Here is a 72,089-nt window from a genome sequence, read left to right on the forward strand (position 1 = left end):
AGCATTGCTCTTGAGGATTATTTGCTGCTTTAGTTAAAAAACTATTGGGTGCTAGTTTTTATGCAAAAAAGAGTATTTCATCAAAGTCAAATTTTGACTAAGTATCAAACCTGAAATTTCAACCGCCTATCTTATTGTAACGAAAATGAAACTGTGACTGTCATTGAGCGCATTCTAATTTGTTCTCAGCAGAAATGTTTCATAAAAATGTAATAAAAATACTGAAAATCAGCCACAATTTCTCTAAATCTTTGAACACCGAAGACTACTTGAAAATGGTAAAATTTGAAAAAATTTTTTATTACATATTCTTTGCTTGAGGAGCTTCCTAATGATACATTCACTACTCTCTGCGATAAATATATCGATTGTCCAAAATTGACTGAACAACACAAAACATACTCAGTTGATCATAGTATTCCTCCGCCTCGCCCCCACCAAATGGGCTTAGAACAAATACAAGTAGGATATACACTGTAGTACCAAAAAAACTACGTACACCAAGAAGATTTTTCAAAAGCTGCACAAACATCAAATACTGCAACATTTTGAGTTCAAATCAGTTCTCTAATAAGAAGAAGTTAAGCTCTTAGTCTTACTAATATATGATAGACAGTTTAAGTTTTAATGCAAATTAATAACGACATCTGAGTCAAGATTTTGACCATTTTCCTTCCAATTTTTCCTAAATTTCTCTCGGTTTTCGTAATTCCCGCTTCAGAATTGCACATAAACTTTTAATTGCATAAAGACCTGAAATATTTGCCCACCATTCTAGTACCTCCCGCTTCACTTCTTTGAAAAATTTGTTGACAATCTTTGCTTTATGCACAGAAGCATCATCTTGTTGAAAAATCAGGTTCTGAAAATGCAATTTTTTTCTTAATTTTTCAACGATTCCAAGCAAACGAGGCCCTTTAGTTTGTTTGATTACCTAACAAACATTATCCGCTCTTCTGATGTTTTGTACCCCACTAGATGAGTGATTGCTTGTGAAAAATTAAAATGTTGACAAGAAATCTGGTTTCATTTTTCCGAACAACTCGAACAATTCCCTTCGCCAGAGACGCCCTGAGCTTGTAACACTTTAGCTGTAGTTTGTATGTATACTGTATACTGTCTTGATACTATACATCTTGATTTTAAGCTGATACTCTTGTTTTTTTACTATAAAAAGTGGACATTTCTAACCGCAACAGCATGGAAAACAGTGAATTAGCGAAACAATTTAACCTTCTTTTCTCTTTTCTATATAAGCGAAGAAAATGAGAATGAAATCGCGTTTGAAACTTAAAAATTTCACGCCTTTCTTCACGTCTTCGCGACAATCAAACGTTTTGAAAAAAAGTAACGCTTAAAGCGCGCAAATTGTGCGGTGCGTAGTTTTTTGGTACTATAGTGTATTGTATAGGTTAGAAGTAACAAGTACAAAAATATATATTGCCGCGAAGTGAAACATGTTGTTGCGTCTGATCTTCTATCTGTCGATTAGAATAGCATGCAATTCATGCATCTATCTAAGATGGGAGTATCGTGTTCAATAAACCCGGGTAGACTATTTTTTAAAAACTAAACTGAGGTTTGACAAATAATATTGATGATCGTTTTCAGATTCCTCTCCTTGCTAAGGCATCTGTACATTAACAATGAATCAAGCAAAAACATGGAAAATTAAAATAGTCCTTAAAATTAAATCTGTCAAACAAATCCTTTTTGTTCAGTTTGATAAAGAAAATGTTTACAAGAATGGGGAATTGCAAATATTTTGTTACTGGAAAAGAAACATCAAACAAATGCCACTAAAGACATTATAAGTGATTTTGGGGATAATGAATGAAAGCGAATTGGTGTTAGTTTTTTAAAGAAAATTCCCCTATTTTTTATGTCTCTTAATTTTAAATGGTCAAATTTAAAAATTGATGGAATTTGATTTTAAAGCGTCAAATTTAAACAATGGTACTGATGAATGGTACTGAGCAAAGGTAGTCAAGATTAAGATTCTAAAAATAGAATAAAAATCAGATCCCTATGTCCAGTCTGGATAATTCACACTGGCACAGTTCTTAACCCAGTCATCTACGCTGCAAAGTACCCTCAGTTCCAGGACTCGTTCAAGACGATCATAAGAGGAATCTCATGTGGATTGTGCTTCTCCGGTGCAGAGAAGTCTGGCCCAAATCAGTCAACAGGGCCAGGAGGAGTAACTTCGACCAGATCACAGACCGGTTGAAATTAATCCCACCAAGGGTAGTCGTGTCATCAAAACTGGGAGCAAACGAAATCTGCTTCAAGCTGACATGACTTTTTGAATTTGAGACAACCTATCCTAGACATCACATTAAATAACATCAGTGATCATTTTTTGGAATGTTCTCCCCCTTTTACCCCTATACTTATTCTAATAAATCGTTTCCTCAAAACTTTAGAAATCCGAGTTTTATTGACCGGTTTAAATGAGAGCTTATGATTGTTTCCATCAATGTTTCTTGTTTCGTAGGCATCATGCTAGGAGTTTTCCTGGTGCAACTTTTTTTCAATTAGAAATACTAGAAAAAAAGCATTTTTTTTCAAATTCTTGAAAACATCTCTATTGAGTTCTGTATGGTTTTATCGTCAACTTACAATAGTTCGTTGTTTGCTTCCAATAAGTTATAAGCTGAAACTGCAAAACGGATTAGAAGAAAAATTAATGGAAGCAAACTTCCTTTTCAAGCAAACAGAAGTAAAATTCTCAATAGAAAACTACCTATAATTTTACGTAGAAATTTAGTAGTAAACTAATTGCATAGTAGGTGACCTCTGTTTCAAGTCAAGTTTCGTTATTCTATTAGGACAAAAAATCGCGAGCTTAACTCTAGAAAACGCGCGTCAAAATCAGTATTTTGATGTGTTTAATTTACACGCAAACGTGAGTTTTTTCTAATTTCTCTTGGGTTCCCAAAACCGAGAAATGGATAGAGCGCTGATTTGAAATCGAAAGCGCGTTAATTGAAAAAATTGATTGAAAATTTTGCCTGTAAAAGCTCCAAATAAAAGCAATTAAAAATACGTACCTTATACGACACGATTTTTTTTTCAAATGCTATTGTTCAGTGCGTTTACAGGCAAAGTATTAATTCAATAATTTCAATTGAACCATTTTCAATTGCAAATGAGCGCTCTATAACTTGGTCTGTTTTGGGAACCTAAGAGAAACTAGAAAAAACTAGCGTTTGCTTGTAAATTAAACACATCAGAATACTGGTTTTAAGGCGCGTGTTCTAGAGTTTAACTCACAATTCTTTTGTCCTAATAGAATAACGAGAATTGACAGCTACTACGCAATTAGTTTACTACTAAATTTCTACGTAAAATTATAGTTAGTTTACTATTGGAAACTTTACTTTTGTTTGTTTGGAAATGAAGATTTCGTCCATTGGTTTTTCCAATAATTTCTTCCAATAATTGATTTTAACCACTGACTCCAAAAAGTATAGGCGAAGCAAATATTAAAAGTTTCTTATGCAAATTATTAAAGTTTAACTTAAGTTCGAGATAAACTGTTTTAGTACTTTGGAGCTATAAACAAGAATTTTCAACCTTCTTACAGATCAATTTAAATGTTCGTGTTTTTTTTTCATAAAAATGTACTGTAGGGTTCTTGTGTGTTGTGGTGGTGGTCAAGCAAGCCGATAGGCAAGCAAGCCGAATTTTGAAATTGAGGTCAAGTAAGCCGAAAAATTTTGGGAAACCCGTATTTTAAGTTGCCCCTGGCGGGCCGGTGGCGATAACCGGCCCGCGTTTTCCGGATAACATCCCACAGCGGATGAGAGGCATGGCCATGGACAGCGGTCCGCTGAGGCCGGTACCCACTAGATATCTAAAAATTGAAGTATTTTTGTTTCTTTGGTGCATTGGAATACATCATGCACTATAATACTACGCGCAGTATTGATTGTAACGGGTAACAATGTATTATTTCTGATAGATTACATAACTATTACATAACTTTCGGCTTGCTTTTCTGTCGGCTTACTTTTACTTCGGCTTCCTTTGCGTTCGCCGTGTGTTGTACCCTGAATGTTTATTCTGATAATAACTGCATGTCTCTATTCCGGTCACAACGAACGAATAGCTGGTTAGCAGAAAATTTTAACGATTTTTTTCAAAGCAGAAGGAAGTCAGATTTGCTCTTGGATTTAGAAAAATTTAACACGATTTTTTGTTTGAGCCTGGTCGCGCAATTTTGTATTGTCTGCTTTGTTCAATCATTGTCGCACGTTTTTGCACTTCTTGTCGGTTAAATTGTTGTGGTCTTAAGTCACACAATTTAGTAGTCTTTGAATTATGTAAATTTTTGATCGCAGAGTTTAATCCATTATTGTGAGAAAGACTCGCATATTTTTGCAAAAGCCAATTATGAAAACATGAAGGCTCTTAGTCCGGTCATTTTAACGTAGACTGCACTGGTTTGTGATAATTTGAAATAAAGCCAATTTTTAGTTGAATGTTTGGTTTTGGCCTACTTTTGTCTGAAGCACATTGTAAGTGCTTCTTATCAGAGATAAAAAATTTCCTCGAGGTAGCTACTTGAAAGTTCAAAATAATGACCTGCTTATCAGGTTGTTAGGAAATTTCCCCGTTGTTCGATATTTCAGGCCCTGCAAATCCGCCAACATGAATTGTTCCAATTTCGACCGGGTACGATATGCCTGAATTAGGACAGAATTTCTTGGCAGATAGAGCATTTTCGATAGAGCATTTTGTTTATGTATGTTTCTGTCACAGATGTAAACAAATGTTGTGTAGACAGTTGGGCAGCTAGTATAAATTATTGGTTCTTCTGCGAGCGATGCCCGTTACCAATTAGACAAAACTTCAAAACAGAAAGTTGTTCGAATTCTTTGCAATCTTCAGTCCGAACGTTGTTTTATCCATAATTATAAATCTCAAATAATCAACTTTAGAAAACAAAACATATTTTTGCGATTTGGTGACGACAATTTAGGGTGAGCAGCCACATCCACACTGGATTACCAAGTACAGATCATTGCCTATTTTTATCAGTTCGAGTTTTACACCTAGTTTTGCTCATTTGGAATTTTGTTCCACTCACACACTTCCACACAAACTTATTGGCATTAGGGACTTTTTGCTAGCCTGACTTTTTTGTTAAATCAAATTTGGCCGATAGAGACATAGGTATCATTGCAGAAAAACTTTTAAAGACCTGAATTTTGAAACCCCCAGTATTCCTTTCCAGTTTAATAACTTTAAATTGTGGTAATAGAATTTTTCATCAATTGTTTGAAGATTGGCGGAGATTCTTTAATCTTGTTTCAAATGTAGATTTTTTTCCATTTCTGCTTTCTCCTTATCTGCCACGAATTTGGCGTGTTTCCAGTAATATTAAGCGTTAAATTCTAAAGCAAAATTATTTCCGTCATTATTTCCGCCACATAGTTGTGATAGAAAAAAATAGTTTCTAAGTTTTTAAATACCCATTTGAGTCTATAAATTATTTAGTTTCATAATTGGATCCCAAAATATCTCTTTAAAATGCCGCTGAAAAGTGTTCTGTTCTGTGTTCTTTTCTTTGTGCAACCCTTTGTCGGTTATTACAGGCCTCAACAGTATTAATTTCATTCCCATACTCGGTTCGACATCATAGTTGAAAACGCTATGAATATAGAACATTTCGAAATACTTCGCCGGCCGCAGTTTTGGACTCAGTTGGCAAAAAATCTACTCAAGTCTACGCAAAAGCGCATGATCTAAACTCTTTAGTATGATTGATCGATGCTGTGGTAATCAATGCCGATTCGAAAATTGAAAGTTTATTTACTAAGGTTCTAACTTTTAGGAAACCTAAATGTGGAAATAAAGACACTTTTTGCAAATTTAAATTAATTTTTATCAAAATTTTTAATTGAATACTTTTAATTTAGAGAAATTACTAGGTAGCCAATGTCTGAAAACGAAAATTTCAAGTGTTGCGGAAGCGGGTAACAACATTTCGCCACCCTTTTCACTTTATGATAATCATTTTCAACGATACAATTGAGTTACACAAAACATGGAAAGAAGTAACTTATATCTTATTAAAATGTTTACATTTTGTAACCAGTATTCACAATTTACCATTTTGAGCATGTAATAACTCAACAACCTTGTTGCCCAAATTGTATCAGCAACCACTAAATTGACTTAATTTTTCTTGTGGACTGTGCTATTGGTAATTGCAAACTGCTAATTGTCTTCTTAATCAACAATTAGTATCACTAGTTAATCGCCGATTCATTTTAGTTTTACTGACAATATGTTAGTTGTTTGATACTTCATTGATGCAGAAAGATGAAAATTGTTACAAAGTATTGGCAATAGTTTTCACACTAGCCCCAAAAACATGCATCAAAAAACTAGCCCCCGAAACTAGATAACTGGCGGGAAAAATTTGTGTGATCAATTTTCTTTTATATTTCCGTGACAATTTATGCGTCTAGTTCGTCAGAAATTCACTGCAAGACCAGTAATTATATATTAATTAGGCCATTTACAGAATTTGGGTTTTCGTTGTGAAGAAATTTTTAAAGAACGTGGAAAAGGGATGATAAAATTCTGTCAGAGCTTTGTAAAAAATAGTATTTAATCTCCTTACCCTAGTTGAGAAATTTTCAGTTTCTAAACATAAGAAATAGTCGGTATCGGCGATTTATTCTTGCCGAAAATGACAAAATTTCCTATGATTTTTTTCGTCGGTATCGTCGTTTTCTTCGGTGTTTAACATTAGAAAGATTCAGTGTTGTCGTTTTAAACGAAAGATATATTCGGTATTGTCGTTTTTAAACGAAAGATAGATTCGGTATCGTCATTTTTAAACGTAAGACAGATTCGGCATCGTCAATTTCAGCTAAAAAAGAAATTCAATTAAATTTTCACATTCTTTAAGAATTTTTTCTACGAAGAACGTTTGACATTCCTGCTAAAAATTGGTATATTAGCATTTGAATCCATTATATACAGAAAAATCAAATTTTCCAATGGAAAAAAACGACAATTTTTTACGTCTAAAAAACATACCGACGATCTCTTACGTTTAAATACCGAACATACTAAATTCTCTAAATTTGAACATGCCGAATCTCTCTTGCGTCCAAAGACGACCATACCGAATTTTACTTACGTTCGAAGCCGACAATACCGAACAAACTGAACATACCGAAACTTATTTACGTTTGAAACCAAGGATACCGAAGATTTCTTACAAATTTTTGCCGTTTGTGTTCGGACTTCTCAACTAGGGAAGATAATTGTCATGAAAGTTCCCTTTTGGTAATTCAAAATTCATCCTCCAAATCATTCTGCAGATCAGTTAGCCTTTTTCTGTACTAAACTAGATATTCCAACTATATGTTAAACTCGACTAAACTAAACTGAACTAGACTACTGATTGAACTTTAATGTTTTGAGCCCGCTAACTTCTCTCAATTTAAAGCACCGTTTAGGCTCGTCGCAATTTTTCACATTGATTAACACAAAGAAAGCAAAAGTTAAGACAGTCATCATTACTGACGCAGAATACTATTATTTAATAAATCTGACTGGTTTGATCAAACCAATTTAGTTCTCTCGAAAGACAAAAATTGGTTTTTAAAAATACACTATGTACTCTACAATGGTATGCGCATTTTTTGATCAACAATTTTTCTGTTTACACAGGTAATAGCAGTAAAAATTTCAGCTCATATCATGAAACTAATTTTCCGACAGCAACTAAAATTGAGTATATTTTCTGGCCGTCAGTATTTATGTTTCCAATAAAATATTTTTTTGATTGCCTTTAAAGCTTAAGTTTTCACTGTATTTGAGTTATTGTTTTAAGGTTTCTGTGACTTGGTCACAAATACACTGGTACACTATTGCAGATCTACCAATAATTTTCACAATATGGCCTTTTTTAGCCCAATATTGTCTCATTTCATGAGATTCTGCATGACAATGTTAAACAGAGTCCGATCAAGTCCTCAAAAGTAAATCACATTAAGTAAAAACTGGCCTAAAACCTAGAGTAGAAATCTACCTACACTGTATATAAAAATCTCTATAACAGAAAAAAACACTACAACATTGGAACCTTCAAAACAGCAAAGACGAAAATTACTGAAAAACACATAAATTAAATTCTCGGAAAAGCTCAGTTAAATCAATTTTCCAAAAATTTCACTTACTTTTTGGTTTATTTTTGGCTATTGAGCACTAGTTTCAAAAATTTTGTACAATTATAAACTGATTGTTAAAAGCAAAATTTTTAAAATATTTTTCGAGGTGGCTAATTTCAAAATAATTTGGAATGAAAAGAGATAAACTGCAACAGCAAATATCAATTTCATGGAATAACATTTCAAAGCCCAAACAATTGGAACAACAAAAGCACAACGCTGGAAAAACTCTTTTCATTTGACAAAAATTTCACAGTTTTTCCGACGTTTCTGTTGCTATTAGAAGTACAAAGAGGCGACTGCTATTAAACTCAAAACTTTCCTTCACTTGTGAAAAACCTGTAAAAAAATTGGTTTTAATGTTTTTTTCGACAAAATGTTTGTCTTAAAAATTTTTTTAGCGTAGTTTAGTAGGCATTCGGCATTAAAACTTCAGTTGAAATATTCCTTGAGTACCTTTAATGCTAAACTTCGCCATGTCTTTCAAGTTTTTTTTAGGTTTGTGTGACGTAATCAGTGATACACTGGTAAATTATTTGAGATCAAACAAAAATTGTCACAATTTCTAAATAGGTTCATTTACGTTTCCACTGACACAAATTTGCCAATTATGGCCTATTTAGACCAATATTGTCTCATTGCATGTGATTGTGCATGACAATTTTAAGCAGAATCCGATTAAGGCCTCTACAGAATATACGTTAAATAGAAACTGGACTGAAACCTAGAGTAAAATTCCACCTACAATGGATACAATTTTTTGTAAAATTGAAGAACTGCGAAACATCATAGAAAAAAATTACTGAGAAACGAAAAAAAAAGAAATTAGTTAAAATCCTACGAAAAGCTCACTTAGATTGATTTTCTTAAAATTTTCCGTGCTGTTTGGTTTTTATTTGGCTATTGAGCACTATTTTTGATATTTTTGTACAAAAATATTTTAATGTTTAATAGCAATTATTTATATCCCTTTTAACGGTGCTAATTCCAAGTTAAATAGGAATAAAAATAATGAAAAGATGTGACCGCAAATATCAATTGCATGGAATAATATTTTAAAGCCAAAACAATTGGAAAAACACAAGCACAAAGCAAGAACAACAACTTGCCTTTTGCTTTTGACAAAAATTTTCATAGTTTCTCGGACGCATCTTTGTTTATCTGAATTACAAAGAGGAAAGTGCTATTTAACTTTTAACTTTCCTTCACTGTAACTTTTTTTAAAAAATCTCAATTTTACTTCAACAAAAGAGCAGCTCCTATATATGTTTGTCTTAAAAAACGCTTTCTTGTAGTTCAGTTTGTCTTCAGTAATGAAACTTTTATTGAAATTTTTCTTTCATTTTTTTGGGCTAAACTTTGCATTGTATTCTAATGTTGGTGTGACTTGCTCAGTAATACACTGGTACATTAGCTTAGTTCTACCAAAATTTCACAAATCTTTTGATTGGGATTTCAGTTGGTGGCACAAAATAGACAACTATGTCTTGTTTAGCTCAATGTTGTCTCATTGCATTGGATTCTTCATGACAATGTTGAAAAAATCTGATTAGGCCTCAAAAGAAAATTACTTTAAGTAGAAACTGGCCTGAGACCCAGAGTGGAAATATCATCTACACTGGATAAGAATTTCGTACGAAAGCAAAAACACCACAAGATTGGGAAACTTCAAAACCGCAAAGAAAAAATATACTGAAAAACGAAAAAGTTGAGGTCAAAGAAAAACAAGCTAAGAATGCAATTATTTTCTAAATTAAATCAAAAACAAATTAAAACTCCTCTCCCAATAAACAAACAAAACTCCTCTCCCAATTATTTTGCGCAATCGAAGCAAATGAATGAGAAATTGTGGCCAGTAAAAAATTTGAAACATACAGAAAAATAAGATTTAAGAAAATAAAGCATAGTCCTTATAGATGGTATCCAAACAGATTTAACCAAAAAAAATTTGCTGTTTTAGAAAAGCTATTTTGTTGAGCTATTAAAAATATGGCAGGCTGTTGAATAAATCAAAACAAAAACTCAAATACCAAAGAGAAGGGAATATAATGACCATTGCAAAAACCTCATAAAAAATAAACAAAAAAATCAAATTTCAAACAAACCGTCAAGTAGTTCAAGAAGGAAAATAAGCTAGATCTGCTATATTTTAAATAAATAAGTTTTCAGCAAGGCCTGTTATAACTTTTTAAAATTAATTAGGTTCAAGTAAACTAAATTTACCGATTCAAATACAAAAAAACAATGATGGTTCTCAGTAACAGAATGGAAACTTTCCAAAGTTTGATAGTATGGTGGGCTAAAGAAAACCAGTTTGATTGAGAACATTTATAGCTGGATTCGAGTTATCTGCGAATGGAGCAAGAATACAAAAGAAAATTCTAGTAGTATTCCATTAAACCCGATAGCAAAGCAATTTTTAAGAACCGATTCTAATAAAATTATAGAGAAATTGAAGGATATTTATACAAACAAAGTGCTTTACAAAATGTGTTTTTTCTTTAAATTCAAATAAGCGCTAAAAAGTGCTTTTTTAAATAAAAAAAAACAGCTATAGGCATAAACAGTAATGAATGCAAATGCGATCAACGAGATTTGGAGAAACAAAAGAGGACAACTTTAAATAAAGATTATAAAAAAATGCTAGAAAAATTTCCCCAACAAAGTTGCTCAGTTATTGCGAACATTTGCAAAAACATTTATTGTCAGTAAAAAGGCTAAAAGACAAAACTATTTTAAAAAAGATTGGAAGTGCAAAAAAATTAAAATGACAAAAAAAATTTTACAATTGGTTCTGAACAACTAAACTGACCTTTTGAACTACTAAGCTGTTTTTATTGACAGCGAAAACATTATTCTGACTATTCAACTTTATAAAAGAAACTAAAGTCAAATGTGAGGAAATTTTGAAGGAAACTTGTACAAAATTTAATTGATGAAATATCTTTTGAACTTCAACAGAGCCAAAATGAACTGGCGCCATAAAATAAAAAACGAGTATCAAAGTTTTATGGAAAAAAGTGACCAAAAGAGCAGAACGTATATTAGCTTGAATATAAATTTTGAAACGCACAGTTTTGATGAAGCAATAGAGCAATGACAAAGAATCATACCACTATTTCATCCACTCAGTACATAAACAGAATTTATTGTAAGAAATTTTTCGTTACAACCGAAAACTGCTTTGAGGCTACTATAAGTAATCAAAATTTTTTTGCTCAGAGTGTCAAAAAATTTTGCCTTTCTCTTCTTTTTTATCTTTTGTTTGAAATTGGTATAAAGACAAAAACCCCTTAGCTTTCTTCATCAAAAATAGCTATTTCATACTTTCATTCATGTGATCCGTTTTGTGCTTGAATGCTTTATCAAATGATTAGGAAACAACGCGCTACCATAACACTTTTCATCGCAAAAGACGAATAGAAACTCAAGACACACTAGTGTCTAGCACAGCTATATGACAATACTTCATAGTTCTAGGTGTGGGATGTTGGCATCAAGCAAATAGCCGAGGGCCTAAGCTCAAGCCGAATTCTTTTTATTAAAAAATTGTATAAACAGTTCTCACCAATAAGATTTTCCATGCTCTGGTTTAGAGCTTGTCCAAAGTTAAGGTGCCATACGGAAGTAACCTTTGGTCAATCCCAAGTCGAACGCACACGGTATGTTTCCAGACCAAATTTACAGGATCACGAAATTGGTTTGAGTGCAAGAAAGTATGATCGAAAGTCCTTTCGGTCTGGGGATGGTCTGATCAGAGGGACTTTTAAAAATGTACGATGTTGAAAACGCTATAACATACCGGCGAAAAATTATCTTAGGTGTATACAGAAAACCATTTTTTTTTAAATTCCTGTTTTCTCTCGTGGTATTTCCCTCCTGCTTTCTCATTTGGGCTGGAAACCGATTACGGCGGAGTAACAAGCAAAAACATTAGGAGAATTAGGTCCAAGCAAACGGTAAAAACAACGCCCTAAAACAAACTGTGGATATTTCCAAGTGAAGTATGTACTTTTTTGCAGGAACGTTTCCTAAAAATATAATGGAAAATTAATTGAGGAGTATTACTTTTGATGCTTTAGAAATATAGCAGTTGGTTGTCTTTGATCTCAATATGGCTCAAATATTCTCCTTGTGACCATGCCCTTCCACTCCAATCACCATCCCTTTGAAAACACCGGTTCGGAGGCTGGTTTGATCAGAGGTTACTTCGAGCGCACAAACCTCTGGACACTGATCTGCAAAATTTCTTGTCATCGCGCATGACGATGTGTAGAAAATGGTCTAATCAGTGGCATTATTGGTCTGGGGATCGTCTGATCAGAGGTCGTTTCAAGCGCACAATCCTCTGTACAATGGTTTGGATTTGGTCTGGACTATGGTCGCACAAAAGTCTGGACAAGGGTCGGATTTCGGTCTGATTTGATGTCATTTCCGTCTGGAAAGGTCTGATCAGCGACAACTTCGAGCGCACACGGTGTTTCGAGTGCACTTTGGTCTGATCAGAGGATACTTAGGTCTAGGATGGTCTAATCAGAGGTCACTTCGGTCTGGAATGGTGTGATCAGAGTTCACTTCGGTATGGCACCTCAATCTGGGATCTACTACCCGCAATTATGATATATTTTAATCGGAGGTCCTTGCTAAAGTTTTAGATCTTTGTTTACGGTCGAGCCATTTTCGACGATAAGGTGTAGGACCAAACAAAACCATCCAAAAATTGTCATTTTTAGTCACGACAAAACCATGAAATTCATTAGTTATCAAGCCAAATTTGAAAGCTGTTATTTTAGTTCGAGTCGAAGTCCAGAATGGCCTAAAATTTCGAGCCAAATTCTTTCATATGCAAAATCCATCGAGCAAGGGTCTTTTCATTTCTAAAAGCGGCCAAGGACGGTCTTTTCTCACCTAATGCCGGACGAGGAATGTCTTCAGAATCTGAGCATTGGGCTAGAGTCACATTTGTCTCTTAATTACAGCGCACCTCTACTAAGATCATTTGCTGTTCAAATTTTTTGTTCACTTGTTTTTCCATAAAAGGTTTCTTCAAGTTTTTTTGCGATAACAAAACCTCTGCTGATGAAGTTATCTTTAATTGATATCATTTAAATCGAAAGTTACATTATAACAAGTTTGAAGGTACTTTGAAAGCGGTCATAAAAAAGCTCGCTTGCTTTCATTTTTGATAGCATAAAACACAAATCTGTAAATCTCGTTTCTATAAGAGTTATCAAGATTTTGTTCAGAGGTATTCTTGGTGCTTCAGAGGACAGACTGAAAAGCTACACTTCAATTCTATTACAAATTAACTATTAGGTCATAAATTGTTAGCTCTAAACAATTGCTTGTATTCACATTGGATCATTCGAGCAGGAAACTGGCCATCAGTCATTTTCAGAGGTAATCTTATTTGTAATTTTTACCAAAAAAGAAAAGGTCAAAAAAAGTAAAAGGCAAATAGATTTGAATCTAGAAGATATAGGTATATATTAAGAAAATGACGCTTTTTTATTTCAGATAATTTTCAAAAATGAAATAGATTAGTCAAACTCGGAAAAAAACTACAGGAAATCAAATACAGATTAATCAAATACAGGAAAAGTGACAAAATGTCTTCGAGAAAAGTAAAAGAAAAGATTTTTTAGGAAGGAAGATATTAGAATAAATCTAAAAATTGAAAAACATTAGAAAACAAGCCCGCTGAACGTTTGATAATCGCTGCGTAACATAAGATCATGCTCTTACTAACAGTAGTAAACATACAAGATTCCAATTCTGTGATTACAAATTTAAGCAGTTTGTTCTGTAGTACTCCTCCTCAATAAGGCTCAGTTATTTGATATGGCACTTCAAATTCAGTTAGATTTGCAATTTGTGATCAAATCAGTTAACTTGGCGAATGGTGGCTCTTCTACAAAAGCACGGCTGACCGTCTCCAACCAGTCAAACATCAAATATTTGAACACGATCACGCGCTCCTCATAGTCTTCGATCTTTTGCTCTTCTTCAAATTTCTAAATTCAAGATCATCCACTAGAACTTGTTTGCATATCTTGTCAATCGCGATAATATCGTTTGAGGTAAAGCTGTTTACTATTAGCTTGTTTTTTGAAAGTTTATCGTACATATGTAACTGTTTGGCAAAACTCCGTCAATCAAGATAAACTGTTTGAGATACAGTTAGTTAACTTACCCAAAACTTATTTTCCAATTTATATCTCTAGGCAAATAAAGGCACCGTTTCAGGTAATATTTTGACTGAATATGTTTTATTATTGGACGTTTATTGAAAGAGAAAGCTATTGAAATTAGCCTTATTTTCCCTATTGTACAAAAAAGCTTTCTGAACACGTCCCTAGAAATTACCGACTTCAATTGTAATCTGCGTTACTAGAGTTTTATATGCCGCAGAATTTTTTTGAAGACTGAGGTACAGTTGAAAATTTCATTTTATATTGACTTAAACAAAAATAATTTCTCCAAAAAACTTGCAACTTAGTTTTCAGTTCAAACCAATGTAAGTCATTTTTGTCAGCTTCCCATTGTCCCCAAGTAGCTCAGCATACATAGTTCTGTTTATTCAGGCTATGTCATATAGGATTCTTAACTATTATAATAGGTCAGATGTGATTTGTTTGATTTCTTAATAGTCATATAAAGAGCATCCAAAAAATTTAAATGACAATGGCAAAGATACTAGACATCATAAATGACTCAATTACGACTACTAAGGAATCGCAACCGACTTATTAAAAGTCCTTAAAGTTTATCATAAAATTATCTAAATTGGGAAATAATTTACTGAAAAACGCAAGACAAAAATGTATCTGAAAGAACAATATTGACAAACAATCCAGAAAAAAATCCAAGATCTCAGATATGTCAGCAGTTAGGAGGCACAGACATTATCAAAACAGTTCATGAAGTTCAACACAGCAAAAAAATGCTCTCAGCAAAACTATTTTCAGGAAAAACTGCTTTCAGCAGAACAAAAAATGACACAAAAAATGTTATCTTCACTATCCGCTTCAGAACTTCAAAAGTTGAAAGGAAAAAGCTGAAAACGATTTATCTATGCGACATATTCTCACATTAGTGTGCCTTCTGTATTGTTTGTCTATAATGCTCAGAAAATTAAACATCTTGAACGTTTCAATGATTGCGATTTTTTTTAATCGAGAGTCGTTGAAATTAGATATCAACTTCGTCCTTAAAAGTGAGTTTTGATTGTTATTTCAGTTCGTGAATTCCAACAAGATGAAAAAGCAAGACACCTAAACACAGCATTCATCAACCTATAATGCGTATCAACCTGAGTGCTCTTTGTGAAAAAGCAATATCTTGATTCAACAAAATTTGAAAAATTTAAACTCAAGAAAAATTTTTTTGCTTCAATTTGCACAGATAGTTTCACAAAATAATTTAGAGGAAACAACGCGCACAAAATTTTCAGGAAACTTCCGATTTGTTGTTTCAGAAGAAAATTTTTTATGGGAGCCATCCCATTGTGGCATCTATTAACTAACCAAAATTCTAATGATGCAAATGAATGAAACGGCTGATCGGAGTTCCAATTTAATGAAAATAAACAACAACTAAATTGAATAAAATGAAAAAATAAATAAAACGAGGTTTTCTGTTTATAGTTTTTCAAATCTAACGATCATTTGGCAGTAAGTGTCTTAATTGGCAAAATATTAGTGTTTTTTTTACAATTAGCAAATTTTATGGGAAGACTTTACCACCAATGTGACCCTAGTTTGTGAAATTTGAAATGAAAAGATGAAAAAAAGTTTACCACAAAGCTGCAACTGCCTATCATTATTCTGAATGTTTAATTAGGCGTTCCACCAATTTTTTTTGGGTCTAATATTATGTACAAAAAAAACACTTGGCGCAAATCAAAATTCATCCATACCACGTACTTGTGCTTTTGATACGGACAAAACAATGTTTTAAATGAAATCTATTACATAATAGTTAGAGCAACTTTTCTTATCAGTGGACATCGATTTCACAGAAAATTCTAAATTGTGTCTGAATTCTGATTCCGTATCAAATTATTTATCTATACTGTAATTGATGTAAAATTTAATTAATTGTTTGATCCACATTTTTCGGAAACTAATAAAAATTTTGAGACATATATAGAAAGAATAAAACATTTTTGAAATATAAAACATGAAGAAGAAATACATTTTTCAGGCCAGTCAAATTATTTAATCAACAAAACCTTGGTTCAGAACCAACGATTATTGTTGTTATCAGTTCAATCCAAATCAACAATGGATTCACGCTCGCTACCTTCTTGGAAAGTTTTTAATCTTCATCTGACAATACCGGTCTTTCTGATTGTTCCTATTAGCATATATTTTTTAAAAAAAAATAGCGCTCATGTTTTTGCACTCATGAAAAAGCCAACATCTAGACATTTCTCGAAAAATATCCAATCATTGAATGAAACTACTTTTGTAAAAATCCTTTTATTAAATTTTTACCGTTGGGCTAATATCATAGGGCAAATTAAGCTTGCGTTGGTTCCTAATAAAATAATCTTAATTCAATCAATTTAATTAAAAAACGACTTCAAATATATCTGATACCATAAAAAATTCTGTGTTTGGCTTCCTTGATGTCGCAAATTAGAATGTTTATGGCTATTTACAATTACCAAAAGTTTTTGGGATATTTCAAATGTCATTTCATTTCATGTTATTTCAATCATTTCATTCCATTTTGTAAGAAAACGATTTTGTTTGATTTATAAATTTCTAGCTTGAAACCTTAACCAAGTGTTTATTTTAATTTACGTTTCAAATTTTTAAAAAAGAAAAGTAAATAATAATCTGTACCATATGCAGATCAGCCAAATTCAAGATGTAGGCTATGCATATCACACTAACTACAAATTTAATTAAGACGCTCACTTGCACATTTTAAAATGTCGAAAGTTTGCAGTGCCGCAAGTTAAAACGCCAGAATTTCTATTGCTCTTATCCAAAAGCTGACTTCTGCGAACTTTCGGGATTGCATTTGAACACGAGCACGTTTTTCTAAGCAGGGTTACGTGACTCTGCAGTATTTAGTACGAAATTCTGGCTTAACATGTCGAACTGATTCGGGGTTCTAGTAAAACTCCAGAAGTTCTCAGTGACTTCAAGCAGAGTCACGTAACCTATACTGAAAATTTTGGAAAGTTACTTCCCCCTGCCGGGCACATCGTCCCAAAAAAGTCTTACTGAAAATCCTGTTTGATACTACTAACACAAAGTTCAAACAATTAGTGGCTGTTTGTGATTCAAAACTGCCGAGATAAGAAATGAACAGTTCATTAAATGCCCGCTTCTTTGTTTATTTTCTGGCAATCCCTTATCGAATCCAATCCACTGTGGTTGAATTAAAGCTCAACTTTATATCAAAATGTCAGTGATAAGCTGCATCTAACACTACGAGCCAGCGCCCCTAGCAAATAAAATGGACCATTTGGTCAATTTTACCTCTTTAATTCCACAAAATGTATCTTAATACATATAAAAAGGGCTTTGAAGCGTGGGATATGGCCACAAAGGAACAATTATATTAAATGGTAATTATATGACGTCTTTGTCCTTTGTCGCAAAAATTCAACAAATTAGCGCTATATAGGTAGGGCGCTTTAAAGGTAGGGACGCTGGCTCTTAATGGACCGACTAATTTTGTACACTTTTTGCAGAAAATGGCGGAGACCAGAAATGATTACAGGCAGCGTGGACAAATGAACGGATCAGGTATAATAATACAGTCGACAATAAAGTGAGTGCCATGGAATTGATTTTCTTATCTTCTAAAAGTTGATTGATGCTTTGCTAATAGAGCAGACGGCATCTCACCGCAGAGGCGGACCGAATATAAAGACATGCAATTTTGAGTCCTGGAATTGTGACACTATAACGGTTGCTCTCCTATCAAAGACTTGAAAAAATTTGCACTACCCAGTTCGTTTCAGAGAATTCAAATCTGACCAGATACCACGTTTTATGCGTAAACGTGGGTGAACTGTATAACCCGTTACATTGTTGCATTGCATTAATTGTTAATCGAATAATTCCAATAGCTAATCGTTCCGTTCTCTGAACAGCTAACCTGTTTCACTTTAATTGGGTTTCTATACTTTTGCTATCGTTGTGCAATTTTTCAAGACTGTATCATTAGCAAACGTAGAAAAGCCTTAGACCCAGAATTAGCAACTGAAAATCTGAATCTTCCTCGGAAGATAAGATTTCAAATAACAAGGTTTATTGTGTTATCATAAGTCGAAGTTGTGGTGTAGTGTGCAAACAGTGAGACGATTTACGAAAATCAGACACCGCAACAAGTAATTTACGGCTTAAGAAATGTGTTTCAGTACGGACAATATGTCAGTTTGAAAAGACAAATTTCGCGAGTTTCAATTAATTTTGGCGTTTTCAAGCACGTTTTATGCTGCTAGTCATATGCATTCACAAGCCAAAATTACACTTTTGCTAGGAATTAGATAATGCTGACGATAAAAGTGAGCACTTTCCACAACTTCACTTTTCTTTTTTTCTGTGTAAAAAAATAGATGTGGAAATTTGTTAATCATATTTTTTGAACATTCGGCACCGACAAGAAACCGATTCGCAAAAAAATTTAGAGAAACAGACGCTATTTGTTAATAGATTTCTCAATTGGTACATAGGTCGCAATATTGATTTGATGAAAGTGAGGTAGTTCGAGCTTGATTTGAGTTTTAATTCATGAGTATACTTTAATTGACCAAATCAAAACTTCATACCCATCAGTGATCTCCGTAACTTGGCCGAAATTACAATATCCTTGCTTGTTGCTTATAAAATCCCTTATAAAAATGAGACTACAATATACCCGCCCAAACAAGATCGCTTTCTTTGAAGTTTACGTTTGCTTTAGATTGTCAACTTTTGCAAAGTATTGAAAGTTGGCAATTTATGCAAAATTTCTCCAAGAAAAATGTATAAGCTTGTGTTTCCAAAAAAAGCTTTCGAGGGTGAAAAAATCAATTCACATATAGTAAATAGGAGGAGCGAACATTTTTTTGCCATGTAAAATGTTTAAAAAGTCATTGCTTAACAGACATCAGCGTTGGAACTGACTTGAGTCAACGTTCCTGCTTTCAGTGTCTGCTCGACAATAAATATAGTTATTGAAAGAACATCCTCAGTGACTGATATGTTCCCCAACATTGTATACCTTGTTTATTGGCAACTCCCATGGAACTACTCCAAAATGAGTTATTGCCGTTGGGTTGATTTTCAATTTGATCCCTTGTTGAATCAGATATTCTCCGGGCCCTTCTTTGTTCCATGCAGCAAAGCGCACTGCAAATTTGCCCTCAGTTACATTAATGTTTGTCTTGTTATCATGCTGTTCTACATCTAGCGTTTAGTTTGGCCTCGAGTTCGTTTCGTTATTTGTTTAATAAGCTCGGCTTCAGCACTTAGTTTAAATTGACGAAAATGCGATTACTAACAACTCATTGAGAACTAATGTTAAAAAAACTTCGATATAGACTTTTAAACAATTGCGGTTACCAAAAGTTGTGTGGCCACTAGATCCATAATTCACATAGATACATTAAATACAAAAAAATTCAGGATGAAATAACATGTGTTTCTTGACCAGAACAAATATTGTTTACGATGTAATAAGATACAAATGTCAATTTGGAGGGCAGCACTCGCTGTTTTACTTAAAAAAGCAAAAATTATTTTGATAAAACACACCTGCACGTTTTCATCTTCAGAACTTAATAAAAAATCTGTCAACTAATCATGAATGAATTGATCCGATGTTTGCTGTAGTTTTTTCTATATTAACTCATTATCGATGTGCGGTTTTCGTATGGCACAAAAAAAAACAGATGGAAACAAGACAAATTAGACTTTCTTTCTTATATATTGAGTCGAGATTTATAAATATCACTTATATCTCAGGAGTTTCAGAAATTTATTGCAATTGAATTTTCCCTCTATTCCACACTCCTATTCAAAAAGCTACGCTTGCTCAAGTACAAAACAGAAACTACGTTTGCTTTCAGCTCCAGCCCCTAGAGTAGTTTTTTATGATGATAAAATTGAATTATCTTAAGAAACTCCTGAGAAATTGAAGTAATGTTAAAAACGTTTGTGCAATTTAGATAAAAACTTTTTTCTTATATTTGTCTTTTCTTTCACGAGCAATGAAAAATGCCGGGACAATGATTTACATACAAAGAAGGATGCGGAACTTCGGATTAATCCAGGTAACTCGATTAGATAGATTGGTTAATTGAGTTCTGGAAATGATCATCTGTCCATTTGTATTAGTCCTGTTTTTTTTACAAAATTAAACTCAAGTCTTGTTAAGGAGATTGTAATCACCAAAACGCCTTAAATGACCTTATTTCTTAGTCCCAAATTCTGTCACGCCAAGCTTGCTTCTAACTGAGCGATAGTTTTGATCAACGTTCTTTACCAAACTTTAAATTTGGGTGGTACATTGATCAAAAATGTCGCTCACTTAGAAGCTCTATATCAATTAGATTATTCAACGCTAAATAAACATCTCGATGATGTTATCATCAAGAATACTTAATCCTTGAGTGAAAATGAAAATGTGCGCCAAAATGGTGCAAGCATAGACCAAATCAGTTGAAATTTATAGATCACATTTTGGTTGAATCGTGGTGTCTTTTCATAATTACTTTAGAGCATAATTTTTATAGAGAAACTAATGAACTAACTATTGAAGAAATATGTCTTATTGTCGACTTGCTTTTGCTTCTTCTGTTGTAAACAAACGACAAAGTAAACACAATACGCCAACAGAAGGAACTATTTCACGCAACTCAAATCCCCCTTCATTACCCATCCTCCTCAGGGAAGCAAAACGGATGTCGAGTTTTTTTTACCATGCGTTTCATAATGCGTTGTTTTATGCTAATTCTTTCTTAATTAGTTGTCTGATGGTCAAAAAGTTTGTATACGTTATATTTACAAATTCTACACAATTAGTGATGCATTCGATTCGTACACAAGCAGCCCTGACAGTGTCACACAAGTTGAAAACAAGCTGAAAATAGAACAAACTAGCAAAAAGCAGGAGTTAAGAACTTAGAGGGTCTTCCCCATTATATAAATTATAGCCCCTTCAGTTTAGTGGTTTTATAGTGTGTGTGTGTGTGTGTGTGTGTGTGTGTGTGTGGTGTGTGTGTGTGTGTGTGTGTGTGTGTGTGTGTGTGTGTGTGTGTGTGTGTGTGTGTGTGTGTGTGTGTGTGTGTGTGTGTGTGTGGTGTGTGTGTGTGTGTGTGCGTGCGTGCGTGCGTGCGTGCGTGTGTTGGGGGGGGGGGGGGGGGTCATAATGGGAAAGACCCAACTTATGCTTAAATTAGTTTAAAAACTGTTTTTGAGGGGGTGGGGGAGGGGGTTAGAAATAGTTCCTAGGTGAGAACGGAACCAATCCGGAAGCCAATCAAAGCACTTCTTCTTCAAATGAGACTTGCCTGGAAGAAATCTCAATCACCCAATCGATAAGAGCGTCTAGTATAAAACCGAATGGGAAAAGACGTCTGTGTCGAAAGAGTGATGGTCGTCTCAATACCAAATTCACCAACATCCACCACAGACAGGCCAGACTGGTACAAGACTGGTTCATCACCATTGTGGACTTCAAATGGAGATATCTGATTCTATTCTGCTCAGCTTGTACGTATACTCCAGAATAATTTTCGCATGACCAATAATCACAGCGTTGTCCAGTATTTAGTCGCTGATCAAACTTTGAATTATTAAGAAGACCAGAGAGAGGCTCAGTGGGGTAGGGGGAGGGGGGAGCAATAAGATCATTGGTCATACCACGTGCCCGACCCAAAATGTTTAAATATGTTTATAGTATATGTTTATAAGAATGGTCGGTGATTTTCATTCAGCGTGAATTGTATTAACGTACTTAAGACCAAATTGACTGTTTAGTCAAAATTCATAGCATGTAAAGCTTGCAACAATATTTAGGCACTCGTTGATGTTACTAACAAAGATGTGATGTCCGTTCTTATCACATTAAACAGCTATTACTCAGAGTTTTGACAGTCCGATACCATCTCAGGTTTTGCACGACAACAATTTTATAGCCGCGTCAATTTAGCCTCCTTTTTTCTCAGCGTCTTTTGGGCTAAAATCTGGACAGTTATAGTTATCATTTCAAAATATAAAGAAAAAAAGAACTTGGATCCATTTTAGGGTTTATGATGACGTGGACTTTCTTTGCTGTTGTGTACTACTGCATAATGCACATCACAGACGACTTTGAGAAGCACAACGAGCACGAGTCCAAGTGCTTCTTAAACGTAAAGGGATTTTCAGGACTCCTTCTTTTCTCTTTAGAGACGCAAACCACTGTAGGTAAGTTGTCGTAAGTAGTTCCTCCGTATCATCCCCAGCATAAAATCTTCGGTCCAAAACAGGAATGGAATGGGCTAGACGGATTCGTGTCACCGATAGAACTGTCTAGATCGAACAGACCGAAAATTAGGTATGAGCCAGCCCCTACAGACTTTGAATACCTTCTGCCTGACAGAGCAGACTCAAGCCAGACACTGGGCCAGGCCGCATAATCTTGCATCATTAATTGGCAAATAGCAATTTTCACTGAGTTATGTTGCGTTAAATATGCTCATGAGTTATTTCGCTGAGTTATGTTGCATTCAATACCCGGGTCAAGAATTTTTAATAAATGCAAGAAATGCGCTGAAATGCACGGATTTTTCAAAAATTTCAGCGTAAAAACCTTTTTGAAAAGCGTGAAATTGCGCTGAGATGTGCTGAAATGCACCGAAGCTTTGCAAGAAACGCGCTGAAAACCACTGATTTTAAAAAAAAAAATAGCGATGACTGAGACTCGAACCCTGGTCTCCGGTGCCGTAGCCATCACTCAATCCATTTCGTCATAGCTTCCAGAAAAAGTTTCCATTTAATTTGATTTTATGATAATAAACAGTTAAGGAAGAAATGCGGTGAAATTATGTAAGAAAAGCGCTGAAAATTCAGCGGATTTCTTACATATTTTCATCGCATTTCAGCGCTTTTCAACGCATTTTTTCAAAAGTTAATAGTTAATATAAGAGCAATTTAATGGGTTCGAAATTCAGGAACCGGTGTCAAAAAGCGTTTAAATGCAATAATCAAACTTAAGAAATGCTCTGAAACTTGAATACAATTCTTACAACGTTTCAGCGCTAATTGACGTAATATTATGTAAAATTTTTGCGCTCGACCCGGGTATAAGTTGTCAAGTTTTTCGCCATACATTTTAACAACATATTTAATTGACAAAAATTAATGAAAACCGAATTGGTAACTCATTGCATAATAATCCCTCGGATAATTAAATGCAGATTCAAAATACAAGCTGTACATTAGCATTGACGTATGTCAAAATTGATAAGAAGTATGTTATCATAATTAGCGCTGAAGTAATTAACAAAACTCGTTAAACTGTGAATTAGCCTAATTGTGACTGTTTGGTGTCAAAAATATTTTAAATGCAATAATTAAATTTAATAAATGCTCTGAAATTTGAATAATAATAAATGCTCTGAAATTTGAATACAAATGGGGATGCTGTGGGATGTAATCCGGAATTCGCGGGTCGGTTATCGCGGTTAAACCGCGACGCGCACGAAGCGCGCCCCCCGACCCGACAGTTGGAAATTCTTTTTGCTTTGGTGTTCCAATTCGGCTAATTAACATAGCATAGCGTACATTATTCTATTTAGTTTAACATAGTATGCGCATACGTGGAAAGTTTTTAGTTGTCTCTGGTTGATTAATAAATCGCTCAATTAAATTTTATTCAAGAATAGCCCCCATTTTGTAAAAGGGGGCGATTGTTGAAAAGATCCCAGAATTGTATTACTTAGTAGAAAAAGCTTTAGTTTAAAGATTTTTAAGCTAGCTTGAGGATAGGAATGTTAGTGCCAATTTGATGGTTACAACTTACTAATTAAAATGTAATCAGCGGGATGAAATGATATGATGCTATGAAGGGTTAAAATATGGCGGGTTAAACTAATCGGGGTGAAAGTAGAGCTTTAAACTTTGAGTACGCGAAAACTAAAATACCAGAATGATTGTCCTCTGTAAGTGGCATTTGGGTCAGGCATTATTCTCAATTGAATTCTGTTGGAGATTGAACCGGCTAAGGCGAGTCACAAATAAAATTTAATCATTTGTCTATACTTCTATCTTTAGACTTTGACTAATGAAACGAGCACGCTCGACCAAAAAGTTGTGTATGAAGAGACGACACAAATACCCTGTAATAGAACTTTAAATCAACTTTACCGAAAAACTAGACTGAAGCAAATGGTAATTTATGAATTTGGAAGAGATGACAATTGAAAAACCCCATAATTTTTTTTTATCGTAGCTAAAGTTGGTAAATGAAAGATGATCGCAACATATAAGCTACATAGTTTCAATCAAACAAGTAATATGGCGACATAGTCCAGCTGCGAAAACCGTTTTATCGCTTTATCTTAATTTTTTTTTGAAAATTTCTTCTTGTATCAGTTTTTTAACTGTCTTTTAAATTTGACTGCTCTGGTGCAATGGCGCTGAGTGCTCTGTTGCTGTTTAATAGCCGCGTCAGCAATTCCAGGCGGCTACTATTGCGCTCCTAATTTTTTTATCGTCTAACTGGTTTTTGTTTTGTCTTACCCTGACTTCTTGGAGTTGACTTTTTCAATGACTTCAGTGATTTCTACTGCTTTGCAGTTAAAATTTGTGTTCGTGACGTCATTTCTGCTTTCAGGTCAATTGCATGACTTATTTCACTAAAAAAAAATGACTTCTGAACTCCCTTGTGGAACTTTAAATTTTATGAACATTTACTAATTTTGTGCATCTAAGTAGTGCCAAACTTATTTTCCCTAATTCCTGAGTAGTAGAGTCTTGAGCTCTAGTATCGAATATTAATTTTGAAAAAGCTCCATTAGGGTTTTTTTCCTTGTAGAGCAAATGTGTCTCATAAAAATGACACCCCGAATCTAACCCAAAAAGCAAAAAGTCTAGTGGTTTATTAAAAAGCTGGTGGTCGATCTGTCAATCTTATTTTTTTAGTTGTTTCAATTCATGGTAGGCCACAAGCTTCTATCGCGGCTATTTTCGGGCAATCTGCCGGCAATGTTTCTGGATAATGTTTCATTATGTACAGAAACAAAAAAAAATCCGGTTTGGCTTAAAAATAACACCATGAAAAGACAATGCTCGACTGAAGATTGATGTTTCCTTGGCCAAATTACTAAAATATTGTTTCTCTACTCATGAAAAAACCAAGCTTGACCCAAAACCTCTATGAAAAGACTTTTCCTTTATCCATGAAATGGTTTCCCTCGACTTTAACGAGGAATCTCGACTGTGTAATTTTAGACAATAAAGGCCCTCCGTACTCCTGCGGTTCACTTTCTTACGCAACACTGTTTAAAGGCTTGTTGCACAGTCTGTTCTTTGTTCGCTTGATAGTTTTCTGACTAAAATTGTCAGAAAATTTGATTATCATTTTTTTCGGAAAAGGGCATTATTAAAATTTTAAGAATAAATGCCATGAAGAACTAACAGTTCATGAGAATTTAGGAGTATAGTAGGCAGATTCTAAGATAGTTAAGATAGTTTTAGAAATATACATTCCTAAAAACACGCCTCTGTATTCGACGGTGCTCTATATGAACGCAGTTTCATACTAGAAAATTCGTACTCAAAACACTTTCTGATTGCTTTAAATTAAATTAGTATCGCATATTACGTGACATTTGATTTTCCTGCCTGGTTCGAGTGTTTTTTTTCAGGCTACGGTTACAGAACCCTAACTGAAAACTGCCCCTCAGCAATCATTGCGCTCTGGATACACTCTATCATTGGCATCATATTCGACTCTGTCGTCATAGCAACCACCCTCTCAAAAATGGTCAGATCTAACAAACGGAAATGGACCATTGCCTTTTCAAAGAAGGCCTCGATTGCTCTTTACAATGGAGATCTGTGTTTCATGTTCCGATTGGGTGACTTCAGAATCAACAGCAACATGTTTGAGGCTCACGTGAGGCTGTACTTTGTGACAGAGACCAGAACAGAGGAGGGTGAAATAATGCCCATCACCTTCACGGATATGAATGTTGGCTATGATACAGGTGAGAGCCCATTTTGAACACCTACACAATCAAATAACGGATGGATTTTCCACTGTGAGAGGTCTTTGTACCGAGCATATAATATTCTTGATACCCTGTTTGCTGGAAGTTGAATTGGTCAAGATGACTGTCGCGCAAAATCTGACCAAGAAGGAATCAAACTCCTATCAGTTCAAGTAAAAATTATCTCCATGAGATCAAAAAATTTCTGATCAAATTCAAATGATTTTATGTGCAACTCTCGTTACTGGATTTTAAGGATATGCAGTTGGGAGATCCTCATTCAGAGTTAATTATGATCACTATCGGACTCAGACAATTTTCAGCATTGATCAGACAGCGCCTTTTGTACATAAACCCCGCGGAAAAAACCCATTCTAAAATTTAATTTGGGCCGTGATAGTTGAATCGGTTCTGATACTTTCCTATCAATTCCCACGGGCCACTAAAGGCCCCGTGAGTTTTTTTTATTAGGTGTTTTATTTCCTATATAAACTTAAGTGTTTTTTTTTTCGAAACTGCTCTTACTGCTAAGCGAGTTTTTAAGGGATCGTTCATATCTTTATAGTGACTTCCACCTTCTTGACCATTTTGTATTAGGAAATCAATTAGTGGTTACAAAATCTGTCCGGATACTTCGTTTATGCAGTTTGCTTTTGTAACTGTATATCCGCTCTGCTGTACTTGCCGTTGCATTAACTAATTTAACTAACTTAGTTTTGGTTAGATTCTAGTTAGTTTGAATTTGAATCTTTGTTACAAAAAGGCAGTCATCTCTTCCAGAACATTGGGCAGATTTCAAATTAATTAGTTTGAACTTTCTGGACTTTAGTATTTACTCTTTATAAACTTTTTCGCTATTATATTCTCTATATTCTCTACTATATGCACATTAATAGACTGCCCTAATTGAATTGTCTTGTCAAAAAATTAATCTTGCTTCCTGTTTTTTTTTGCAAACACTATGAAGACATAACTTGTCGAACGAGTATGGAAGATCATTAAATTATTGGCCAAAAAATATAAAGCAAATATTGAGCCCAGATTTATTTTCCTGTTATGTTTTCATTATAGGTCGTTGAGAGGTAGTTAAATTGGCTGAGGTTATTAATCAAAATCTATTTGTGAAATCTTCACACATGGAAAACAGCATTTCAAAGTAGATTTTCCCAACGGTTTTGTTTCTTCTTCCTTATAAGAGAATTGAGAGAAATTATCTTCTTTATATGCAAGAAAAATTTAAGAACTAAAGTAATCGGAATGTTGACAGAAAAGAAGGAAGGCAAACAATTCGGTAAATGGTATCCTCAATTTTGCACATTGGATTTTTTGGCATTGAATAATTAGTCAATTATATTCTATTTAAGTGATTAACAGGCGCTTAGAACCCATTTTGGTAAGTAAACTTCGATAAGTTTAAATGTACCAATTCATACCTGCCAACTCATTGTAATGGTAATGTTGACTATCATTCTTTTGACCCAGGTTTAAGCCTCGGCATGTGAAAAGACTCAAAAAGTCTAGAAGGGCAAGCTTTCTTGAACTAAAATTACATTGTCGAGCTTCTTACTTAAAATCGAAGAAAAGTCTTTTATTTAATTTCTCGAGCAAGAGACTTTTTATGAGCATTTTCGGTCAAACATTTTCTTCTAATAGGCCTTATGGTTTAAGCACGGTCAAAGAAAACATTTAAATAGTCGAGCTAAAGACAATATTTCGATCGAGCAATGTCTTCGGCAAAATCTTTTTCATAAGCCTGCTTTTTTGCAAGGTTTGAACTTATTTCACTTTTTTGCTTTTGCACATACTGAAGCAGCAACAGTCCAAGACTTAAAAATCATTAAACCAAAGCAGTCCATGTTAAAACATAGTTAAAAAGTAACCAAAAACTTCAGAATTTTTGTAACTTTAAAGATAAGACAGTTATCGCAACAGGACTATTTTGCCGCATTACTTGATTAAATGAAATGACCTTCTTCATATCAGCTATGAAGATGCGAAAATTCAGGGTTTGTTTTTTTTGCAAAAATTATGAAAATTCAATTTTTAAAATTATAAGCATTTTTGAGTAATTAGCGTTTTTGTTCAGAATTGCAATAACAGATCAAGAATCCTATTTCTTACTGCCCACCCATACCCATAAGCAATAGTGGGCAATAAAATTGTACTTAAAATGAGAAAACTTTTGCACTACTCATGATCTGACAATCATTTTTTTGTAATTTATTAGTTTGAGGCGAGCAAGAGCCGAGCATGACAATTTGGGTCGAGCTAAAGTCCAGTTTTTCGCTAAAGTTGAGCTAAAGTCATTATAGGCTATTTGGGTCGAGCACGGTCTTTTCATAAGTCGAAGTCTAAACCTATGAATAATATCATTTCAGGTGAAGATCGTATCATGGTGGTGACCCCAATTATCATCCGACACATCATCAACAGCAAGTCTCCTCTGTACAAAGTATCCAAGGCCAACCTCAGCTCTCAGTCATTTGAGATCCTGGTGGTACTGGAGGGAAACATTGAGCAGATCGGAGTCACTGCTCAGTGCAGAACTTCATACACCACGGCTGAGATTGTATGGGGACATTACTATACGTTAGCTCTCATCCGTTTCTTTAACCTGGCGCTAGAAACAATCACATGCAGGTTTAGTTGACAAAAAATTGAGAATTTTTGCCTGCAGCCCTATTGTAATTGGTCGATGAAAAAAATCTGATTATTCAAAGTATCACTAGTTCGTCTAACCATCAAAACCAGCAAAAATGGTGCGCAGTCGGGTTGTTGTCAGAAATTTTCATTGCGGTGATCGCTTTTTTCAACTATTCCACTTTTTAGATTAGCCAATCAGAGATGGGGGATATATAGTTTTTGTTTCTGATAGGATAAGCGTTGGAAAATTTGATGACATAAATTCCATGTTGTGATGTTCAAGTTACCTGAAATTTGGTTAGAAATCAGGCAAAGCCCGAAAAAATATAAATGCATTCTTTGCACATGGAGATCTCAATTGTAGTTGTAATAGGTTTATATAGAGTTGCACGGGCCTCTGAGGCATGGTCAAATGCATTGAAAATATTTAGTCAATCAGTAGTAATCGTCAAATTTGGTTTCGAAATATGTTTCTTAACTATTTAAGATTCAATTCAGAAAACCATCTGTATCATGAATAAATCATGATATGGGTAAGTGCTAATCTGCAAGTTTTCCCTAGTTCAATTCCAACTGTTATCTTGCGAGATCTTGCAATAATCTTGCTTATGAAGTATGAGGGTTATCGAGTAAGATGTTGCTTAAACTGGGTATGTTGCAAGAACCTACCAAAAGACGGTTATCTTGTAAAACTTAAGTAAAAGATAAGACTTACTTTTAATCCACAATAAAAAATGGGAGGGACTAAAAGCAACTATTTAACAATTAAGTTTTTTTGGTACGTTCCATTAATTGCACCCTAAATACTATAATGGATAGCAGCGATAAATTCGAGTACATTTTCTCTCAGGCAAAACGTACTTTTTGCCATTTAGCAATATTTAAAGATATAAAATATCTTTTCGCAATTATTCCCTCGTCGAAATCTCATGGCTTACTAGCAAGACTTTGGTACCGAATTGCTTGATTTCAATATGTATAAAACTAGATTGTTCGGATTATTTTTCGAAGATTATTCTCTCTCAACGCGGAAAAAAACATTCAGTCAATTGAAATGCTGGACAAACATCAGAAAAATTAGCAATTAAGAGAGCGACTATGTTGTGAAACAGTTTTATAGAAATTAAATTCGGTAACACATGGCCAAAAAAACTCTCGCGCTAGTAAAACGACGCAAAAGCGTCGTTTTTATTTGGTTTTAATGGTTTTGTTGGTTTTTGTTGCAGGAATTGTCTGTTATGGTATTTTTGTTGGTTTCGTTGTGTTTTTTGACAAACTGTCGTTTATGGTCGTTTTTGTCGTTATCGTCGATTTTTTGTAAGAATTGTTGGTTGTTGTCGTTTTTGTCGTTATCGTCAAGAATTTAAGTAAGTGCCAATTTTTGTTGTTATGTTGTAATTTCATTAACAAACAAAAATGCCAACAGGACTGATATAATTGCTACACAAGATGAGGTCCGCAACCCAAAACAAGTATTGGACAGATCGACTTCGGTAGCCGACAAGGAAATTCCAAACCAATGATCTTCAAAAAAGTTCTTGAACCGAATCTTTCATTTAAAATCGTCAAAAAAGGGCAAAACCAAAAAAGACTAAAGGACTCTGATCATTTTTGGTGAAGTAAAAGCGACAAAAATTGACGATATCTTATGTTCAATCCGAACAAAATTTTTTACTCAGGTTAGAGAGTTTTTGTGCTTTCTATTAATTTCATATTGAATTTGTTCAAATGTTTGAACTATTTTTTAATTTGTTAATTTTGCAGATTTATGTCAGCATTTTTAATAATTATGGGTTTTAGTAAGTGATATTCAGGCCATTTTTGGTCTCGCAGTTTTTTTAGATTAAGACACATTTGGATTTCGATTAAGATTTTTTTTACTTTTCAAAGCCATTATTTAGTTTTTACCTTCTGTGGCCATTTGACGTCTGGATTGGTTTTTGTCGTACGTTTCTTCGTTTCTTGTGAAGTATAATAAGTGCGATGCATTCGACACAGTACCCAATATATGTTCTTGTCTGAATTGGTCTGCGACAACTAATATTATTGAATTTGACACTAAATGAATGCGTTCAATGAAATCTTCCTAATTGTTTTCTTGTTCTGTTGTATTGTTACTGGGTCTCAATTCTGACAAGTCTAATTGAAACTCTCATGAAGTCTAACTAACAGTAAAAAAGCTTCACGTTTGATAATTTTTTTGCGTTGACTACGTTCAAATATTTATGTTTCTTTTTTTTAGTTTTGTTACAGTCTAGGTAATGAAAAGTCTCATTGAGTTCAATAATGGAACAAAACAATGTTATCAATGAATAGGAATATTAAATGGTTGTTTTTATGACTGCACAAAATCAAATTTTAAAAAAAACAAGTAAAATTAGATTCTGACCATATTTGGTTTTCGTTGTCTTGGCCAACCTTACTTATTAAATCTACGTAAGTTAATCATGTGATATATCTGAATATAAATTACTCTTTCAATCGATAGCTGATCATAGATACAAATAAAACAAAATGGCGTTGTAATTTTTGGAATGTTTTTATATTTTTTTCTTTTATTTGTTTTTTTGGTTAAAATTTTATTGTTTACAATTGGACATATTAATATTTTTGATTGCTTACAGAAACATCTGATTATCAAATGCACCATAATTGAAGCTGCAGAGTTCAAATAACCTCAAAGGGTTTTAGAAAATTCTGTAATCATTTTCAAAAATAATAACAGATTATGGAAAAAAATTTTTTCTAAAATCTTGTTTTTTCAATTTGTTAATTATTCTCTTTAACAAAAAGTTTTAGTTGCTTCAAAATCAAACATATGTGGTCCATGTTCCTAGTAACTTTAGTGTTTGCAAATTTCTGTCTGATTGTATTTGGCTTTCAAATTTTCGGACTGATTTTTTAAAATGAATGTTTAGAAATGAATTTTACACTGGATTTGTTGTTTCTTTTCTCTTTTCTCATTTTTTTGTGCGTGATTTTATATTTGATTTGTAATAACAAGCGTTGGTAAGTATCAAGATCAAATTTGAGATACCTCATTCACGACTTAGCTTATGATCGTTTAGCTTGTGTGACCTCTATTTCAAATTGCATTCTAATTTTAGATTTATAAGTGATTGCAGAAGTTGTTTTTTAATGCTTCTGCACTCACTGATTTATTTAGATTGGGTTCTTAGCGTCTAATAAGCTAGATTAGTGAGAAATAAGGTTAGCTGAATACTAATGATAAAGTTGTTACATGAGAGATTTTTACACTCTGAAAATTAGTTTCAATACGGGATAGAAGTTGAGATATTGATCTCATTTTCTTGTTATTCAGTAAAAATTAGTGGTTGCTGTTTGCATGATAAAATATTCTTTTTTCCGAATATGAAGTTGCATTAGAGCTGATTTAATTTTGCTTGATTTGTTCTAGTGTTCGTTCTAGTGAAATAAAGAAAACTAATTTCACTTTTATTAACCCCCTTTTTGATTAAAAGTACGTCCCTTTATACGAAGTGATCAGCGTTTAAATAACAAAAACTTTGAACAGCTAATTCAGAGGCAGTCTTATCTGCTTCAATTGGTAGACAATCGAAACAAGCCCATGTGGATGAGCGGGTTTGGGGCATTAGCTGCCATTGCACTTCAGGGAGCCTCCTTGTTTTCTTAAATACTCGTAATACTAGCATATGTCAGATTTTTTAGGCTGCCCTGAAACTTTATATATGCCCACAAAAAGTCTCGATACGTCTATGGTTGTTTAAATTGCCTACTATGAGAAATAATTTGTTTCGTTAAGATTAGCAGGTCAGCATTTGTCATTATTATGTACAAAAATATAACAGACCACCTTAAGGCGCTTATGACCTCGCATGATTCTCTTGTATGATCGACAACCCATAAAAGCAAAAAATTGTTTCGAGTGATTCTTTTGTGATGCAGTTTTTTTTGCTACCATTTAGTAGGCAAAATAACCCGCCAAAGCAATGACAAATTGAATCCTGCTGAGTTAAAATTAGCAATTTTATAAAGTTGTATTTGGGTTCGAATGGTTGTCTGGGTCTTGTTATTTTTTAAATCGTTACTCTTAGTGTCGCTCAATGCTTGTACTAATGCTGGCTTCCGATATCCCGGATCATAGAACTTCAGTACTGAAACATGATATTCCAAGTCTAATTTCAGAAAAATAAGCGAGCTCTGAAAACCGTCACGTTCAGCCTTCAAATGCATGAATGATCTGCCAGTTTGCGTTCCTGTTCAAAAAACTAATTTTTACGATAAATTCTTGTACGATATTCTTGTGCGCCAAGTTGTGTATTTGCGCGAAAGCTAACCCATTATGTCGGTCGTCAGTTTCCACTGTGTCTAGATTTGAAGATGATCAAATATGAGCATAATCTGAACAAATATCACAGCTGGGAGTCGTTTTGAAACCCCATAAGCATTTACATTTCATCGTTTGATATTTGTTCATAGATTCAGAGAGAAAGATTATTAGGTTGAAAATCAGATAAACATATTTGAATAACTCTTTATTGCGTTTCAATTTTCAGCGGTTAAAAAGCCCTACCCCCAAATTTCAGCCCTCAAGGTTTAAATTCCATTTTCAGTGATCTCTATTATAAAGACAACCCGTCGTTCGAAATTAGAAATTATTAAAGAGTTAATGAAAGCTTAAAAGCATATTATATTATAAGTGATGGCACAAAACTAAAACTGATCAAGAATATATTCCCCCCATCCCCCCCCCCCCCGCATAACCACCTTTTCGATGATAACCACTTTCCTGTTTCAGCAACTGCATAGAACATCGAGGAGTTGGTTACATTGCAAACTTTGCTCTGTTCGACTCTCTCTACGAAGGACAAAATCAAAAAGTCTGCTCAGCCGAAGAGCTAGAACAGCTCCAACTTGCCGAAAATGACAACCCAGATAACGATACAAATGGCTCAAAACAGGAAACTAAATTTTAGTTAAATAATCGTGGCGTTGTTAGAAATTCTTTCGTATCTTTGATCTTGGAATGGTTTCGTAGGCCAGAAACTTTTTCTTATCCGTAGACCAAACTTAAATTTCCACAGCACACTCTGTGACTAGATAATGTGGGGACATTGCCATCAACAGACCCCCCCCCCCCCCCCACCGTGTGACACACTAAATAGCCCTCCACTGCTTACTCTGTATCATTTCGAAATGTTTTACCCCTAATTGCAAGAGACCACATAAAATACATATCATCGGAACACCGAAAAATATAACCTTATAAATTTGTATTTTTCAGTTAAAAATTTTTGTGTTTTGTCTGCTATTTCTTTTACGGGGTGCAACAAAGCAGCAATGGGAATTATATTCACACAGCAATCTTTACTGCTCAAATTGTATGAGGTATTTTCACCCAACACTCAAAAAGTTATAAAAACAGTCGCCAACAGGTTGATTAACGTATTGCTCTATGTTGAGGTTTTTACAGGTGTGTAAAAAGTGCCCTATGCGTATAAAACTCCTGATCAACAGGGTTGCATTAGTTTCAAAAAACGGTCGAATGAGTGTAATCAGAAACTACAGCCTTGGTGTGATTTGAGAACCAGGTGTTAATCCAGCCAAGTTAAGTCAGCCAAGTTAAGAATGAAAACATTGTGACGTAATCTCGGACTACAATTTGCTTATATTATATGTTTGAGTTGGTAATAGTTACAAATGTTTCGCAGAGCAAACTGAAGAATTAATAATATTGCTGTAGATTATATCACATTGTACAAATTTTTAGACAGCTATTGTAATTTGGATTCTATTTCTCTTCTTATTTTGAAAATAAAACTATTTGAAAAACCAAATTTTTTCTCTCAACACGCTGAAGAAATGAACAATCAATGATACGCCGGTCAGGAAAGAAATGGCGAAAAAATGTATCAATTAAAGAAAATTGACTGGGAACAAATGCAATATAAAAGTTATCCAGAATAATTTGGTCCAAAGAATGTCAAAAAAATTGAAGAAATTACATGAAATCTAAAACGCACTCTGCCATACGAGGGTAAGCTTGACGCAAAAAAAACATGGCCGAGTATGCGCAAAACAGAATTGGATGACAAATCTTGGTCAATATGTTGTTTTTACATGCCATTACAAGCATCCAACTTTCTGATACCCAAAATCAACAGAAGCATTCTGTTAATTATATAATAACGATTAATTCAATCCAATCGAATTGGTTTCCCCAGGACAATAAAAAGAACATAACAAAACAAAAATAAAACACTTCATTATTTTCAGGTTCAAAGAAGATGTCAACGATTTAATAATTTTTATTTTAATTTTGAAGCAGCGGCACACGTAAGTGCTTGTCCGAATATGACTTTCAAAATATTAGAGGACAGAAATGCTTAGATGTTAAGCAAGCTTCTAATTTCTTTAAAAAAGTGAACCAAAATAGTTCACAAGAACCGTCAACAGCACTTATTCAATTATTTAAAAAAATTATTATTAGTTTTAAAGTTCTAATTTTTGTTTTTCCTTCGAAATAATTTTATACCGAATTTTTTGTATTCTTTTCTAATCATTGTTAAAAACAGAAAAAAAAATGCTAAGTGTGGCACGCTGTTCGAATGAAAAATCCTATTCTGGTGGTTGTTCTGCTCGATGGCATTAATTTTTTGTTTTTGGAACGTAGTTTCAAAATATACGTGAATTTGAAAAAAATTGCCGCCAATGCCTAAGCTTTACATTCTAAAATATTGATTTATGGTTATAGACTTAAGCTGGCTATCAAACCCCAAACTGAATTGATAGAATGATTAATTTAATTGTGCGCTTTAGAAATAAAATTGCAACCAAACCTCACCATATCTTAACATTAATAAGGAACTCCTTAAATTTTGGTTGCTGTAGTTTCTTAGAAAGCAGAAATTGAGCTAAATTTCCAGAAAAGTTATGTAAAATTGAAACTTGACAGCCTGGGATAGAAAAAAAATCCAAATTTGTTCAGCAAAGAACCATTTTGCCATGAAATTGCATCGATTAGACATACTGAATAAGTAATAAACCAATTTTAGACCAACGTCAAGGCTTAATTATTATTCTGAATCCAAAAGAATATCCGATAAATTTTGGACGGCACCATTTTCGCCCAAGATTATGTACTAGTGCAAGAATATTTAAATTAATTCTTCATTGAAAAATCAATTTTGAAACGGTTTCTTCAAAATTTTAAAATTTATCCGAAAGAATCTAACCGTTTATGAAATGTGTAACTTCATGACTTTCATATTACTGAAGTCTAAGTTGCTGTAACTTCGTTATTAAACAATAGTTTAGATCAAATTGAAGTGTTAGTTTGTAATCATTTAGCTTTCTGTTTTTTACGATATTACAATGATTTAATGAAAATAGTTTTACATATTTTTGGGGTCAACCACTACAGTTCGATTAGAAATATAACATTTTTTAGTTGAAGTTTCTTCAAATTTATTTTAAAATTCTCTTCTGTTTAAAATGATTTTCTTCTTCGAAGTTCACATTTGTGATGAAAATCAGGTGTTACAACAAAAATGTTTGTCGTAAAACTTTTATCATCATGGACACAACGGCATTTTATTTCACAATAAATAACAGCAGTGCAAAAAGAGATCACAACTGATCACAACTGCTTCTTCAATGCTCTGACGAACATCCGAATTTTTATCACGTCTTGTTTTGAAGTTTTGCTTATTTTTATCAAACAAAAATTAACTGAAAATTGTTTTTTTTTCTATAATAGATCGGCAGTAAATTTTCGTTTTGTTTTCGAGAAATCCACACCATTATACCTCAAAATATCTACCAGTCTTAGATATTCCTCTGATGTTTCGTAGGAAAATCTGGCGAAGAACAATTTATAGCAAGCAGCAAAAACGTATATTTAACAAATAATTATAACTTACTTTTCAATTCAATTTTAATAGGTTGAGCCTTTTTTAGTTTTTTTTCCGATGAGCATTGCAGAAGAAATTCGAGTAATTAGATGTCCACAGGTTGTCTGTCGTACCAAATGATCTCTTTTATACCAAAAAAGGTCATGTCACAATCTGGAGAAATATAGTTATTACGGCTTTTCAAAACTGTGGTCGACCTATTTTGATATTGATTTGTTTTTGAATGTTATGCTCTTTTTCTTGGTGTTTGATTTAGTGCACTAGACATGAAGCCTGATGTTTACTCCGAATGTTAAATAACCACATTATTTGCACCCCAATATTAAATAGAATTTTAGAGATTGTTGTACATAGCATTCGACCAGTGGACCACAGTCCTGACGATAATTTGTTCATTGATGAGGAATATGCTCAATAAAAATCGAAAAATTTAAACATGTTTATTTTACTAATTATCACTAGCTATCATAACTATTAGGTATATCGTTGATAATTATCTAACCGGTGAATAAGTTTCATTATGTTATCAAAACTGTTATTAAAAAACTCATTAGTTCAACTTTCAATTTGTCAAAAAGGGGGATATGTTGGATAAAGCAAATTCATTTCGATTTAGTGCAGTACAATTCCTACACGTTGTACCCGATTTATTGTTGTACTTAATTTTGAATGACGTACTTAAAGATTTCATGCTCAGTTCATTTGGTACCCTGTTATTCAAATGTCAGTCTGTTGCCCTCTTTCCCGCATGGGAAAAACTGTTGTTCACGTGTGTTGTGACTTATTTTGATATAGTTTAATCTGGTTTTCATTCCCTTTGTTTTGCATCTCACGATCGGTTGCTCAATTTAAATTGATTACCTACAAATGAATTTACTTATCCAGTATAGTAGATAAGCGAAAGCTAGGTAATTCGCTCATCGATTTCTCTTTCAAAGTTGTGGTAACTGCACTCGCCGCGAAATACAACAGAGCAGATAAACTGACAGTGATTTGGATCGCAAATCAAGTACACAATTTCGACTGTGTTTGATATGGCGCCGTCACCAGAATCACATGGCGCAGACAAGAAAGTCACTCTAGCTAATTTTTATAAAAGCTTTCTTCTAATACACAGACCGTTCTTTTTCCGCAAGTATGTTTGTCTAAAAATACTTTACTACTCGCCCAGCGAAACACTACATCAAAATTAATCCCATCTAACAACTCTAACTTTGATAGCAAACATGGATACATCGCAAGTATGCTTTAATCAAATTATTTTACCACTCGCCCAGCGAAACACTAATTCAAAATTATTCTCATCTTATTTAACAACTCTAATTTCAATAGAAAACATGCCTCGCAAATACGCTTTACTCAAAATCATTTAATACTTGCCCGGCAGAGAACTAATCAAACTATACGATCAAATAATACTCATACCATAAACACCACGTTTGCATTTCGCATTAATTTACAATCAAATAAGTCGTAACTTGCACAGCACAGTACAAAGACTATTCATTCCACACTACAAAATAAGCCTCAAATACCGAATTCTAGGTCGGGAAATATCAATCAAGCGTCTTTCGTTTATCAAATTCTGTTATTTTTAAATGAATTAAAACAATCTAAACTGTCAATCAAACCCAGCTCGGATCCTCCGCTAAAATGGGAGAAGTGGCAAAGACAGGTGAAGTTGACCCTCATAGCCAAAAAAACATTACTGTGGACCTTATACTTCTCCCCCTACAACCGATCTACGGAAACACAATTCAGGGACCTTCTGCTCAGTCTGAACTCGAACGACTGGCTAGAAACGCGCAGTTAAAAATGAACTGGGAAAATCGCTGCCAACGACAAATAAAAATTGGGAATATGTGTTACCCAGCAGATCGCAAAACCGTCTCTATGTTGTTCGTCATGCTTGGAACAGAAGGAAGGAGGATTGTAAGCAGCCGAAACCCGCACCTCAAGATGGATACATTGACAACTGTGAAACTCTGGAGAAAGATTGAGGAAGCATTTATTCATCCACGTATTATTATTTTGACAGATATATGCTTCTAACAACAAAACAATCAAAAGTGGAGTGTATCGAACATTTCCTTGTCAAATTAGAGGAATTATCAGAAAACTGTGAACATGGAAAACAAGAAGCCACTTTAATCACACCTCTTTATTGCCAATATGTAAGATTCCAAAATTCAGAGAGTTATTGAGATAAACTGTCGAACCCCGCCAAGCATTACGTCTGGTAATTAATATGGAACTTGGTCAACTGAACCAACAAAAAATAACTAATACCCAGCCCCCTCTTAAGTGAACGCCATAATACCACAGGATCAACTTCATAACTCAAATCAACGTCCAAACTTTCAAGCACAAACTCGACAAGCGAATCAACTTTGTCAAAATTGCGGCCTCACTTCGTCAGCGAATTATAGAGACAATTATATTGCTAAAACCGAAACGTGTAAAAATTGGGGTCTTCAAAACCACTTTTCTCATGTGTGTCTTCAGCCAAAATCTATCTCGACAAAAAATACCCGTCAAGTGTGATCCCCGTCGACAAAAAAACAACTGATAACTCAGTTAATGCTATTCTAGACACAAACAAAAATCCAAATTGTGAATCAGACTACGATAATTCGGTTGGCAATATGGTGGCCTGCATTGCGAGTTTTATCCTGATGATTGAACCAAAAAACAGGACTCTAAAAATTGAAAATACGAAGGTCGCTCTTCTCATAGACTCGGGGAGTGTATGCAGTATCTTAAACGAATCACTTGCTACTGAAGTTATTAACATCTCCTCCCTAGCACAATGGCATACAACGCCACCCTCCAAAGAACTCAAAACTTTTGCGAAAGAGCCCATACCTGTCATCGGCATGATGCTGACTCCAGTAGAAAGTAATGATTGGCGAATCGAAAATGCTTAATTCGTTGTAGAGAGAGACTACCTAAAACAACTCATTGGTATAGACCTATTTGATGCGCTCAGCATATCAGTTACTAAAACTCTAAACTCAGTTGATGATAAGGAAACAGTAACCCGCAATTAATTGCTCCCTAAAAACACTGGGGAACATATCGCAGTGACGAGGAGATTGAAAAAATATGTGCAAGGCAACAAATGCAACCAACATGTTTGGTCCGGTGGGAGAGGACAACCACTCAAGAGGTTGCAAGAGCTTGGCGTCAACATGTTTGCTGCGAGAAAAGAACTCTGCTTAACCTCTATCAGGACGAAGATCGAAACCAGAGCACTCGAAAGGCTTGGACACATCTTAAAAATGCCTAACCAAAAACTGGTCAAGAAAGTGACGCTAGGCCAATGGATGGAGCCGAGCAAGAACAAAACCGGAGTGAGAGAAGGCATCATTTCCTATTGGCGAGGACTGACAAAAGCTGCCTGAGAAGACTGGAAGGACCTCGAGAACCTGACACAGGACCGACAAAAATGGAAAATAATAACAAAGAGAAGGAGACAAGAATTGATATAATGGGAGGAGGGAATGACAAGTTGTAGCAAGAGCGATCCGAAGCTTAAGAGAACGATAAATAAACAAGAAGAAAAACAAGGAATAGAATGCCAATAGAAAGGATGTCAATTTATTGCTAAAAGCGTTGCGGAAAGCAGCGTTCATGAAAGAAGTTTGATGTTCGAGCGTGCATCGAAAAAGCCGACCAACAAAAGGCTGTGAGAAATGTGGGAGAAAATTCCATGAAGAGAGCCAGAAAACAAACCACAGAAAAGATTGCAACGGATAGCCCCAGGACGTATGCCCCTACTGTATGATCGCGAAAAATGCCTCAAACATGAAGACACACATGAGAACATGCAAGTATAGGCCAGTGGGGGCCATCTGCCAGGAAAAAAAGACGTCTGAGGAGCGTTCATGGGAACCTATCAAAGAGTCGGCAGTCAACATCAATATTGCCCGAAAACTCCTCCTAACAAACGGTCGAAAAAGAATCTTGATCGCCTCTATAGAGTGTTGGCCCCTGGATCTCATGTCCAAAAAACAGATCAATAAACAACCGTTATTCGCGAGCCAGGAAAATGGAGGTGACAGTTCGAAAAATAATGGGACAATTTGACCGCGCGTCTCTGAAAAGCCTACTGAGACCAAATTCTGAGTCATAAAAGGAATTTAAAAGAATACAAAAGAGATATCGTAAAATTAAACCCCGCAAACGGGATAATGCAAGTAGCGTTTCATCAAACCGATCCAACAGTGCCCACGCAATGCAAGTGCGAATGCCAAACGTTCCCGCAAATCTTGCTCCACCAGAATTAGTAACAGAAAATACGACCTATCTCGCGCCGCAGAACACAATTTCTAACGCCTCCACCAATTCCGCCTCAGAAATCACAGCCGCCCAACCACTGGTCGCAGCGCCACCCACCAGCACTGCTCAACAACTGCAACTATTGTCCATTTCAGCCCCTCTAGAGGCCATTCAGCAAAATTTGCGGAAACTGCAAAAGGAGCAAGAAAAGTACCAAAATTTTTCGCGTTTGACAACGATTATTAATCTAGCGAATCTACAAACTCATGTCCCCCAAACTTGATGCAGCCCAGAAGAATGAGAAGAATATGCAACATTGAATCAGTACAGCCCTCGGTTGTGCAATCAATTGTGGACACTGCAGCTCAAGTTTAACCAATTTTCAACCCACTAACCTTGCCAGTTATAGGAGAAGTGTCACCAACAGATCCTCGCATTCGACCAGCGGAAAACAGTCCTGACGATAATTTCTTCATTGATGAGGAATATGCTCAATAAAAATCGAAAAATTTAAACATGTTTATTTTACTAATTATCACTAGCTATCATAACTAGTAAGTATATAGTTGATAATTATCTAACCGATGAATAAGTATTATTATGTTATCAATACTGTTATTAAAAAACTCATTAGTTCAACTTTCAATTTGTCAAAAAGAGGAAAATGTTGGATATAGCAAATTCATTTTATTTAGTGCAGAAAAATTCCTACATGTTGTACCTGATTTATTGTTGTACTTAAGTTTGAAGGACGTACTCAAAGAATTCATGCTCAGTTCATTAAGTACCCTGTTATTCATATGTCAGTCTGTTGCCCTCTTTCACGCATAGGGAAAACTATTGTTCACGTGTGTTTTGACCTATACTGATCTGGTTTAATCTGGTTTTCATTCCCTTAGTTTTGCATCTCGCGGTCAGTTGCCCAATTTTTCTGTTTACTTACAACTGTATTTACTAATTAAGCAAAGTAGATATGAGAAAGCTAGTTAATTGGCTCAGCGAATTCTATTTCGAAATTGTGCTAAGTGCACTCGCCGCGAAAAATAACACAGCAGATAAACTGACATTGAATTGGATCCGAAATCCAGTACACAATATAATTGTGTACGACGACAATAAACAACTACTTGGCTTCAGAAAAGCTTCGCATTTAAACTATTAGGTAATTTCACGTAGGCCACAGCCCTCCTTTAGTGGTCGCAAGACTTGATATGAAACTTTCAATCCAAAGAGATTATCAGGACCGGGATTCAGTGTTGAAGTAGCTGTTTATATCCGTTGGTTCTTTTAGATCTCTTGGGGAATGAATTTGAGGATTCATAACAGTTTTTCTTGCATTGTAATTCTAACAAGTCAGATCTCATATCAGTCAGCCAAGTTCTCTTCGGTCCCAACAAAGTGCAACTTCATTTTTCGTGAAGCGTTCATTTTTGAGAACACTGAAATTCATTGCCTGGATAGCCTACCCATCTATAAAAAGATTAGTTTAAGGACGCACAAAATGTTTCGGAAAAAAGTAAAAGCTTCACAAAAAAGATTGGAAAAAACTTGTCGCCAGTGCACCCTTTTGAGATATCTGTTCACAACAAAAAATAGAGTCAATGTTTTGTTGTGCGGCTTGATGTCTAGATCAGGTAAAACTGAGGCATATTGTCCGAAATAAATCGAAAAAAGGAATTGAGGGAGATGGTAAATTACAGTCCAAAGGGGTAAAAACTGTGTGCTGCTTCAACCTAAAATTAAAATAAGCTTAATTCATTTTTCATTTTATATTTTGTAATGCTGCTTAAATGTTCCCACATACCCTAGGAATCTCGTGTACAAGTTTTTGTTTGATCCGTTATTGGAAAATTTTACTGAAAACAGTTATAATAATTATCCAAAAGCAGTATTATAAAGTTGTTACTTTATTAGCTTGACTATTTTTTCAGGAAATGTGACCCAAATTTTCCGATTCCTATTTGGGACGTCTCTTGCAGCCCAATGTTATCGGAGAGCAAAACAGAAAAATTGTTAGAAAACTAAATGTAATACTGCTCTCTAGGCAAAACTAGAATTTTGAACAAGTGAAAATGTATGAAGTCTTTAAATGTCTCTGGATTTTTACGTAAAATTTATCGTGCCTCTCTCCTTAAAAATGCTTGATATGTTAGGTTGAACTCTCACTTGACAAAATTTTAGAGTGTTTAGAGCGGTCAAATGTAACGAATATCTCCAATATTGCAACAAATTTGAGCACATTTTTTTGTACTGTCACTGTTTTCATTACTCACGCGACTGATTACTCACGCTACCGTGAATAAAAACACTGACATTGTCGAATAAACCTCCTTAGTGGAGACCTGGAATTTTTGAAAAGACCTTTTAACTCCAGGATGGGGGGTAAATATTGAATTAAATTACACGGTCGAGGACACTAGTTAATTTCGAGGCTAAATCATTCCATAAGTCAAGCCAAACTTTTCATATGTAAAAATGAGGTAGACTAAAAAAATTCCGGGAACATCTGGTTTCTGTCTCGTGACCTTCTCCAATCTTACCAATGCTTAACCAATTGCGCTACATGTCCTTAACTTTGAAGGAAATTGAAAACAAGTCATTATAACGGTCGCGAGCGTAATTCCAGGACATGATTTATTGTCCAGCCAAGTTCCAGAACACCTTTATCGTCCAGCCAACTTCCAGGACATGTTTTAGTTCCAGCCAATTACTAGGACGGTTGTTTTAGTTCCAGCCAAAGTCCAGTACATTGCATTAGGTCCCGACAAATTCTTTTCATACCCAATATCTGTCGGGATTTTCCGTTCTAAATGCAACATACGTATTATTTCTGAGAAAGTCCAAAACAGATTTCCCACTAAGAAAAACTTCTAAAATGGCTCAAAACTGTTCCCTTAGCATAATAATTTTCGGTTTTTTTGAACGAATTGAATCGGCGACTGATTCCAGTCTAAGACCTGCTAACAAAGATCAAGCTAGCTTTGCCTATGTACGTTAACGACGCTTTTGGCTAGATGTTACGTTACATACAGTTGACTATATCGACTTTCCTTTTGAATTGAAAACTCCGATAGGGTGTTTTCTTTCACCTATACCATTATTGTCTAGCCAAATTCCAGAACACTTTTTTTTGTCTAGCCAAATTCCAAGACGTATGTTTTAGTTTCAGCCAAATTATAGGACGGTTGTTTTAGTTCCAGCCAAAGTCCAGGACATCACATTAGGTCCCGACAAATTCTTTTCATACCCAATATCTGTCGAGGACAGTCTTTTCATACCTTAAATCTGTCGAGGACAGTCTTTTAATATTTCCAGGTACCCGACTAGGGCTTACTCGATAAAATAAACTAATTGCAATAATGCCATTAATTAACTGATCTTTAAAATGGTGTCAGGACAATTTATCCAATTCCATTTTACCCAATGCCATTTTACCCAATCTACCATTCTACCCAATGCTTTAGTTAATCCTATTGTTAAAAAAAACCAGAATTACTATATAGTCAACTTTATAATTAAATGGCCCGTGAGACTCGATGTGAAACTATCGCAACCAAACATCGGATAATAGAATGAAAAGATCAAAGAGCATTGGGCAGTTGGCATTGGGTAAAATGGCATCGAGTAAAATGGAATTGGGTATATTGTCATGTAAAACTTTAAAATAATCCGTCTGACTCAAGTGAGCTTTTATAGGTCATAGAACAAAACTTTTTGGCAAATGACCTTTAGAAGGCTTAAATTGAGAGCATATTAACTTCAAAATGCTTTTTTAAAAGTGAGAGTTTAAGAGTATGAAAGATGTATTTTTATGAAACTACTCAATGGAGAACGACGTGACGTTAAAACTTAGTGAACCCTTGATGTTGACACCATGAACATGCAATTCTGTCTTGTGTGCATTATTTGGCTCAACAGATGACGCATTCTTCTTTCACGACTCGCTATTTATAACTTACACTAGCCTAAAAGTGCGGTTGACAGTTGTGCCATGACACAATTTTGTTCAACCGGCTTCAATTAGCCTGTAGGGGCTTTCAAATTTCTATTTTGCTAACAAGCTCGTCAGATGAAAGACATACCTGACACGGGTTACCTAGATAACTGATAGCCTGCTATCAATCATGCCTTGATTGAAGACAAACAAGTACAAAAAGTGGTCATTTTAAATGCAGTTTCCTTTTCCCTACATTGAGCATAACTATCTGATATTGATAATTTAAACATTTATTCTCAATAGCAATTGTAATGGCTGGTTCATTAGTCCACAGAGCCGATAACAAAATGCCCTCTAAAGTAGGTATTATTCGTCGCTGACTATTTTATAACATGGGAGAGAACATTACTTACTTACTAGAGGTCAGGGACCAAAATCAAGTACCTTCAGACCTATCACACTTGACATAGTTGTTATCGGTCTCAAAAACACAAAAGTGTTTGCCGAAGAATCACTCACATCGGAAAACATTTTATTTTGTCATAACTATTTTTCATTAATCCGATTTACGTTAGTACGATTATAGCTGTTCATTCCACACGATGATCTCAAAGTTCGAGAATACTATTTTTAAATAAAGAAAATCGTCATTAGCAAAAATTTAACTAGACTTTCAGAGTTTGAATGATTAATTTCCGGCAGAATGCGTTATCGAGAAAAAAATGCTCACAATCCGGATTTATTTATTTTTTCGAGGAGTATTATAAATAACATCAAATAAACGCAACTATTTGATGAAAGAACAAAAGAAAGTTTTTTCAACTTCCTTGCTACCAGAGATTCAAATTGATGTTTTAAACTGATTTGATGTTTGTACTTTCAAATTGGCCTCAAACAGATTAACATTCGGACTTAGCCTGTTTGGCCTAATTTTTGTAGGTGTAATTTGTAGTAGTTTCCACCTTTATATTAAGCTAAGCTGAATTGTGCACACATGGGAGAATTGCAACCAGAAGAACAGAAATAAACAGTTATTTCAGAAAAAAGGACGAAAATTGTTATCTCCTGAACACCGCTCTCTTCTGACTGACGTTTGGTTGATTTCAAAACATGCTTTTTCTAATTGATCTAAAACTGATTGAATGATTGAGCTAAAGATTGTGCGATCGTGAGAGTTAATTGAGGTAAAAAAGTATCTGCATTTCAATCAAAAAACTGTTTAAAAAATCATTTTCTCTCTTTTTTGTAACCTAACCGGTTAAAAGAATATTTTTCAATTTGTTTGAATAAAAATAAACTGCCATAAAATTTGAAAATAATCAAGTCTGGAACACATGAATTAAAATGAAATAAAATGAATTAAAATAACAGAAGATGAAAACAAATTTTGGTCAAAAACGAATCTTGATATAATCTTCATAACTATTTTTTGATTATTTCTTTTTTTGAAACAGTTTATTAGATATTTTATTGTGGATTTTGACTCAACCTGATTGATGGAATTTTCACCACTCTAACGTTATTTAATTGAGACAAAATACAAAAATTGAAATTCTATATCTGAATTGAACTTCAAACTTAAGCTTTTGTTTAGCTTTCGATGAAATCATTAAAATCTTGCTCAACCACCTATTTGATTGCTATTTCTCTTTTTTAAACTGATCTCATCTTATCAACCCGTCCGTTTCTACGTGAAATAAAATTTTATGCAACAGATTGCTCTTGATGAGCTGCAAATATTTATGAAAAACTGCTCCGTTCTGTAAACTCAATTGAAAAATACAGCCTAAGGTTTTATATCTGGTAAAATAATATTCAAACCGACTATTCTTGTTTTTAGTAGTTCATTATAAAAAAGTCAAAAACTAACGTGCTCCGTAATAACTACTTCGGTTCGATTTTCGCAAATCTGCTAGGTAAAAAAGTTTTCGTTCTCCAAACCAAGAAACAATTTCTAATCAAATTGAAACGTATGTTGGACAATTTTCTGCTCGCACTAGCCGTCTTGTTCAGAAATTGAAAAAGCTGAAAATTCAATTTCCCTAAAGGTCATCGGCGAAAAGTTATAGTATTCATTGACATTTCATAAAATGCAAGGAAGAAACAATTTTAGAAAGCCGTTGAGTAATGAGTAGGATGTCGCTTTTCAATAACGATTCCAAGTCTAATTCTGAATGAAGAGGAAAGACCAAAGAAAATTGTAATCATAGAACTTCATAAATGATTTCAAAAGTCATTAAAACTGAAAACAGAAAACTCCAAATTGCCCTTTCAATTGAAACGCCCAGTTTGTTTCAGTAAATTGAAGTTTGGGACAGTGGTAATGCTAGAAGAGTGGACCACGTTCGTTATAAAACTAAAAATCAATGAATTCAATTTAAAGCTTTTAAATGCTCCAACAATTCAATATTGAAAACTCCAACTACCCCATCTTTCAAACATTGTAATTCAAACTATTCTAAAATTTCCTTTCGAAAAAGTTCTAGAGTCTTGTGCAAAAAAAACATTATCTATTGACAAAAAATGAATTTTTTTCTACTCAAACTAGCAACGGAGAGTGATTTTACGTGCTCCCTTGCGAAACATGTCCTAACAGGGTTGACAGTCTCATAGCGAAAAAGTTTGAGTGCTCCGTGCCTGAATCGGTACAATCCAAAAGATTGAAAAGATTGTTATCTCCTGAACACCGCTCTCTTCTGACTGACGTTTGGTTGATTTCAAAACATGCTTTTTCTAATTGATCTAAAACTGATTGAATGATTGAGCTAAAGATTGTGCGATCGTGAGAGTTAATTGAGGTAAAAAAGTATCTGCATTTCAATCAAAAAACTGTTTAAAAAATCATTTTCTCTCTTTTTTGTAACCTAACCGGTTAAAAGAATATTTTTCAATTTGTTTGAATAAAAATAAACTGCCATAAAATTTGAAAATAATCAAGTCTGGAACACATGAATTAAAATGAAATAAAATGAATTAAAATAACAGAAGATGAAAACAAATTTTGGTCAAAAACGAATCTTGATATAATCTTCATAACTATTTTTTGATTATTTCTTTTTTTGAAACAGTTTATTAGATATTTTATTGTGGATTTTGACTCAACCTGAGTCTTGTGCAAAAAAAAACATTATCTATTGACAAAAAATGAATTTTTTTCTACTCAAACTAGCAACGGAGAGTGATTTTACGTGCTCCCTTGCGAAACATGTCCTAACAGGGTTGACAGTCTCATAGCGAAAAAGTTTGAGTGCTCCGTGCCTGAATCGGTACAATCCAAAAGAAATTGAGTGACTCTCAAACAAAACTGGTGCATCCTCAGACGTTTGCCAATCTTTAATTTTGTTTCATACTTTTAGTTTTTGGAACAGCATTTTTTGTGTTTTCCAATTTCGTTAGGTGCTTTTTTTAATTAAAAAAAGAACTTTCTTCTCTACACAGTAACTTACCGTGTTCATGCTTATGAAAATCACAGCTCAATTATAAAAGCATTAAACTGATATTTTTCATAAGCAAAAAGTATTTCAAGACAATAGAAAGACAATTTATCATTCTTGTGCTCCGATGTCGTATCTGTAAATTAATATTGAAGATAAAAAATCTCGCTTTCTCGAATCTAATGCTCTTTATTGATATGGGTGCATGGAATTCTCAAAATTGCTTTCTGCCTCGCAAAAGCAGAAAAAAAATATATTTTGGCAAATGCAAAATTAAAATTTCTCACTTTGGCTATGGATGCCAATTTAGAAGCACCTTTTAAGTCATTTTTCTAATAAAATGGCAGATCGTTGAAGTTACTTTCACTCAATAAACAAGTCTGCTCATCCTCAGAGAATTCTTTGTCGTAAACAAGTCGCGAATTTATTCAACTAATTTTGCTTGGAATATAGACACCTGCATTAGCTGAGAATCTTTGAATGCTGAAACAATTGAGAAAAATGTTCGAAATCGGTTATAAGGAAATTTGACTATACGATTATAAAAACTTTTACTATAAAGATTGGGTATGTCAAATATTCACAAATAAACCTGGCACCTTTATAACACTTTACCAAAATGGAAGGTCGAGCTTGAAGAGAATACTTACTCCGTTATGTGTGCAGGATCCCTTTTTGTGGACATTGGGTTTCATTCATTTGCCACACAGTTCTAAACAATTCCAATCGCCATTTACTGGAATTGGATCAAGCGCTTCAATTTTCAACATCTTATAACAAGCTTACGTCTTATCACCAACTGAAACAATAATATTTTAAATGTTGTTGTTCAGAAACTCATACATGACTGAACGCATAAGCATCATAAAAAAATTCTGAAATAGCTCTCAAATTTTGACTAGGTTTAGACTGACATCAATTTGTTTTAAAATTTTTCTTTCATTCCTAACATAAAATTGATTGGTCAAGTGAATTGATTCGTCAAAAGATTTTTGACGAATCTGTTTTCGATTCAAATTAGAATTTTTTTAAAGAAACAACGCAACGACTCAATTTTAGGCCTCTGAAAATGTAAAATTATTAAAAAATTTAATGAAAACTATGAGTTTTGATTATGCATACTAGGAAAACAAGTCAAAACCATGTCTGAGTCAGATCACAATAAAGAAAAATTAATTTCTGAAAATTAAAAATTATACGTACTATTGATAACCAACATAAAATTGTATCGTCAACTCAAGGCTATTGTTATGTTGTAGTTTTTAACAGACCTCTAAAATGAATCTACAAATTTCTAAAAGTTCTGCAAGTGTTGATCTTGATCTTTTTCATAAATTAAAACATGAAAAATATATAGACTTTTAGAGTGGGATTAGTTGGCAAAAGTTAACGAAATCAGGCTTAAGTTAAAATTAAAATAAGAGAAATAGTCTCAAAATTATTCTTTCTCAAATATTAATTGTTCGAAATAATTGGAAATGCAGAGTCGCTGGCTCTGCCTTGGCTTATTCTATTCTTTAAGCAAAACAGATGTCTAACATAAGTCGTTTTGCAAACAGCAGCAGACAATTTAAAATTCTTAATACACAAAAAATTTCGCATTTTTTTAAACTAGCTTGAAAAAAATTTAGTTGCTTCATAAATTCCATAACGTTCGCTGCTTTGTACGTGGTTGAAATGACGCAAAAAATCAACAACCACTACAACCACCACCACCACCACGACCACCACCACCACCACCACCAATACCACGGCCACCAACACCACCCCCACCACCAACATCACCACCACTACCGCCGCCACCACCACCAGCACCACAATAACCACAAACACAACAAACACAACCACCACCACCACAAACACCACCTCACTTCACAACACCTCACCGCCACCATCAGCACCACCACCACCACGAACACTACCAAAATTAGGAATACCACGAACACAGACACCATCATCATCATCATCATCACCCCAAACACCACCCACAACGTCCTCATCTCAACTACCACCACCGCAACGACCTTTACCAATACAATCGAGAGCAAACAAAAAAGCAAAAAAAAACAACAATAGCAGAACAACAAAAACACCATACCCTCTAAAAATCAAAGCAACTAAACAAAGGATTTTGAAAATGCAGCGGTTGCTTTTCTCCTTAAAACGCACTCTTATGAAAAAAGTCCTTATTTTTTTAAATCAACACTTCTCTCCCTTTCAGTAGTATTGGGACTGTTTAATCTTGAACACAGGATGCTGAAGTTTCACATTGACATGGGCTGTCACATTTTTGAAGTCACTCTCAGTGATCGCTTTTTAAATGGTTTTGACAAACTCAGCACTTTATAAAGATTTCGATCCTAGGTGACAGTTAAATTTCCAAGCCTTGAATGATGTAACTTTTGCAACCAATTGATCTAACTAAGTTCTGAGATCTCCTCGTCATGTTTTGGATCTATTTTAGATCAGAACAAAATAGATCCTAATTTTGGACAATTTGATTCGAGAGGAGTTTGTGCATGATTTTTTCAGGTTTTTTTACCAAGTGGCCAACGATTTCCTTGTCTAATTGTAAACGCAAAAAACTCTTCGCAGCACGAACTCTTGTTTGCAGCACGCAATCAAAAAATGAAAGCAAACGTGGCACGAGCAACCCGTGTGTTATTTATCGAATTTCAACTGGCTGTACAACTCGGGAATCAATTTCGGAGCCAACGTAGGCACTATAAAAGCAGTCCCTTTAAATGGTAAAATTGCTTAATAACACTGATGTGAATGTGAAGTGAGAAAAGGGCGTCAATTGAAACTCTTTTGACCAGTTTTTGAAAACATTCTACAACAATGTTGATATTTGACGTCAGAAAATAAAGAAGTAAATAGTTCTTTGCCACCCTTTTTGCAAAACTTGGCAATAAAATATAAAACTTTTTAAGGGGTTTTTCATCATTAGTTTTATAGTTTTAAGGCATATTTTTTTCCAATTGTTTTGTAGAGTGTGGTTTTTGTGTGACATCTTCCACAAAACACGAATGTTCGAATGTTAAAGCACAATGATAATTCCTTTTGTTTCTCATTGGCTCCAGTTGTTAAATAATTATTTCTTTGATACTCATACTCCAACTATACCCAGTGAAACGAAACTTGATACACCTTGCCATGACATGCAAGATCTTGTTTCTTGATAGCCATGCAAAGATCATACAAGTTCGTACATATCTTGATGTTTTCTTGCCATGTAACATGGCAAGATCTTGGCAAGATTTACCATGTTTTATCATGTTTCTTATCATGGCTATCAAGTTTCGTTTCACTGGGTAGAGACACTTGAATAATATCATCAAGTGCATTCTTTTTGTTTCAATTGATTGTACATTATTTTGCTCTCAAGAGACAACTAACTTCATCGATTTGAATAAACATGATATCTCATCTTCTAACATTTCGAACCAAAAGTATTGGAAAGGCTCGTCATTCCCAACCCTATTAATGTTATGTTCCATCACAACGACACAAAGCGATTTGAAGTCTGATGAAGCCTAGACAGGTAATAATTGCCACTTCACATTGGTTAGCTTATCTAATCATGGTTGAAAATCCTCTCGTAATCCTTGTTTCCTATACTTCCACATTAACATAATTGCCTCATCAACTCAGCAAACGAGAAACAAAATTTAGCTTGAACTTGAAAGCTATTTATCCAAAATTACTTGATCACCCAATTTTTAATTTGAATTTTCCCGACCTTGAGTTTACAAAAAACGGAAATTCATGTCATATTTTAGGTTAGCATCACATTCAAATAAGAATTACAATTTCCACGACCTAGTTGAGGCCTTTCTAAAAATACGAAATCAAAGGGGGGAGTTATAGACTTAAGTAACATTTTAGTTTAATTTAATTAACTCAAATACTTTGTTACCCCCTTTTAAGATCAAGTCAAATTCCTTGCATATGTCTATTCATTTACGCTTCACTTGACAAGAGGACCCATAAGAAGATTTGCGTTTTATGATAAGTCATGGCCGTGGTCAGTTGAACAAATAAAAATCCATCGAGCAAAATTCATCAATCCTAGTTCGGTAGGTGGTTTGTAATTCGATGTAAGATTAGCCCTTGTTATGGGGATGAGTTGGGGGATGAATTGCCCTAAGAGCAAGAGTAATATGTAGAAATTATCATGGCGTTGTTCAAATTGATTAAGAAATTATGACGGTGTATTGGCATGAGTGCTGAAGGTGTTAGACGTGCCAATCGATAAAAAACTTGATAGAAACTAGGATGCACTATAAATCAAACATCCTGATCTCGAGTTTAAACAAGAAGAAACCTCCGTTCATCCCAATCCAAATTTTGTGTCTCATCGTATGGATAGTAAATCAGTGGCAAGAAAAATTTGGAAGCAAGAACAGGAGAAATACCTCAAATGATTTTTCCAAGAAGAAAGCGAGAGTGGGTGTGTTGATGATTCAAACTGAATTGATAATAATAACAATAATCGGTCATGAACCAAGATTTTACCAGTTATAATGATCTCTCAATTTGATTTAAAAAACATATTTAAAAAATCCCAACCCTCATGTAGAAAATCTAAACACGCTCAAGTGGAAAGTTGAAAGTCGGTTGCATCGATTTTTTTTACAGAACGCATCTAACAGCTTTTTGAACTCCAATCTTTTCAATACACTACAACATATCGGATAGATTACTGGGTATTCTATCGTCATACTGGCTGGGTGTTCTTTTCTTGTAGAGATCAGTCCTTTTTATTGCTAATTAACATATTTAATTTCAGCTCAATTTTTTCCCTAACTTTTTTCAACTCTGAAACCGTCAATTGTTACGTGAGGTGAACAAAAGTTAGTCCCGATATGTTTCTTTTTTTAATAACAAAACTAAATCAACAGAAGCATAAGATATCAAGATGACTGACACTACAAGTTTATCGAAATGGACAAAAAAAGCTGGTAAAAGAGGTAGTGCAACTAACAATTTGAAGAAGGGAGTCACTTAATGTCACAACTAATAAAAAGTTGGAAAATAACAATGAAATAGAAAATTTGAGAGAAGAACTACAACATCAAAGAGAACTTTACAACCAAGCACAGTCTGAAATTCAATATTGGAGGAGTCCAAATGACAAATTGATATCAAACCTCATTAAAGACAAAACATCGGACAGTAATGTAGCAACTCAACTGTTAACAGGCAATTTTACGCAATATTTTTCCCGCGACTTTTGAAACAACTCATAATTTCTGATAGCACATACAAATCAGTGCCGCAAAATGACATTAGTAATGAGACGGCTATTCATTCGTATCCGTCATCCACATTTCAGGTCCTGGACCATATTGTTAACATTGGACATGTTTCAATTGATCAGGGTCTGCCAGGCGAAGAGGCAGCAAATCAGTCAGTAGAGGTTCTGTCAAAATTTGCCAGGAAATTAAAACCATACGGACTAGCAATTTGTAAATTGCCAAAGGTGAAGAATGGTACGCTTGGGAGAGGAAGAAACAGCTACGAAATTGAAAATTTTAATTGTTAGTTAAATGACATTGCAGATGGACTAAGAAGCGAATTTCAAAACACTGATATTAAAATCGTGGAATATTCTTTGGATCGAGCAGAAATTTGACTGGATTGCATCAATCCACACCAAATGGATTTCAAAAAATGGTGTTAACCATCCAAAATTATAATTCAAGTGTGGGGTATAAGCCTTCTGGGTGCAACGCGTCTGTGAGACAAATTAAAAGAGATTTCAAAAATGGAAACGTTATGAGTAACTGCAACAGCAATGGTCATATAGGATATAATGCGTTTGGGTGACTTTTGGTTATTGGAAAAGAATTTCAAATTGTTAGTTTTTGCGCTTTTCAACTGAATGTTTTTTGGAGAAAAAGAAACATTAAATCATGTTGTAAAGAGTTACTCAAAATTCATCTATAAGCATTTTGATTTAGTAAAAAAGGCTTATAATTCGAATTAGGTAAGTATGATTTTGGCCCTTAAAATTTTTGTACTAACTGTTGAATATATCTTATCTTATTTTATTGTGTGGCGATCTCAAACTAAATCCAGGGCCCAATTTTCAGAAAATTCAAACATTCCAAAGTTACGAAAAACAATTTGCTAACTTGAGGTCGTATCCCTAATTTTCATAAAAGAATATGCAGAGTGTCAATAGCAAACACCAGCAAATCTCAATTTTTTACAGCAACAAGACAGGCCAACAGCTGTTAAAACGTGGATAAACGACAAACCGGATATGCCATTGAATTTTTGAAGCAATAAGCATTATTTAATTCATCAAAGTAGGTGAAAATTAACGCAACTGTCAAGGGGGGTGGAGTAGGAATCAAGATATTAAATACTTTCAAATACAATACCAGGAGTGATTTAAACTCAATTAAAAGAAACTTTTCAAATAGTTATGGGTTGAAAAACTTGAACCATTCAAAAAAAAGTTTCTAATAAACGTTTACTGTTGTAAAAATCAGGGAGAATTTTTTTCTGGTTGAATTGACATCAGAAATCTCAGGAGGATAATCACTGACAGACAACATTATTTTGTTCGGAGATTACTATTAAAAATACTTTCAAATAAATGAAAAACGGCTTTTATCAGAGTTCACTTCGAATAATGGGTTACGCATTGTCAATGAAAGTTACAACTTAGACAAATGGAAACATGGAAACTTTAATTATCCACTATTGCTTAACGACAAAAAATCTTTGATAGAAAAACAAAAAAAATGTTTGGAAATGATTATTGTTCTCAGGTGTTTCATTCATCTTTGGATATTGATCACCAAAAAAGGATAGAGCAATACCTTTACAGAGATAACAAATTTTTTTCAAGACCTCTACCGAATGAAAAAATTCCTTTAACGAATTGGAGAGCAATGTATCAACAAAAAGATGCAAATTCCAGATTTCAAATCTTTTCAGTTTTGTTTCAAACTGTGTATAATATTTTAGCTCTCATAAAAAATTGGAGAGCCAATGAGCAGTCCAAACAAAAGAAAAGTAGATTGATCACAAAAAAATCAAAATTTTGTTAAAATAACATTATAACAATTGTTTGGAAAAGATCATTTGTCTCATGTTTTTTTTCAACTTTGGATTTTGATATTGAAAAATGGATAGCGCAATACATTGACAGAGCAACAAAATAAATTTCAAGAGCTCCACTGAAAAAAAATTGTCTGAGCAAATTGGAGAGCAATGTATCAACAAAAAGATTCAATTTCCACATTTCAAATGCTTTCTGATTTGTTTGAAAATGTTTTGAATAATTTAGTTCACATAAAAATTGGAGAGCCAATGAATAGTCCAACTAAAAAAACAGTGAACATACAAAGAACTATTGAAACCTATTAACGAAGAACATCGACTCTTTTAAATTTGGAAGGGCAAGACAGATCTTTCCGCTTACAATACACACAAAATAATCAGAAACGCCAGTAATCGACAAAAAAGAAAAGCAATTAATAAGTAAACAAAGAAAACAATGGAGAGTCTTCCTGATTAAAAACAGCAATGGAAATTTATAAACACAAAACTCAAACAAGATGTAAAACATAACGACATTTCAGAAATTCGGAACTAAAATAGCATTTTAAAAGATAAAAACAGGTGGTTAACACTTCTAGTAATTGTTTCTCCAGGTTAGGTGTAATCGAAGGGGTAAAAAAGGACTGCATTACCAAATTTTGTTTTCGAGAAAGTTTTTTTTATTCAGGTTTATTACGAGAAAAAAAGTTGTATGATGTAATTGATAAACTACCACAGAACAAAGCATCGGGTCCTAGATTCCTCCAAGCATGGTCAGTAAAAGGTATCAACATATGTATTCGAACATATTTACAGTTTGCGATTAACGAATGTATTTCGAACAATGTTTTGCCAGATGTCCTTAAAAAGCATATGTTTTAAACTGCAACTTACAAAAAAAATGATCCACTTGAATCAATGAACTACAGGCCAATTTCAGTGACAACAACTCTAGCTAAAATAAATGAAAGACTTCTACTCCAACAAATCTTAGAACATGTTGAAGAGCATAAGATAATAAACAAAAATCAATTCGCATTTCTTAAAAATAAATTGTCGAATGACACTGTCATTTCATCAACGGAATCTATAAACCAACTTGTACAACAAATTGAAACTGTTATTAGTATTTCTTAGATTTAGATAAAGCGTTCAACTCAATTTCTCACAAAACATTTCTTGAAAAATTCCAAAGTATGGTTTTGGAACGGGATCTAATACAATGCTGAAACCATTTCTATTTAACAAAAAAAAATGCGTTAAAAGCGGAATCTTTTACTCAGACTGGACAACGATTAAACTGGGAGTTTCTTAAGGAACAGTCCTGGGGCCCCTATTTTTTGCACTGTAAATTAACGATTTCTCAGAAAAAAAATGAAAAACCGAAGAAATTTTACAATTTGCGGATGGTAAATGTATAATATCTTACTCAAAAACAAATCAATGCCTTCATAGAAAAACCTGCAGTATTGTTCAAAAAAATCATAAATATATGAAACAGAATATGTTAACATTGAACAGATAAAAACCGAAATACTTTTCTTTTCTAAAACTGATCGGATGCCTTCTGAGGTATTTCATTGTAATCAAATTATCATAAAACCGAATGTCTGTTGTCGTTATCTGGGCGTAATGATTGTCAACAACTTGAAATTTGAGATAGAAATAAACAAAAGGTTGATGAAATTGGCGACTGCTGTTAGATCAATTTACTTGTTCAGATATCTAACATCGTTAAAAGCAGGAGTTTTACTTTTTATATCACTTGTCCTGTCGCATTTCATTTTAAGGGCTATTTTTCTCCAAACTCTGCCAGGCTCATCGGTTCTGAGAATAAACAGACAAATAAAGTAGGTTATAAAGGTTTGCCATTCGCGTAAAAAATTTGACAAAGCAAGGGATCTTTTAACAAGAGATAAAGTTTTACCTACAGAGCTTTTCAATAAAAAAATTTCTTCTTAAGTTTTTTTATTTAATTAAGCGTTACAAGTAAAGTAGTGAAATATCGAAAAAAAAATGTTTTTTCCAAATTTTGGGAAAATCTGAGATGAGAGAAAATTACCGAAATGTCCAATTTTTTCCAAAAAAATTTGTCAGTCTACATGGAGTGAACGATCAATAGTCAGAAATTTCTCGAGAAAGTGGAACAACTTGCCAATAGAAATCCAGTAAGAGAAAACAAAAAACAAGTTTAAAGAGGAAATAATGGAGAAAAGATCAAATTTCATGAACGTGTTCCAATAGACACGCAAATACAAGGCTTTAGAAATCATTTTTACGAGTAAAATCATTTTAGTATTTAAAGAACCAAATTTTTCATATGTTTTAAAGTGATTATTAAATCTAAATGTTTAACCAAACTTTTGTTTATGGTATATAAAATTTTGAGTTTATACTTTACATATTAAAAAAATACAAATACATCTATTCCTAAGTCTTACACTGGGTAACCAATTACCCTGGTTTAACCCCTGCGTTCATGGCATCTGAAATTGAACCTACGACATTCATAACTCGTTTTACCTCTTCATCTGTTCAATATTCCTTAGAGCAAAGAAATTGACATCATGTCTGTAAATGATTTCATTCTTGTCATTCAGTTTCTCAGTCTTGCATCAAACTTCCTCAAAATGTATCTTTGATAAAAAAAAGTTTCGGTGAGCGGAGTCCTGAGGAGATTCATGATATGCCATCTTCAAGGCAATTTGTTGTATGCAAATTCATTTGGTCACTACATTTGTGTGATCTGTTTGAAGCTGCAATTTAGTAGTGGTAAAATGAGCGTTGCAAATTAGGTAGGGATTAAAAACTCAAAATGAACTAACTGCCGGTTAAGAACATCATATCACTTCCAGGACCGCAAATTTGACATCAATCAGAGTTCTTGCCGGAAAAAAAGCAATACGACAATACAGTTTTGTTCATGGTTGAACAAACATCTTCACCAGCTCAGCACCATCGAAAAAAGAACCAGAAGCAACAGCAGAAGAACTTGACTCACTTGCCGAAGAATTTGGGCCTCTTGCCACAGAGAAAGTATTTGTAATTGGCATCTCATCACGAGGAAGCGACAGCGCGAGTAAAAACAAGGCCAAAGCATCGAACAAATTCATTAAAAAAATACAAAAAAAATAAAAAGTGGTAATAGAGAGTCATCACTGATGAAGTTTATTCCCCTGAAATACACCTGAGTAACGACGTCGTCCTCCTCAACGGGAAGGCCTTTGAAGGAATCCGCTCAATATCAAAGAACATAATCATACGCACAAGTTTTAGAGCAAAATTGACAAAAAAGAACAACCAATGAAATATGACAATGCTAGGAACTGTAAGTGTGGTTTGTACAACCCCAAAAGTTAGCAACGGTACCAGCAATTGAATCACCAGAATCAGCAATTTTGATTTGGTACCGTAATCGGTTTTTTTTATTCACTTTTTTGCCTTTCCCTTTCCCACTTTATTAGATCCATTCATTTAAACTTCGAATTTTTTGTAAATCACACTGAAAAATTGAGTTCCAAAACATCTAGTAAATAAATTCAACTAGAGGGTCTGAGTTGTCAATGTGAAATATTTTTTTAGCCAAGTGGTTGAAAAAGAGGCAGTCTTCCGTTTCGTATGCTGTGCCACAATCATGCACATATCCACGAGCTGCACAAATTTTAGCAACGAAATTATAAATGCACTTAAACAGGTCAATCAAAATGTTCTGCTTCAATGCAACGCTTGCGTACAACAGAGCAAACGTGATGTGATTCTGGACATCATAAAAAATCTACCACAAAAAGCAGAACAAACTAGAGATAAAAGATGACACTCAAACCTCAATAGAAAAAGCTAATAGCAGCAAATTAAATGAAAATTAGAATAAACTGACAACAGCTAACAACAACATTGAGAAAAAACCCTCGGTAAAGGCAAGGGCTGCAAATTACCTGACAATCAGAGTAAGAGGAATTGATTAAAGTAATAAAGAAACCACTCGTGAAATAGATGAAAAACATATACAAGAAATAGAGTCCATCCTGAAATTTCTCAAGTTAGACTGCCAAATCATGGACTGCAGGCGCATGGGCGCTTTCAAAGATGGAAGGCATCGTACCATTCTTGCAACCATACCATGCATGTCTTACAAACGCATCTTACTACTGTCACTCTCAAGACTGAAACGATATAGCAAAACAGTGTACATTAGCAAGGACTACTCCCCGCAAGAAGCAGAGCAACTGGATAGCTGTCTAAAAACGAAAAGTCTTAATAGACGCACTTTTCCCCAGAAAAAACTTGAAAGTAATGAATCTGTCATTATACGAAAACAAGATTAAAATTGGCTTGAGTACTCAGACAATGCTCCGTATTCCAACTGATTCACAAAAACTTCAGACACGAAACAAGAGGTATCAATTCTAACACTTACATAGTTTAAGTATTCACATATTTTCATTGATCTACCACGTAGACTTGCTTTTGCAAACGCATTTTTTCCCTGTAATCCAGACATTCTGTTCCTAACCGAAACATGGCTCATAGATGAATTTTCAAACGAAGTGCTCTTTGTCAGAAAATTATGTATTTCACAAAAATGACAGAACACCAAAAAGCAATCTCTCAAAGCATGAATGAGTTCTAGTGGCGGTAAAAGACAGGGTTCCATCTAAATAATTGTTCGTTCAGAACACAAGTGAAGATTGCTTAATCGTGAAAATTAACACTAAAAATGACTCAATCCTAATCGTTTGCATTTGCAACTCACCTAAAGGCAGCCCCTACCGATGGTGCAAGCAGAAGTTTGGTGACCTCAAAAATACGCTAAAGTTTTTAGAGATGGAAACAAAGCCAAAATCAATCCTCATTAAAGACTGGAAAAAATGTCGTCACCAGATGAACTTAACAACAGCTAGCTCAACTATTTCAAAGATGAAATTATCAAACAAATGCTAAACTTCACTGACCGTTTGGTGTACAAAAAACAGCTAGATGTCTTCCTCATAAAAGAATCACAATATTTGGATCAAATCAAAAATCGAAATCATAATTAGTATTAATTATGCCCTCAATAACAAAGAATTCTCAAATCATTACGCTTACATAACATGATACGAATGCAACTACGATCAAGTGATCAATCGCAGCTGAGGAAAATACGCTTAAAAAATAAATTGGATTAATTTCAACTGCAAAGTCTCAAAAAAGCGTTTAACCCCTATTTTTACAGTAACGTTGACGAACTTTGGTTAAACAATTGTATGAATGGTTCAATCGCCTTTTTGATAAAAATGTTCCAAGTGTAACTCAGCACAGATTAGAGCTCCCCCGTGGGTGTCAAAAAGCACATCCCATTAAATGAAAAAACTTTAAACTTTGAAATGAAAAGCAATTGTACATCCTAGTCCTACTCCTTCCACACTAAACAAAATATAATACCACGAAAAAAGTCAACACGCTTCGCAAAAACGATCAAGTCATCAATTAAAACGAGATCTTTGCATCAGGTCAGTTCAACGTTATTCAAATACAATTTACGATCGATTAACAAGTCACACCATTACCAAGCGAAATGCACCTAACTGAACCAACTGCTGACACGAATGATGAGAAAGCTAGGTTGTTCAATTTATTTTTGCAGTGTTATCAATTCAAAAATATCAAAAGTTGAGAATTAGTTCGATTTTGAAGAAAAAGATCTTAACTGCTTCAAAATTTCAGAGAAGAAAATTGAAAATATATAAAAAAAACTTGATACTAATAGGGCAACGGTCCTGATGATATAAGAAACTTGCTTCTGAAAAATCTATCGAAAAATATAAGCAGATCCTTACTTCTACTTTTCAATCAATCTTTAATAAAGGTAAATTTCCAGCATACTGGGAACAAAGTGACAGAACACTCAAGCAAAAAGGAGGGCGATAAAGCCGCAATCAATTTGTATAGACCTATTAATGGCTTATGTTGCCTCTCAAAAGTTTTCAAGAAATTGTATTCTACAAACATTACGAGAACGTTAAAGAAACACTTCACAATTGGTAGTTTGGACTTCGGCCTCAATTTTCATCAATTATTCGAATGATTTGCTCTCTAGACCGACTGCACAAATAAATTGACTCAATTGGACATGATGAGTTTTCGTTTTCTACCTAGATTTCCTGAAAGCGTTTGATCGATCTGCGCACCAAAACGTTGTTGAAAAACTGTCGGAATCAGGGATTGGGGAAAAACATTCAGATTAATAGCCAACTACCGCGACAACAAAAATAACGTGTTTGTATTGGAACTCAAAATCGAGCTTTTGTGACGTCACTAGCGGCGTGCCGCAAGGTTCCATCCTGGAATACTACTTTTTCTCGTCTACATAATTGACCTACCACAAAAAATGGAGTACAGTCAAACCTATGGTTACGCCAAAGATTACATTTATTTTTTAATTAAAAAAATGAACTTCAAACTCATCAAAAGAAAATAAATAAATGGCGCAATAACAAAAAATTCGCCTGCATGAAAACAAATGCAAGATCCTTTGATTTAAAAAAGTCGCTCTTTACAATAAAAAAGAAACTGTTATTATCTCGCCTCGTTAAAAAGATCTCGGAATACAAATTTTTGATAATCTCAATTGGCATCAAAACGCAAACACATGCGTCTGGAAAACTCTCAAAACACTTTGGTTTCTCAAAAGAAATCTTCACCTCAAAACTCTCCCTCAAATTAAATTAAACGCATACAAGGGTTACATTGTACCAATCACATCCTCCGCCTGTCAATTGTGGTATCCACCCAAATGCGATCCAGTACTCATCGAAACAATCCAAACAATATGGATAATAGGTTCTTCGTTCACATATAAGCAACATTCAATCAAACTGAAATTTCTACCTCTATCTCTCTATCTTTTTACTTCAGTTAATTTAACTTATTACTATTATGTGATCTCATAACAGTAAATAAAACATCGTCATAGCAAAATCTATACATTTCAACAACAATAACGGGACATGACAAGGCGCGAAATGTGAAATCAAACTTACGTGAAAAACGTTTATTCAAAAGCGACAAAAATTTCTGGTCGAGAACTACTTATCTCTTTAGTATTTTCAACAAACACACAGATCTTACAGAAAACAAAAATGTAAAATATCGGATCAACGACATTTGTTGGAAATTCTTTTTTTGAAGTTTCAACGAAATTTGTATGTGCACTTGGAGAATTTGCTGCCTGTGCAAAAACTGCAACCCATTTTTGAAACATATCTTGTGTATAGCGATCATTAATGGTCCTCAAACCCATGCATTGCAGAAGCCTGAACTACTGCTAATACTACATATATATCTGTAGAGTACTTTTAAAAAATGTCTCTGCATGACTTTTTTCTCTATAATAGACAATTAACCGGCCTATTACCATCTTATCTTGTATTGCATCCTTTGGATCTATTTGCATTTGTTCGCTTCCTTTTACTGAAACAAATTTAAAATCTTTTGTTTAAGTAATTGTAGTTCTTTTGTAACTGTACTAGTAATCTAAACAAAACCAGGTTATACCCATGCATCAAAAACGTGTGCAATCCCGCTTTAAGGTTTGCTGGTGAATTTTGTAAGAAACGCGTTAAAATGTGGTGAAAAGAATAAATTTTACTGCGTTTTTCTTACATCTTTTTGCTGTAAGTGAGCCGAATTGCTGTGAATTATTCCTTTCAGCGCGTTCTCGGTAGCTTTGAATCATTCTGTTCACCACTTGGTTCGATTAATTTTTTTTCTTCACCGCATCTAGCAGCTAAAAAAAATAAGTCACTGCGACTCACCGCATTCTCCGCAAAAAGATTAGTTAATAGTAAAAAGACATTAAATTGCTACAAAAGTCTAGGTCGTGCATTTTGGTAAGAGATGCGGTGAAATTCGTGGTGAAATTTGTAAGAAATGCAGTGAAATTTGTCAAATGGTTTTTTTGAGGAATTATTAAACTGAACAAATCAAAAATGGTTTTTCTTCTCAAAGAGTTGTTCTTACCCGGATGTTGGTGGCAGAGCAAATCAGCGCTTATCAGAATGTAGAGGTTCTCTGTTTCGGGTTGGCCAGTACTCTGTTCATTTCACACTTTACGCTGGCCAGTTTTGATTTTTGAGTAAAATTCACTTCATAAAAATAAAATGTTCAACTTAACTCCCGCCAACAAAGTTTGCTTGATATGCGATTCGAACCTCCGCGTGAGTGCTTGTATCATTTTAATTTCGTAGCCAGTGGTAACCCCTAAACTAAATGGGATTTGTGGTAATTGCCTACAAACTAGCTAATGTGTAAATAGTGTGTCTGCTACTACAGTAATTACCAGCATAGGCTCAAGTAGAATCATTTTACCATAAAAAAACCAACGAGCGAGACTTTTATGATCCAGAAAATTTCATACGACTAAAAAGACAAACTAAAAACTACAGTTGAAAACAAATGTAAAAAATTCAATTTAATTCTTTGAAAAAGGGGTCTCATTGCCGTTATAACCACAATCAATACCTTTATAGACTTTTATTTGTTCAATTGCGTCCTTTTGGTCCTATTGTGAACTAAAATGTGTAAAAAGTCAATAATGTTATATTGTGAAATAAACGAGAAGTACAGGTGAAAAAGGAGCCAATGCCTAAAACTAAAAAGAAGTTTGTGAAATCTAGTAGTATCAATGCGAGAAAACCATAACTTAACGCGTCAAAATTGCAGAGAAAAATTAAGTTTTAATTCAGTAGAAAAAAAATCTTTCCTTCTTTGCTGACACTAAACTAAAAGTTGAACAAATTAAAAATAGTGGCAACACTCAATAAGCCGTTTTTTATTTCAAAATCAAACATTTTTTGAAGTAGAAACGACCATAATTTTTCGAAAAAAAACTATATTTTTTTTTCGAACTCTTTAGAAAACCAATTGGGCCTATCAAGAATGAGCTTTGATTTGAGTTGTTTTGCTCTAACAAATTTTCTTCTAATTAAAAAAAGGATCAAATGTTTATTTAAAAGACCGTCTGATTACAATCTGAATTATTTTTGGTTTGTAACTGTCCAAGATTGAAGCAACACCAACCTTGCAATTTCTTTTTGTCCATTAGGAACACTCAATCGTATGGAATGTTTTAGATCTAGATATTTCGTTAAAAAAAGACCAAAAATAAGTGCTATGTTTTGATAATCATTGAGTAAAGTTAGCAAAAACGGCGAAATTTTAATTCCAAACTACTATTAATGGAAGTGAAACTAGAGCTAGTTCCCTTTGTACCTCCTTTTGTGTTTACAAAGATTGTATTAGTTGTTTTTTAGGGTTCACTTCCGGCAAATTTAATCAAAGTAGTTTAAAGAAGCTTATTGCGGGCAATTTTCGATGAAAAAGGCTGAATTTTGAAATATTTAGCCAAAATTTCAGCCAAAAATTTATATCAGAACAGTCAACAAAAGTTTTTGTCTCTAAAAATAAAATCAACAGTGTTATTATGAACAATTTTCACATAGTTAACAAATTTGACCAAATTTGCAGAAAAAATTCCGGAAAATGTGAATAAGAACAACGGAATTCACTCTATTTTCTCAAAAGTTTAAACCTCGATAACTCCCTGAAAAAACAAAAAAAAATCTTTAATTTTTAATTTCATATTCTACGCTCGATGAGCTTTCTATTGATACCACTCACTATTCTCTACAATGGATATATCGATCGGTCAAAATTGTCTGAACAAAAAAAAATCCAGTTGAGCAGTTGAGTATAAAGTTCTTCCCCCCTCAAGAGGGATCAGACCAATAAATCAACGTGAGAAATTTGAAGAGAATGTTGGGCAGTAGTATTCAAAATAAATTTGCCAGAGTTCAGATCACTTCACTTTGCTTTTATATTTTTTTATTTTACTTATTGGCAGAGTAATCTTCCTTTTGTGGTATTACAACGCACGACTAAAGACTAGAGACTATAGAGATGAATAGTTCAATTGCTCACAGCAAATCATGAGTTAGAGCCTTTTCACACTTTTTTAAAATATTTTTGTCTGCTTTTAATTCCTGCCATTAAAAAGCCTTAATTTTGATTACCGTAATAGACCAGAGCTTATATTGGAAAAAACCAGCAGATATTACTTTCTCAATACAAATATTATTAAGTTTAATAAAATTTTTGGCATCGCATTATACACATACATCTTGATTATATCATATTAATGATTTATTGCAGTGCATTTTACTGTTCGGCCAATACTATGCAAAGCCGAACTTTTTAAAAATGCAGCGGATTTTCTACATAATTTATGCAAAACTTCTTCCGGCTGGAGCCATTAAATATGATGTATATTTTAAAAATTTCAAACTGTGATAACCATGAAGGATACATCAGCATTTTATCCATAAATTTGTTAAAAAATAACTCACACGCCTCATTTAATAGCAAAGTACAATAAATTGACATTTTTTATTATTATTAAGTTGACTTGGTACCCGCGGTGCGGGAATCACTTTGTTAATTAATTACAAAAACAGGACTAATTAACAGCATACTGATCGTATTTAAAGTTCAAAGCCTTTAATTCCAACAGAAAATTCGGCTGTTTCCGAAATAACACTGTTGGACATGTCCAGTCAAAATTTGAGATGTCATTTTGCTGGGTGAGAACTTTTGCATATTTCACAACTCTCAAAACAAAATACTCTTCCAATTTGACTGATTTCGTCCAGTTATATTTTTTCCTCAAATATGGTTTTCCCGCAGAACGGTTACTGCGTGGTCCCTTGAAAACTTTCCAATAATCATCAAACTTAAGGGCAGTATCACAAATGTATTGTAACTTTTGTTCTGCATAAGGAGATAATTCCGAACCAAAAGAAAACTGATTGGCAACAAATTGTTTTAAATGAGGCTCTGATTGTAGTCACTATCGGTAAAAAGTTTCTTACTCAAAGCCCACTTGGGCGCTCGTCTTTGCATCTGTTCTAGTTTTCTGCAGTTTGGTCGATTCGAAAACCATCCATTTGACGCGTAAAGGAGAATTGATAAAATGTAACTTTTGTATAAACTTACTTTTTCTCTCGTATTTCTAGAAAAAGGAAGGTTTCTCTTAAAGAAAAAAGCTTTTGTTGTGCCTTCGATAGCCGCTGATTGATAAGACTGTCCCTTTTCAAATTATTAGTAATAACTACACCAAGCTCATTCACCGAAGATTTGCATGTAATTTCTGTATCATCTGCATACAAGTGGACGCTACAATGATCTAACGTTTTTACATCAAAACATATAGCTTCAAACTTTGCATTTTTGAATTCCAACCTGTTTCTTTTGACCATCTGAAAGCTTTGTTTAAATCATTTTGTAGCGAAAATAAATTCATTTGACTTCCAATAATTTTTTGTGCCATCGGTAAAAATATATGTGCTGTTCTCCATTAGAGATGGAAGGTCGTTAATATACACAGCGAACATAAAAACCGCAAACACTGAACCTTGTGGACCACCACTCGTAACAGTAAACTCTAACGAATATTCATCTTTAAAATATACGCACTGTGTTCTATTTAATAAATAATATGCAAAAAACTTGAGAAATTCGCTAATAAATCCAAAAAGCATAAACTTCAACAAAATTGCGTTATGATTTATTGTATCGAACGCTTTTGCAATATGGAGATAAATGCTTAATGCAGACTTTTTAGCATTCAAACAAAGAAAAAGTTTTCCACAATACTGGAGCATTTGAGTGATGGTTGAAAGCTTGGGCCTAAAGCCATGCTGGCGATTGTCTAAATTTTTCAATAAAAGATCCCTGAATTTTCTATACAAAAAATTCTCAAAAATAAAGGAAAGCGCGCACAACATTGACACTGGTCTGTAATATTTTATGTCAATTCTTGACATTTTTTTATACAGGGGTTTAATTATTGCTTTCTTTCAGCTCTTTGGATATTCTTGCTGATTTATAATTTTGTTAAATATCTCAGTAACAACTGGGACAATGGCAGCTGAAAAATTTTTCAATAAAATTGGCTGCAATTTATCGTATGACTCAGAACCCTAAGGATCATGACAACTAAGGATCATTGATTTTACTTCACTGTTAGTGAAATACATATCTTCTAGACAAATTGTGGGGTCTTCTGAATCGAGCGGCACTGAAAGACGGCTCGTGTCTTCTTTGAAAACACATGCGAAATGTTGATTGAAAGCATTGGCAATTTTAAACAATCCAGGAATACTGTTTCCAACAAATTTCATCTTAGTTGGCAGCTGAGGAATACGAAGAAAGCACTTAATATTTTGAAAAACTTCTGTCAAAGTCAAACCCGCAAAGGAATTCAGATATACTGTTTTATCTAGTTCAAGTGAATAAGCTAAATTCTTTTCAAGTCTTTTAACTATGTTGTTGTCTTTTTTACGTCGTCTAGCCGCATTTAAAATATATTCTTCGTGAATAGACTGAGACGAAATGAAGTAAGGAGTTTCCTTTCGCCTTCTAGTTTTCCGAGGAATAAAAGCCATACAGCAAAAGTTGATTTACTCATAAAAATTTTGAAGTGTGTGGTTTATATCTCCAGCTGAGGCATCAAAGTAACTGAATCTTTCAGCAATTTTGGGAAGATCCGCTTTTCGGAAACAATAAACTGATTTTGATTTCTCAACCTGGCTGCTCGAAAAATTTACTTCAGCGCTAATCATTGGGTGATCGGAAAATGTCGAATGGATCTGAGCAAAAGAAATAGTGTCAGGGGAAGTCGCAAGAAAGCAATCATTTTTAATGTTTTTGTCCTCTATGAGAAAGCAAAATCCGTATTTTCGAAAAACCTGACAAAACGTTTTTTCATAGGCATTATTACTGCTCAGAAGACTCCAATCAATTCCAGGAAGATTTACATCACCTACTATGAGCACATTGATTAGATCTAAACCGTTTTTAAGAGCTTTTTCACGAGCTGAACTAATAATGTTGTGTAAGTAAGCATCAAACATTTCTACTTCTAAGCGATAAGGCGAATCATGAGGTGGATTGTAAACATTTATAACAATAATTGCCTGCTATAAATTGCAAAAGAGAGCCGAAGTTGCAAAGCCAACAGGAGATTTAGCTTCGATTGTTTCACTGTGAACATTAATTTCTGTTTTCAAGCCAATTGTAACTCCTCCATGGCTACCATTACATCGATCAATTCTACTAACTACGCTATAAAAGTTTGAAATAAAGACACATGTGTGATCATTTTTCGAATCAAACCACGTTTCACTAAGACAGATAATATCGGGTTTATGAACTTTGAGATGAATATCAAGTCTAATTCTTCGATAATAATAATTCAGCAGGGATCGACAGTTTAAGGACGAGTTTTTGATGACTGGTAGTCAGGACGTACGGGCGTTTTGATCTGTAGACGATTGCACACTATTAGGGTTAAAGTTTTCGCCGAAAATTTTCCCTTATCAAATAACTCCTTACCTTTAAATGGAGACACTGTGTTTTTCGTAGCGAAAATTGTTTATCAGATTTGATACAGTGTTTTTTTGTTTTTTTTAGTCCTCAAGGGAGAGAAATTTTTTTACGAGAACTCCGGGACCTTTTAACTTTGAAACAGATAGGAATAGCATTATCAATTTTCACTACAATAGGCCTGTTCTTCTTGTTTACTAGTTTCCCTAACCTGAAGCAGTCATGAATTACGATATTTTTCAGCCCCATTATTTTCTCGAAAATAGACACTACTTGTTTTTTGTCTGTATTCATTGGTTCAATTCTCACAATCTGGTCTTGATTCTCCTGTATTCCAAAAATTATTAATTTGTTGCTCATGTGATTTGCCGATTGTTGATCATATTGAAGTTTTTGTTGGCTATTTTGCTTCAGAGAACCCACGCTGCTCTTTAAGTCTTTGATTTCATTTTTGTAGCTGCTCAATTTTAGCTTCGCAAGAGTTTTGTTTCAATAGGTTAATATCGTTTCTGATTTCAGACAATTCTTGTTGAATTTGTGCATTAAGTGAATGAATATTATCCGACAAAGAATCAATATCGGCTTTTGTTGCTGGAAGTTGACTTTTTTGCTCGCAATTTTCCCAAGACCAACTTAATTTTTCCCAAAACTGTCAAAATGCTGTTTGGTTAAATTGAGCAGGAATCATGAAACCATGTTTTGCAGGATGAACTTTGTACACAAAAACTATCACAACTATCTGGCAGGATCCGCAGGGAAAATCTAATAAGTTGGTGTGCGCATTAGGCATCGCTTTTTTTGTTTTTTGTCATTTTTAGAATTGCATAAAAAATGGGCGTTGGGGAATGGTTTCAACGGTTTTCACTGGCAAACCGCCCCAGAAAACCTCGGAGGGTGGGGCATATTCACCGTTAGATCACCCCGGAAACTTGGACAAAGAATAGGTACGATCTTACCGGAGAACTGATAATAATCACTTCGGCTAGCCCCCGTAGACCCAAATAAACTACACACCACTTGCACTCCACAAAACAGATTGTAACAAAGGTGTGTAAGTTTTACTGAATAAGAATGTTCAATTTAAAGGTTCAAGATTCCATCAGCTCAGCAACTCAATTTTTTAGCACGCGTTTTCTAACCAAATCAGGTCAGATGAATCAAGTCTTACTCTACCTTTCTTTGAAAGAATTAATTGAACTTCTCGACAGTTGAAGAGAAAACGATAGTTTTATCACTGCGAGAGTGACTTCAATCATTCATTTCCTTGACAGCTGAAAAGATGAACGTAATCAGCTAACGTCTAGGAGGTCAACTTAATTGTTCGGCTACATTCGTCGCTAATTGCTTTAAATGTAAAATTCTAGATTTTTACATCTCGGTTGAGATTTCTTTGTACTCAAATAAGTATCAAAAACGATGTCAGAAACCATAACCCATTTTCTAGTATGATGTTTGTAATCAAGGGACCTGAGATATCACATACCCCTGTGGTACCAGAGTGGTATCGTATATATACAGGAAAATTGCGGGGGAGATCTTTTCGAGATGCGTTTGGCAGAGGGGGATCACTGATCCCTTAGGGGAGATCTTTTATGTTAAGAAAATGGTAATCGCGCTACATTTATTTGCGTGGCGGCATATTCTTGGTATTGCGCTATTGGAAAGCCATTCCAGTTTCAACTTGTCTGGCTTATTTTTGATAAAACCTAGCAAAGTAGATTTGATTAAAGCTGAATTTATACGTTACAACATATAGAAAAGAATTGTTAATGATACTGTTATAGATTAGAGAATTAAACACGTATAAAAGCGTCAAATTGAATACAAAATAGCGCTTTGTTTTGCTAATTAAGAGTCTTTTTCTATCGCTTCATAATCAATAAATGGGTTATACACCGGGCGTTCTTCTTCTATCTCATTTTCATCGGCAATTTCATCAGAATCAATATCAGACTCTGTGATTGCGGTGGTTCTTACAAAGCCGGGGTCAGTAATTTCAGCGTTGTTTGTATTCGTTTTGAACTGTGGTTTCAATTTCCCTCTAGTTTTCAATTTCGTACAACCCTCCAGACGACCAGGAACTCAACGTCTCATTATCGAAATTGTCGTCTTCGTCAAAAAAACGATCGTGGACAATATTGAGTGTCCATTGCAAACACTCAATTGAATGGAATAATTTAGATCTAGATATCTTGTTAAAACATGACCAAAAACAAACGTTGCGATTTTGATAATCATTGAGTAAAGTTAGCAAAAACGGCAAAATTTTAATTCCAAACTACTCTTAATGGAAGTGAAAGTAGAGCTAGTTCCCTTTGTAGCTCCCTTTGTGTTTACAAAGATTGTATTAGTTGTTTTTCAGAGGGTACTTCCGGCAAATTGAATCAAAGTGGGCTTAAGAAGCTTATTTCGGCCAATTTTTGATGAAAAAGGCTGGTTTTTGAAATATTTAGCAAAAATTTTAGCCAAAAAATATATCAGAATAGTTAACAAGACTTTTTGTCTCTAATAATGAAATCAACAGTGTTATTGTTAACAATTTTCACATAGTTAACAAATTTGACCAATTTTGTGGCAAAAATCCCGGAAAATGTGAGTAAGAACAACGGACTTCACTCTTATTTTCTCAAAAGTTTGAACCTCGATAACTCCCTGTAAAAAACGAAAATAAAAAAATCTTTTTAATTCCATATTCTACGCTCGATGAGCTGTCTAATTTTCTAATGATACCACTCACATTTCTCTACGATGAATATATCGATCGGTCAAATTGTCTGAACAAAAAAAAGTTTGAGCAGTTGAGTATATATAGTTCCTCCCACCCTCAAGAGGGGTCAGAACAATAAATCAACGTGAGAGATTTGAGGAGAATGTTGGGCAGTAGTATTCGAAATAAATTTGCCAGAGTTCATATCACTTCACTTTGCTTTTATATTTTTTAGTTTACTTATTGGCAGAGTAATCTTCCTTTTGTGGTATTGCAACGCACGATTAAAGACTAGAGACTTTAGAGAT

General features: G+C 34.2%; 1 protein-coding gene across 9 annotated transcripts; it reads left to right on the forward strand.

Moving 5' to 3' along the window:
* The first annotated feature begins 4,911 nt into the window (after positions 1–4,911).
* On the forward strand, positions 4,912–34,147 carry LOC142337042 (inward rectifier potassium channel 4-like). 9 transcript variants are annotated; one of them, XM_075386086.1, is made up of 8 exons: positions 4,912–4,988; positions 17,911–17,964; positions 20,995–21,044; positions 21,657–21,919; positions 22,454–22,615; positions 26,059–26,400; positions 28,782–28,992; positions 33,827–34,147. In XM_075386086.1, the coding sequence occupies exons 2-8, from the start codon at positions 17,914–17,916 to the stop codon at positions 34,002–34,004; spliced, it is 1,257 nt and encodes a 418-aa protein (XP_075242201.1). In that variant the 5' UTR covers positions 4,912–4,988; positions 17,911–17,913; the 3' UTR covers positions 34,005–34,147. The 9 variants fall into 9 exon arrangements, with proteins under 9 accessions (XP_075242201.1, XP_075242200.1, XP_075242207.1 ...); XM_075386085.1 differs by lacking the exon at positions 4,912–4,988 and adding an exon at positions 13,462–13,598; XM_075386092.1 differs by lacking the exon at positions 4,912–4,988 and adding an exon at positions 13,462–13,598 and having other exon boundaries at positions 20,995–21,022; positions 21,659–21,919.
* Positions 34,148–72,089: the final 37,942 nt, after the last annotated feature.

The sequence above is a fragment of the Convolutriloba macropyga genome, chromosome 3, assembly GCF_964194025.1.
Source record: "Convolutriloba macropyga chromosome 3, txConMacr16.3, whole genome shotgun sequence".
Classification (NCBI taxonomy): Eukaryota; Metazoa; Xenacoelomorpha; order Acoela; family Convolutidae; genus Convolutriloba; species Convolutriloba macropyga.

Coding starts and splice junctions, on each gene's coding strand:
- LOC142337042 (XM_075386086.1), top strand. CDS start 17,914: ATGGCGGAGACCAGAAATGATTACAGGCAGCGTGGACAAATGAACGGA. Junction 21,045..21,656: donor AAACACAATACGCCAACAGA/AGGAACTATTTC, acceptor GAAATAGTTCCT/AGGTGAGAACGGAACCAATC. Junction 26,401..28,781: donor GAATGTTGGCTATGATACAG/GTGAGAGCCCAT, acceptor ATATCATTTCAG/GTGAAGATCGTATCATGGTG.